Source organism: Lissotriton helveticus, chromosome 3_1, assembly GCF_964261635.1.
Source record: "Lissotriton helveticus chromosome 3_1, aLisHel1.1, whole genome shotgun sequence".
Lineage (NCBI taxonomy): Eukaryota > Metazoa > Chordata > Amphibia > Caudata > Salamandridae > Lissotriton > Lissotriton helveticus.
The window spans coordinates 2,083,177,438-2,083,249,526 of NC_136061.1; positions in this window are offsets into that span (position 1 = coordinate 2,083,177,438).

A 72,089-nucleotide genomic window follows, 5' to 3' on the forward strand; every position below is an offset into this window, starting at 1 on the left:
GAATGTGAATGATTTAGTGTGTGTTAAGTATTGGCCGTTACTGGGTAGGACAAATTTCCCTTCTGTTATTGTCCCTATATGTATGTTTGTTGTATTTATGACCTATATGCACTGCTGATATACTAAAAAATATATTTCTATATTTTAAGAAGAAACTTTTTATGTCTGTGTTATCAGAAAACAAAAAATAAAAAATATATTTTTCAATATGAACTGTTTAGTCTATTTGGTTTGACCATGTGATTGTGATGTTCAGTGTCAATCCCTAGGTTAACCACCCCTTTATGTATATCTCTTGGACCCTCTAGCTAGGGCCTTTATATCTTGAGGCAGGGTACTCTCCTTTTCTATTCAATGGTTTTTCCCCCCTTTTTTTCCTGCCATATCCTTAAGCTACCCACGGGGAACCCCCTTCTTTGTTCACTTGATTCCCAGCCTTGAGCTGTGGGGGTTAGTCGGGTTCTTCTGACTGAATGGACCTAGAGAAAGTATATATGAAGTATGATTGGTTGTGGGTGAGTGTCAGGATAGTATATGTGGGTTTGAAGATTGATACACGCATGACATATATCTAAAAAATAACTGTGCCCTAATAAATTGTATAGAAAAAACAAGTATCAGACCTACCACCTAGAGTTCGCCTAAAGCTGCTTTACATCAATTCCTCCCGGAATAAAAATTAAAAAGAACAAGAATGGAGTCTATAAAAACGTTTGGCTTTACGGACGACGACTTTGCCAAAATGCTTGGCCTCCCAGTGGATGGCAATCAAGATTTTAGTGTACCAAAAGGACTTAACGGAGATTGGAATAAACTTCTAAATCTCCGTAAAAAATCTAAAAGAACGGAGCTACATGCTAAATTCATGTTAGACTACCTACGAGCGGGTACCATTCCCATTGGGCTCAGAGTCCGTAATATTCCCGGAATGTTCATCGAAATCAGACAGTTCCTGGAGCGATGGGCGCTTATTTCCAACCGTTGCTCCAGGGACTGGATGATGCTGATTGTGGAAACGGCACGGACCGTAATGGAGATTCTAGAAAAGGAAATCAAAGAATTGGAGGAGAAGCTTAAGGAGGGAGATTCAGTGGATGAGGGGAAAAGGAAACTGGAAGAAATCCAATTTGAACTGGAATCCTTTTCTGACTACCTTCTAAAAAGAAAAACAGAAAAACTAAGGAAGGACGTCCGAATGTTTTCACAAGAAAGGGCCTATCCCTATTTAGGGACTAACTTCTATACTGCCCAGGAAGAAAGTGCTCCCCGGGGACAGGCACCAAGGTGGGGACAAGGAAGAAAAGTCACCACCTTTTCTGAAACAACCGACTCCGAAGGGTTTACCCCTGAGGAATATGACCCTGGTTATGAACAGGAACACAATTCTAACCCAGGATACAACCCCAACAGAGGAAATAAAAGAGGAGGATATGACCGCAACTATCAACCAAACCGTTTTTTAGGGAACCGCTGGGGCAACACCCGTCCCCCATCGAGAACCCCTCAAACGAGGAATCACCATCAGGGTCGCGGCCAGCCGCAAATATATGTGCAGACCCGCCATCAACAATATTGGCGAACATAAGGGGGCTCCCTGTGTTCAACCTGTCCAACGAAACAGTAGATCCCGAGGCCATCCAACTTCTATCTAGGGGCCTCTCATTCGTGCCATCGTCCAACTTCAATAAATTTGAATTAAATAAAGACTTACAACTATTCTTTAGGAAAATACGCATCCAGAAATTTTTCCTGGAAGCGCCTCCCCTCAACAATGAAAATAACAGATCTGGTTGCAAACCACCATCTTCTTTTACACCATCTCTGGAGATGGTAGGACCTGAGGTCAATGTATTCGAAAAAACCGTCATGCATAAAATCACCAAGATGACCAAATATGTGCCCCTACCAAAGGCCAACCTATCAGCTAAAGAGAAGAAGGCCTTGAAGGACTTGGAGACTAATAAAAATATCACAATTAAACCTTGTGATAAAGGTGGAGGGATAACACTGTTAGACACAACTGACTACAAGAGGAGAATGAATGAACTACTATCATCCTCTGGACACTACATTCGGGTGACTAGGAATCCCGAAAATGCCTTGAAAAAACGGATACTGACAATGGTTCAAAAAGCGGTCAGTCGGGATCACATTTGTGAAGCAGAGGCAGAATACCTTACTCCGTCCAATACCAAAATACCCATCATATACGGTTTACCCAAAACCCACAAGAATAGCACTGATCCTCCTATGCGACCGATAGTCTCGACCATTGGCTCTGCCACCGAGCCATTATCGAAGTATATCGATAAATGTTTAAATCCTATGGTGACAGAGCTGCAATCATATGTACGGGACACTGGACACTTTATCCAGCAAGTGGAGGGCATTCAATTCCACAAAGAGTCTGAGATTATGGTCACATTGGATGTGGAGGCATTATATTCTAATATACCACAACAAGGAGCATATGATGCCATTGAGACTGTACTCTCTAGAGATACCACCATAACAAATGCTGAATTCATCTTACAATGTCTCAAAGTGGTATTATTTGATAACTACTTCGAATTTGATAATACCCTATATAGACAGGCATCGGGTGTCAGTATGGGAGCTAGCTGTGCACCTAGCATCGCCTGTCTATATATGGGGGAATTCGAAAGGACAAATATCTTTAATGAGATGGCCCCCTTTTTCGAGATCGTCATGAACTGGAAACGGTTCATCGACGATATCTTCTTTATTTGGAAGGGGGCGGAAGAACAACTAAGTGAATTCATTGAATGGCTCAATGTGGCAGATACCAATCTGAAATTTACCAGCCACACCAGCAGATCTAGAATCGAATTTCTAGACATCTGGATTGAACATCAGAATACCACCATCAAAGTATCCCTGTATACAAAACCGACAGCTCGCAACACCTTGCTGCAATATGCTAGCTTCCATCCACGCAGCCAGAGGGATAGTATCCCTTACAGCCAGTTCCTTCGGATTAGGAGGAACTGTACTGACCTCCAAGACTTTTTAACCCAGGCTGACATACTCCAGGAAAAACTGCGGTTCCGAGGATACCCCCCGAGATTGATCAGAGAGTCGTTTAAACGAGCCAGATACACCAACAGGGAAGCAATGTTCACGGAAAAAGAATCGGAGAAACTAAACCAACTGGTTTGTGTAACACATCACTCCGAGATGAATCATAAGATCAGACAGGCTGTGAATTCAAGCTGGCACATCCTAAATCTGGAAAGCGAAAAAACACATCTAAGACGACCTATCTTTGCTTTTAAAAAAAACCAGAATTTGAAAAATCATCTGGTAAAGGGGAGAATACAAGAACCCTCAATGAATAAACAGACTACCATGACAGGAATGGATCCAATATATGGCAATCACAAGTGTGGAACATGCCATATTTGCCCTCAAGCCATTATAGGTGATACTGTCATTACCAACACACGCACGATCTCAGTTAGCAGGAACATCACGTTAACTAATTGTCGCACCAGCAATATCATCTACCTCATACTGTGCCCGTGCAATCTCCCATATGTTGGAGAAACTGGAAGAGAATGCCGGATACGGATAGGGGAGCACAAGTCAAACATAAGAAATAAAAAAATGACAGCCCCCATTGTGGCCCATTGGCTAGAGAAAAACCACAAGGACATAGAAATTCGCTGGTTCATCTTGGAAAAGATAAAGGCCAACCCTGGAACTGACCCAACATGCCTCCGAAAAAAACGGGAGGTCTTTTGGATCTTTTTCCTTGACTCTGTAGAAAAAGGACTGAATGAGGAATGCCCCTGGCATCAGGCTTTTTTGTAACAACAGTATGGGACCTCTATGCCAAAAAATGATGAATCTATTCCCTAAAATTCGGCTAATTTGATCTATTGGAGACTGATTTAGAATATACTAACTGGGATTGAACTTACATGGCTGTCAATCCATCTGAATAACTCGATCCTTGGAAGAATGTGCACCGATGTCAAATATAGGGGATGCACCTAACCTCTGTCTATCTCGGTGAGCGAAAAAAGCTTAAATATAAACCATAACTATTTATGGCTCGACATAACTTCTTGGTCCATCAGCAGCATTCTTAAGGAAGATCTAACTACTATTATATATAAAAAAACTATGAAAATCCTAAATTGCCTGACTGGCACCTTTATATATAAATATATATACCATCGTATCTATATTATACACTTCATGCCTCAAAAAATCGTATCTCTATGAAGAAAACGAAAATAGACGATCGGTTTTAGTAAGATGGCCGCCTCAGCACCTCAAATGATACCTTGAACAGCGTTTCTATCCACTGTTTGGTATACACAAGATCGCGACTGAATACAGGGTGGAGAAAATAGTCCGTCTATTCTTTTTATGAAATCAGGGACAGCTGATCTGGTATGTCGAGTGGGCGCGAAAACGACGATCCTTGATAAGGACGCCGGAAACTGCCTCTGAAAATCCAGTCTCCGTTTATCGGCCGACAGACCGGGTCGGCGGAATCCCAACTTAAGGAAGACTGCTCGCGAGACGAAGGTAAGCATTGAAAATCGAGCGCCCTATAATTACGAAACCTGTCTAGAGAGACCAGTCTCTTAGTATTCTTTATGCCCCCCTGCCCCAGGTGCAGCACCAGCCAGTCCCCCACTGAGGCAGCTCTATCCTTCTGGGATTACATCGTATACCTATACCACCTATGACAAGAAAATGACATAGTACAGCACTACTGGAACCCCCTTCTAAGAACAGCGAATTTATTTATAAAAGGTAAATAATGATGTAAAATAAATATGTAATATGAAGCTGCAGGAATTGGGCTCTGTAGTTTTACTGAATTGCCATCTTTATCTGTAGGAACGCCAGAAGTAAATGTACCATTCAGCGCCTGTTTTAACACTAAAAAGGAGAACTCCAGCCCTACGAGCCAACTTCCCCGGTATGTACTGGTAGCTATTAACAGCATTGTTGAATAGCGAGGCGTGGTGTTAATGAACTTTCCGAAACACGCTATTACTCTATAGTAATAATAACTAATTACTATCTTGGCCATGATACGTCACTGATTTAGCTTCGCCCTTTTTGACAGGCTCCTTTGTTGCCTACTGTCATTCAGACCCTATATGACCGCCTAAACAGGAAGGGGGAATAAAAACACCACGCCAAGGTGCCGATCGATTCTGGTAGGTATCTCGAGAACTTACAGCACTAGGTCTGTTAGACAGTAACAAGCCCTTTAAGTATTTTAAACCGGTAAATACGATCTCTGTAAACTAGAGAGCGGTAGAGATGGATACCTGAAAGACCTCTTTGATGCCCTATGGCCATAAGCACAGATACTATAAAGGATATGGACTAACAACAAGAATCTGACCTGTTTAGAAGTACCCCGAAATGTTGACAAAAGAGTTAATCTAATTATCCCCCTGACAGAACCTGAACGGCCTGAAGCCTGGCTTTGGATTTTACCAGCAGCATCGGCGCCCCCATACCTCCTAGAAGTCGCCTGATGCCTGATATCCTTGAATAATAAAACTAAAATCAGGTAAAATATAAAAGTGAAAATCCCAGAAATTACTAAACAACTGTGGGCATGGTTATACTAGACTACTTGGTCCTAGCTGGGATCTATACTAACAAATAATGACTAGCTGAACTACCTGTTGACTCTGGACTCGGTCCTTGATCTACACTACAGAATCATGCGTGTTCAAAAGAGAGGAGTGCTGAGAGAGACTATGAACTGTCTTAATATGTATGATAAAAACAGTTTATAGACCTACGTGTGAGTAAAGAATTTGTGTGGTATTGAATGTGCTCTTTGGTCCATACAGTCAAGGCTATCATGATGCCTTTTAGATTTCACCTTTCGGGGAATCTATCCTAGGGAGTGTCTCTAGAAGGTTTGACACTGCATGGCAATCAACGGTCAGGTGTAGGAGCATTGCTCCAGTGTTTATCAGATGCACAAAATAACATGCTGAAATATTGGAAGTCTCCTTAAATGTCTGAAATATGTAGTAACCCATCTATGATGATAAATGTTTATTGCTAGCACTGAACTGTAATTTGAAAAGTATATATATATACATGAGAGTAAAATGCATGTTTTACTCCTTATCTTGCAGAAATTTATCTCTGTGCCCGTCCCAGTATACTGCCCCTTGCCCTGACGAAGGTGCGGCCTAACTGGCCTGTCACCGAAACGCGCGTCGGCGTATGTCTCCAGGAATACGGTTATTGTCCTCACTACATCAGGACCCGTAGCTAAAACCACCTATCCGGATTAACATCTTGACATAACCAGCACATGAACCATCGTTGTGCTATACCCGCAAGGAGTAGAAAATTGACTGATAGAATGAATGATGTATGGTACTAGACTAGTTAGAATAAGGAAGGATTGAATGTGAATGATTTAGTGTGTGTTAAGTATTGGCCGTTACTGGGTAGGACAAATTTCCCTTCTGTTATTGTCCCTATATGTATGTTTGTTGTATTTATGACCTATATGCACTGCTGATATACTAAAAAATATATTTCTATATTTTAAGAAGAAACTTTTTATGTCTGTGTTATCAGAAAACAAAAAATAAAAAAAATATATTTTTCAATATGAACTGTTTAGTCTATTTGGTTTGACCATGTGATTGTGATGTTCAGTGTCAATCCCTAGGTTAACCACCCCTTTATGTATATCTCTTGGACCCTCTAGCTAGGGCCTTTATATCTTGAGGCAGGGTACTCTCCTTTTCTATTCAACCACATCCGGTTAGGGACAGGAAGGAGGACAGACTGACCAGGACAGCAAGCAGGGCGGACATGCCTGTAACCAGCTACGATACCGATCAATAAAGGAAGTATATTAACCCAACCTGTGTCTCTCCGTTTGGTGTATCTTCGAGCTGCAGTGTGGACACTACAATGACCCCACTTTTTCCTAATTTATCCGTGAAGATCATCTTCCATACCATCTTTCAAAGGGATCCTATTCACGAGCTGGCAAATGACTGGCTTGAGTAGTTATCCTTGATCATTTCTGAAACGGCGTTAATTTTTTTTGTACATAATCTTTTCAATTGAAAGCATTATTAAATTTTGTCGCATTTCCAGTGGGCTCTGAATAATTTTATTCTGATGTCGTTTTGTATGTTTTATTTTTCACAAAGAAACCGTTTTTCTAATTGTGTGAAGGGCACACATTTATTATATGATCAAACATCTATCATACCACTTTGGTATGCTCTGTAGTAAAATGACTATATGCTGTTTTGAGAAATTTGTGTTTCACCCCGCCCACCTTTTGAGAATCTGACAAATGACTTTATCACCATTTGCATTAATTCCTAACTTTCTAACTTCGGAGAGCTCAGAAGTACTTACATGTTGGTATAAGATGCTGTACAAATATTGGAACTGGCCATTTATAGAAGTTACATAGCATGTCACTCTATATTTTCATTGCCATTCAATGTAAATGTCACAACCGGCATTGCATGGCCAAAGAAAAGCACACATTGAACGAATTCATGCTGCACCACGTAGTGTTATCCAAAATTCAGACTAGATAATCCAATGCATATGCTGTATAGATCCTCGTAGCCTGGCATCCAACCGAACAGAATATGGGGACATATTATCAAGAACAGCGTTAAAAATGAACTCCGGTATGCCGCTAAAACGGCAATAATGGGCTTGATAATATGCCCTTGAGAATTCCAATAGAAGTCCATGTTCTGTTGTGAACATGGGCTTCAATTGGAATTCTCCAGGGCATATTATCAACTCCATTATCGCCGCTTTAGCAGCCGTTTTCTGCTGCTAAACCGGCGACAACTTTAAACCCATTCTTGATAATATGCCCCATGGTGATGCATCACCTCTCCTGGGAGGGCTCCCGATAAGTACTATGATGTCTTATGCTATAAGACTCATAATGATCAAAGTGGTTGGTGATTTAGTCAGTAGGGTATCAAAGTTGCATCGCTTTCTGATGAATACATTTGATGACAATATGGGTACTGAGTGCAGAATATTCATTAACATATACCTACAGAACACCCAAAACATAATAATCAGAGAATTAACACAGCAGTTTTATTTTTCCAAAGGCTTACACATTTGGCTGTTCAGTGGTCTAGAATAGTCAATAAGTCTCTATAAGTTATATTTTCATTAAAAACGTGACATGGCTCTTTTTCAATGGGCATATTTCCACTGTTCTACCTGAGCCTACCACAAAGTAGAATTGTTTACCCACCTGACTGATCTGAAGTGATTTGAGTGTAATTTCCTGGGAAATTCACTCTGGCAGAAAAAAGTATTTATATCTCTCCTTTTGATTACTGCATTTTAGTTCACCATGTATACAAAAGGTGAAACATCCACTTCTCGAGGAAACCTGTACTAGGTAGAAGCAGCCTTGTTAAGTTAAAGCCGCTTATTTTTAGGTCTCACCTAAGACAGTGCGGACTGTCACTTGCTAGGGATATTGTGTACAAGAGACAGTTTGGAACCCGCCTATTGGTTTTGTATGTGTTGGCTCTATTGTCACTCTTATTTGCAGCCTCCTAATTGGCCAGCATATGCCCGCTTCTCTTTCTCTTCTTTAGTGTGGAGTATGGGATAAGTACTGATTGCTTCACCTTAATTACTGTCCTTCTCGTAATTGTATTGTGATTGAGGTACCATTATCTTCTTTCCCTTTTCATACTTGTCCAAGTTACTTCTACACCTACAATCTCCCTTGTTCACGTTGCTTCCTCCTCTTCCAGCCTCCTTATCTGTGTTGCTTCTTCCCCTCTCATCCCCACCTTTGTCCATGTGACTTCTTCCCTGCCACCCTGCTGTTGTTAATGCTGCTTGTTTCCCCCCCATCTCCCATTGCACCAATATGTCATGCGTGGAGAGAATGTGCATGCAGCTGAATCATGGATGACTGGGATTCCACTGGGACTTATGGCAGTCCCCTGCACAACTTCAATGGGAAAATGGGCGACTTATTAGTGCGCTTTCATGCATGCGTCTGTGTGATGGGTTGTTCCTTTGGGTTGTCTCTTAGGCATCTTTCTCTAGTCTAACAGTGGCCTTGTGCCACAGATAAATGAGTGTTCGGCTTTTGCTTCTCTCCAGTCAGGAAAGGGTGACCAATTCTACTTACAGCTTCAACACTTTTCTCTTGCATTATTTTGGGGCTTTGACACAAGGTTCTGCTATGGTTTTTTCTCATTTCACTGATGCATCAGAACTTGAACAACACATAAAAATGCACACACTCTTATTTCCTCTGTGTCTCCACCGCCCGTTGTCTGTTGCCCCACACCACATGTCATAGGAAAAAAATGATATTGCGTGGCTAGTGCTGGATGCATCATATCGCTTTTTTACCCTCCCTTTGACCATGTTGCTTATACTCTCCATCCTGTTGCCTCCCACCCTCCCTCCAGTTTTTCATGTTGCCTGCACTCATCCGAATAAAGCACAGTTAAAAGTGGACTTTGAAGCAAATTTAATAGTTGAACTGTGTTACTTCACAAAGGTTTCTTCATTCATACAGAAATTACCGGCACCTTTTCATCACCAGCATGTTTAGGTCTCGCCTTTACCATTCCGAAGGAATGGGAAATGGCGAGAATTCAAGTGCTCGAACTGATTGTGAAACCACCGCTTTTTTTCGTGGCGTTTTCTTCGAGTGCACGTGGCCACAGGCACGCGCTTTTGGCCCATACACTTTCATGGCCATCTGTTCCTCAATGTCCCTCCCACCCTTCGTTTGATCTTGCCGCGAGTTCAGGCTAAAGGCCCTCCCCCCTCCCCCAGCACAGAGCGCGCATCGCGGCCGCACAGCACATCAAAGGGCTTCTCCCAGCGTGTGCTGTGCGGCTTCTCCTCCCCTAATTATGTGGCCGGCCGTACTTGTGTTTCCGGGCCGCTTCCCGGCCACTCTTGTATTTAATTAGCAGCAGCAGCATTTCTCCTGCGTCAGGCCACATCAAAGGCTCTGTGCCACTTTCACCCACACAGCAACACTTACAGACACGCAACGCCACTCACACCCACGCAAGCCCACTATCATCCACGCAACACCACACTCACCCACGCAACGCCACTCACCCAAGCAACACCACTCACACACGCAACGCAACTCATCCACGCAACCCCACTCATCCACGCAACCCCACTCATCCACGCAACGCCACTCATCCACGCAACGCCACTCATCCACGCAACGCCACTCACCCAAGCAACACCACTCACACACGCAACACAACTCACCCACGCAACGCCACTCATCCACGCAACGCCACTCACACACCTAACGCCACTCACACATGCAACGCCACTCACACACGCAACGCCACTCACACATGCAACACCACTCACCCACACAACGCCACTCACCCACGCAACGCCACTCACACACGCAATGCCACTCACACACGCAACGCCACTCACAAACGCAACGCCACTCACACACGCAACGCCACTCACACACGCAACGCAACTCACACATGCAACGCCACTCACACACGCAACGCCACTCACACATGCAATGCCACTCACACATGCAACGCCACTCACACATGCAACGCCACTCACACATGCAACGCCACTCACACATGCAACGCCACTCACACATGCAACGCCACTCACACACGCAACGCCACTCACACATGCAACGCCACTCACACACGCAACACCACTCACACACGCAACACCACTCACACACGCAACACCACTCACACACGCAACACCACTCACACACGCAACGCCACTCACACACGCAACGCCACTCACCCACGCAACGCCACTCACACATGCAACGCCACTCACCCACGCAACGCCACTCACCCACGCAACGCCACTCACACACGCAATGCCACTCACACACGCAACGCCACTCACACACGCAACGCCACTCACACACGCAACACCACTCACACACGCAACGCCACTCACACACGCAACGCCACTCACACACGCAACGCCACTCACCCACGCAACCCACTCACACATGCAATGCCACTCACATACGCAACGCCACTCACACACGCAACGCCACTCACCCACGCAACGCCACTCACCCACGCAACGCCACTCTCACACGCAACGCCACTCACACACGCAACGCCACTCACACACGCAACGCCACTCACACACGCAACGCCACTCACACACGCAACGCCACTCACACACGCAACGCCACTCATCCACGCAACCCCACTCATCCACGCAACGCCACTCACACACGCAACACCACTCACACATTGTGGGTGCAGATTGTGGGTGCAGATTGTGGGTGCAGATTGTGGGTGCAGATTCAGAGTGCAGATTCAGAGTGCAAATTCAGAGTGCAGATTGTGGGTGCAGATTGTGGGTGCAGATTGTGGGTGCAGATTGTGGGTGCAGATTGTGGGTGCAGATTCAGAGTGCAGATTGTGGGTGCAGATTGTGGGTGCAGATTGTGGGTGCAGATTGTGGGTGCAGATTGTGGGTGCAGATTCAGAGTGCAGATTCAGAGTGCAGATTCAGAGTGCAGATTCAGGGTGCAGATTGTGGGTGCAGATTGTGGGTGCAGATTGTGAGTGCAGATTGTGGGTGCAGATTGTGGGTGCAGATTGTGGGTGCAGATTCAGAGTGCAGATTCAGAGTGCAGATTCAGAGTGCAGATTCAGAGAAAACTCAGCAGCACGACCACCATTGCAATGCAATAGGTCTCGTTTTAACGCAAATTTAAGCTATAGGCCTTGTAAATGACAAAGCCTTTTATTTATGTTCCAAAAACCAGAACGCAAAAATAAAGGGCATTATCATTTACAATGCTAATAGTTCAGACTCGCGTTATTGCGAGACCTATTGCATTTCCAATGCTTGTTTTACTATCTGCCGCATTCAGTACGCATGTTTAACGTTCACTATGCATTTTGTTGCTTCACTTTCACAGCCACGCGGAATTTGTTTTTTTTGGGATCCTAATTTGCTCATGTTCATTGTTTCATGTACGTGCTAGTTAATGGAGGGCGTGAACTTATTTCACCTTTCCTTTTCAGGTAAAGGGCTTCCCCTGATGAAGGCAACAGTCCCGAAATGCATTGGGAACTAATATACATATTGACAAGAGTATAGATGGAGTTACATTTGTATGCATCTGCAGTTGGAATGTTTACGACAACAATTTCTATATGAATGAAGAAATCTTTGTGAAGTAACAAAGTTCAACTATCACATCTGCTTCAAAGTCCAAGCAACTGTCCTCGCACCTGACTTACTATTGAACACCAGCAAGGAGTGCTCGATGGGGTCACTGTTATACCTTTAACTGTGCTTTATTTGGTCTACAATTGACTCCCTGAGGTCAAGGGAGATACCCACTTGCACCCAACCTAAACAAACTTCACTCTAAGTGGTTACTGCAAACATATCTTTGAATTCCTTGTGTGACGCTCTTTTGCATTTACTTTGCCTGCACTCATCCGCCTTAAGAAAAAAAAAGCACATTACACGGCTAGCACTGGCCATGTCATAGCATTATTTTTTTGCAAATTTTTAGCCATGCTGCACAGCTAGAATGCATTGGCAAACACAATAGGTCTCGCATAAGCGAGACCTGTCGGCTTTGCCAATATTTGTTTAGGTTGAGTCTATCTGACAGAGCAAGCTGTCTGGTTGCAAAAAGACATGTTTTGGGGTTACTGGGAATGTACAAGGGCTTACAGCCCACCCATTGTTTACCATTAGTTGGCTTTACAGTCAGTCTCCTTTATCTGCTTATTAAAAAAGTAGCTTTTAATGTCCCAGCTTGTGCATATTGTGTTAGTCCTACATCTGCAGTATAGCCTCTTTACCATATCTCAGATTAACTGTCTTCTGTGCTTCCACTGCCCACTTTTAGGGAACTGCTTTGTAGGTCTTGCGTGAGACAACATATGTGCTATCACTTGCGAGAGAGATCTTTTGTTATTAACTTAAAAGAAACTTAGAGCCTGCCCATTACTTACCATTGGTTGGGTTCATCTTTACTCTCATTTCTTTGCTTCTTATTGGTCAGCTCATATTGGTTTCACTTTCTGTTCATGTGTTTCTCTCTTTGATGGAGCATGGACCAAGTACTGATTAATTGCTTTATTAGTGTCATTTCACTGCTCCTGCTCAGATGGAGGTATTTTTTTTACTTTATTTTTAGCTTTCCATAAGAGTGCATGGTTGCAGTCCTTGACCCTACCCTGCCCCAGCCCTGTGTCATTGCTTGCTTTGTTCCACTCCCACTGTCTCTAGTGTTGCTTGCCCCCCTGCCCTCCTCCCACTGTCTGTCGTGTTGCTGCCCACTCCCACCGTCTTTCATCTCACTTGCTGCTTCCTCTCTCCTTCCGCTGTCCATCATGTTGCTTGCCACCCTACTGTCAAGTTAGTCCACCACCACAAAAAAGTGCGGTGACATGGCCAGCACTAACTGTATCATAGTGCTTTTTTAAACTTTACCATCTGCGACACCATACTGCATTGTTGTATACCCCCTCTCACCCTGTCCCACATTATTGCTAGTCCCCTTTCACCCTCCAATCCCATTCCTTTCATTTTAAGAAGGGCACATCTGTTGCACAGCACAGTTTCTTCTGTCTCTATCAGAGACTCCTGATGTGTGTTTGATAGGTGGCAAAGAAACATCTTCTACTTTCCTGGTTTTGTGAGTCTCTGGCATTGAGCAGTATCCATTCGCTTTACTGGATTCTATTTGCGGGGCACGAATGCTGCAACATCGATCTCAAGAAGCAGTCCTTGTTACAAATGCCCTCTGCGATGACAGTGTATGGGCTGGTGATCGTATTCTACTTCCTAATCACCTGGGTGAGTGCAGTACAAAGCACACTGCACTGTGCACACAAAATGGAAAGCACTGAGCACACTTATCAGAATGTTAAACAGGTGACCACCATACTTCCTCAATACATGAAGCTCACTGAGTTCAAAGTAACAAGCTGCTGACCATAGCAGAGGACACACTGCATGTGTACTCTGGAAAACATGAAAAGAGTGCCAAATCGCACATTGTCACTGGGGCACAGGCCTTAATTTCCTTTTACAAATCATTACATGCATTAATCCTAGTGTTTGGGTTCTAGCAAAACTGACATAGAACACTGGATTTCTGATGTACAGTTACAGGACTGGAAATATTGGGCACTGCCTACATAGGGGTGATCTGCAACCTTATCCCTCAGGATGTGTGCTCGGGCTGTTAGGGGCTTAAAAGCGAGTGTTATGATTGGCCCAGAGAGCTTTATACCCTTGGGACACTTTGATTGCGCTGCAGTCAGACTTCCACAGGAGCAAGCACTCTAATTGGTTACCAGTAACATGGGAAACATGTTGCTGGCAGCTATTACATGACTCGTGGACAGCCCCCTGTCCTGAGCTATTTAAAAAAATGATATACGGTGGCACGGTAGGGATACCCTCCCACCTAGGCCCCATAGGGACACAGAGAAACCACCCCAGGTCCAAAATAAAAAAAAACAGCAAAGTGTGCCACGGCCTTGCTGGAGTTCCACAGAATCAAGGCACAAAAAATAAATACATATATATGCAGATGGGGCATGTGCCCCTTCTCCCGAGTCTTTTTAAGTCCTGGGGACCCATTGTCTGGGGCACAATCTATTTATTAAGAGAAGGGAGCGCACAGCCCCCTCCTCGAGCTGTTTCTGATCCCGGGGATCCCATCCCTTAGGGCCCAATGTAATTATTTAAGGGAGGGGGTATGCAGTCCTCTCCCTGAGTCATCTTTGGATGCAAATCTCTATCCCCAGGGGCCCAATGCATTTATTAAGGGAAGGATGGCCCTGGATACTCTGTGGCCAACTTACTTACTGTGTCCCTGGGATCCCACCCTAAGGACACAGTAGTTTCCCTGCCCTCACTAGCGTGGGCAGGGAAACCTATGTTTGCCCCCTTCTGGTGGGAGTATTTTCAACTCACCTGCCATAAGGAAGCAAACAGTAAGTCTGCTGCCAGGCGGCAAGAGCTTTAAAAGTTTTGTTTCTGCAGGTAGGGGAACAGAAAAATATATTGCTCCTGCCTGGAGGCAGCAGCTTAAATAGTTGCTCCTTCCAGGTCGGAGTAATGCCGGCTCCCACACCATGTGCTTGGTGAGTGCCCCGAGTGAGCGCCGAGGCACCCACCTATTTAAAATGTAGGATCCGGGGAATGGGGTCTCCAGGCCAAACGTGTAGTGAGAGGGGCTGTGGTGCTCCCCTCTCACTTTAAAAAAGGCCGGCCCCGGGGGATGGTGTCCCCAGGGCCTGAGAAGGCGCATGGAGGGGGACACGCAGCCCTCTACCCTTTTATTTATATTTTGACCATAGGGGAATTGGGTCCCTGGGGCCTAATTAGGCACAGGGAGGGGCAAAAATGCCCACCTCTCTAAATTAATTACTCAGCCGGTGCAAGGGACTGGGTCCCTGGGGCCAAAATAGATCCAGGGAGGGGGGCCGCATGGCATCCAGGCACCTAATTAGACTTAGGATGGGGGGCCATGTGCCCCCTCCCTTTATTAATTACTCAGCCCCAAAAGATGGGTTTCCCAGGATGAATAAGGCTCAGGGACGGTGGCTACATATCCCTCTGTTTTTTTGTTGACTTGGATCCCGGGTTATGGAGTCTTGCAGCCTGGTAAGGCTCAGGGAGGTTAGCTGTGAAGTCCCCTTCCCTTTTAAATAAAAATCAGCCCCAAGGGTGGGGTCCCTGAGCCAATTAAAGCTCAGGGAGGGGGTCACATGGAACTCCTCCCCTCTTTTATTGGTCTAGCCCCAGGGTCTAATAATGCTTTGGGAGGGGAGCTGCATACCGTGCGGCAAACCCCCAACTGCACACAGGCAAAGGCTGTGCACAGTGTGGGTTTGGCTGCCTGCAGGGTGTTGGGAGCAGCAGCTGGCTACAAGTCAGGCCCTGCGGCTAGCCCTACACCACAAACGACCAAAGTTCATCTGCGGCATGGGGTTGGCTCTCTGTGGAGAGTTGGCCGCAGGGCTCGGATGCATGTCAGGCCCTATGGCCAACCCCACGCCGTGTGTGACTAAAGATTGTGTGCAGTGTGGGGTTGGCTGCCTGTGGGGGAGTTGACTACCTCTGGGTGATTAGGCCACAGGGCTTTGCCACAGACCAGGACCTATTGCCAACCCTCTGCTGTGCATGGCCAAAGGAAGTGCGCTGCGTGGGGGGGTTGACCACATATAGCACGGTGAAGGGACAATAAGGTCCCCAGTCACTGCACACCTCTTTTTCATACCATGCATTTTCTCCTTGAATAAAACTAGTTTGTTGAGAAAGGTAATGGTTTTTAGTTCACCTTCACTAATTCACGGGCCACCACTTCGTTTTAGAAGTGCATCCCTGTCTCCAGGTATATGCCCGCCCAATATCAAACAAAGTTTTTAGAGGGCAAGGATGGCCAATGATGAAGCATGACACTGGGCGGTGTGTGAGGCCAGTCCGTCACTTTTTGTGAGATGCCCCCAATGGTTTTTGCATCTCTACAGACCCTGTAGGAACCTTTAGAAAGCCCAACTAGAGACAGCCCCATTTGTGTATATATGAATTGTAGTTACCTTAGGGCACAAGATATAGGTACTTCTGAAGCTGTGCGTTTAGAGAAACAAAGATGTCGTAGACTGATAAGACGCTGGAGAGAGAACTACGAAGACAAGGAAAAAGAGAGTTATAAACATGCTTTAGCCAATTACAAAAATCTGTTAACTATGGAGAAAAAGACCTACTTCACTAAACAGATAGAGTCATCTAAAAATTCAGCAAAAAAACTGTTTCAGGTTGTGAAGAAGCTTACAACTCCTCTCAACAGCTCACTATCAGAGAGTAGCCAATCGTTATGTGATAGTATAGCTAGCGTTTTTAGGAATAAAGTCAACGATATATATAGCATCTTCACTAACACCTCCAATAAGGCAGCTGAGCAGCATCCCTCTGTAGGGTCTCACAGAAAAAATGAGCTGTGCACTTTCACACAGGTGTCCAATGAGCTAGTAGAAAAACTCATTCAGGATACCAAATCTGGATCACCATTGGATCCATGTCCCCCGGCAGTTCTGAAAAGCATTGCAGGAGAGGTAAGCCCAATTTTAACTAACATTTTCAACAATATGTTTTTATCGGGAATTTTTCTTGCCATCTGGAAAGACGCAATCATTTTTCCTCTGCTAAAAAAAAGCTAATTTAGATCCGTCCACAACTAGCAATTATCCACCGAATGCAAGGCTTCCTTTTCCCGCCAAGATAGTTGAGAAAATTATGAATAGCCAACTCACACAATTCATCCAGGAAAATGAATTACTTGACCCTTCCCAGTTCGGTTTCCGCTCTGGGTATAGTACGGAGACAGCTCTTATCAAGGCCACTGAGGAGATCAGGGCAGTGATGGATAAGGATGGTGCCGCTGTTCTGATTCTCCTCGATTTATCAGCGGCCTTTGAAACCATGCAGCACAACATCTTATTTGCACGCCTCGAACATCTGGGGATTAGGGACCTTGCCCTCTCATTACTTTCATCCTTTTTGAAGATTAGAAGGCAGAGAGTTTCCCTTGACCACTATCAAGCAACCCCCTATATACTTCCTTGCGGGGACCCCCAGGGCTCGTCGTTGAGCCCCACGTTGTTCAATGTTTATGTCTCTGAACTTGCCCCTTTAATACAGCAGTTTGGCTTTAAATTGACATCTTATGCCGACGATACTCAGATCGTCGTTGCGGTTTATAAAAACACTTTATCCCCAGCAGTACAATTTCAATGCTGCATGAGGGAAATTAGCCACTGGATGGGAAGACACTGCTTAAAACTCAATTCGGATAAAACCGAAGTGGTTACCTTCGGAAATCTACAGCCAAAATGGGATGGGCTATGGTGGCTGGCTGAACTGGGACAAACCCCTGAACCAGTGTTGAAGGCTAAAAATCTCGGAGTCCTGATAGATAAAGGTCTCACTTATACACATCAAATTAACACCATAGTTTCAGCCTCTTTCTACCTGCTGAAGAAACTTAAAAAGGTCCTACCATTTATTCCTCAGGATCTTAGAAAAACAGTGGTGACCACCTTGGTGTTGCCTAAGTTGGACTACTGTAACAGTTTATATCTTGGGTTACAGAAACAACATCTAAAGAAGCTCCAGATGGTGCAGAACGCTGCAGCCAGGCTCCTACTGAATATCCCTAAGTATCAATCAATTAAAGAAGAGATACGGAATCTCCACTGGTTGCCTGTGGTGCAACGCTCCAAATTTAAGGCACTCTGCTTTGCCCATAAATCATTGAATGGGGCAGGACAGGTACCTTTGAAACATCTATTCTCATGGTACCACCCAGGCACGCAGTTAAGAACGACAAATGCCAGATTAATGCTGGTACCCAAGATTCGTACTGCTAGCTGGAGAGGCCGGAGCACGGCCTATTGTGTAGCAAAACTCTGGAACGTTCTCCCTGCATCTTTGAGAGGGTTGAACTCCCTCTCTTCCTTTAGAAAACAATTAAAAACCTGGCTATTCTTAAACTAATCGCACTGTGTTTCCGTTGTCTGCAGGTACTACTCTGGTCCAGCACCAAGACACCTCAGGGTATTCGTGTGCTTTATAAGTTTCACTAACATTAACATTAACATTAACATAACTGTAACTATAACTGCTGAGTTTATATGGTTTTGTGTGTGTAAAATGTGAACCTAACTATAGCGTCCATGTAACCTTTTGTGTTTTAGGGAATTTCCAAGGTTTTTTAAATGTTATTTCCAAACTATAATGCATGTGTGACCTTTGGCTTTTTCAGTGAATTTCCATGTTTTTTTAATGTAAAGTAATATTTCATTGCCATACCATAATCCAAACTGGGCTGTGCACAGCCTGCGGCCAGGTCCTGTGAGCAACTGCCTGCATGCAGCCAACCCCCTGCATCCAGGCCCTGTGGTCAATCCACCAAAGGCACTCAACCTAGATAGGGGGCACGCAGTCCTCTTCCCCAGGCCAATTTAGGCCCCAGGTCCCCATCCCCTGTGGCCTCCCACCTTTTTTTAGGGGAGGGGGTATGTGGGCCATCGCAGGCCATATTTGTCCCCAAGAACCCCATCCCCCAGGACCCATCTCTTAAATTATGTAGGAGTGGAGAAATCAACTCTACTCCCCTGGACAATTTCGGCCCTGGGGACCCTACCTCCTGAGGCCTTGAAGCAGCCCCCCTCCCTGGGTGATATTGGACCCTTGGTACCCAGTTCCCCGAGGCCTGCCCTTTAAATGTTGGTGCCCTGGAGCACACCCAGGGCATCCTCTTCATATTTAAAAGGGGAGGAGGACACACTGACCCCCTCCCCGGGCCGATTTTGGCCCGGAGACCCCATCAACTGGGGCCTGACCAGTAACTAAAGGGAGAGGCGGGCATTCAGTCCCCTTTCATGGGCTAATACTGGCCCCTGAGGACCCCGCCCCCTGGGGCCTTGCCAGACACTGAAGGGGGAAGGGCAACCGCCTTTCATCCAGACCAATAGTGGCCCTGGGAACCCAATCCCCCAGGGCCTGACAAGACACTAAAGGGTGAGGGGGCTTTCAGCCCTCCTCCCTGGGTCAATATTGGGCCCTGGGACCTCTCACCCTGGGGCCTGGCCACCATATGGTGATGGCTATGTAGCCCACCCAGGGCACCCATTTGCTTTTTGTTGGAGGCTGTGGGAGCCCCAATGCCCCCGTGGTCCCAGCCGGTTCCCCGTCTCCTTGCAGAGCCAGCAATGCTCTCGCCTACAAGGAGCAGCTTAAAATGCTCTTCCCTGCAGGCAGGAGCTATGTTTTTATCTGTTTCCCTGCCTGCTTCACAGCAGGCAGGGAAATAGATGAAAGTCCACTCCCAGTGGGTGGGAACTTTTTACATACTCCTGACTACTGGGAGTGGACTTACTGTTTGCTCTCACTTGGTGGGAGCTTTCAAATAACTCCTGCCAAGCTAGAGCAAACAGCTAGGTCTCGAGGGTGGGCACCTCGGGATATAGCAGGAGTCAGGCCTGTGGGGTGGTGGCTGCGTGACCCCCCTCTCCCTTTTTCACAATGGCCTGGACAAGGGGAGGTAGTGGTCTTAAATCGGCCTGGGGAGATCATGTATCCTTATGGCTAGAGTGGTCGACCTAGAAGCTGGGGAACCGGGTTTGAGTCTCGACTGGGACGCTCAACATCCTGTGATTCTAGGCAAATCACTGAATCTCCCCGCACCTAACAAAAATGAACGGGCCTGTCTGTAACGAAACTGGTGCTCATGTAAAGCGCTCTGATACTCGATACCTTCTGGTCAAGTTTGCGCTATATAAAACTCCCCTCAAAAAATAAAAAGGGTGGCCGTGCGTGCCCCCCTCCCCTAATTATAAATACACCCCTGGGACTGCCCACCCAGGAGGCATATACCAAACAAGCGCAGGAGCCTGCACTTCTTTTTGATTTTACAGTGAGAAAATACAAATAAATATACAATAAAACATTACAATGTACAAAACAATTTACAATATTTACAACACATCCAAACTTTCACTCTGGTCAAACCTTTTATCCATCTAGGACCTGTTTTTTGGGTCCTTCTGTCAAATTGGAACTATATCATAAAATAGTGTGCATTAAGTAGGATTAATACTCCTGAAATTGCATTCATCACAATAATTATCATCTTTAGGATGTGAAAATGTTTATATGTATAAAGAACCTATATTTTTGACATTAGGCCCTAAGTATTTTTGCTTTGTGGTATGATTGTAGATGGATGAAAGGTTTGACCAGAGTGAAAGTTTGGATGTGTTGTAAATGTTGTAAATTGTTTTGTACATTGTAATGTTTTATTGTATTTTTGTACATAGACATAAAAATTGTTTGTTTGCTTATGAAAATAATCTTTGATCCACTAGTGCAAAAATAAATTAATAAACTAGTAATGCAAATTAAAAAACGGACCGTTATGTTTTGTTCATAGAGGTCATCTTAAAAATCGCCAAGTAATATCCAGTATTGGCAGTTGTGTTGTTGTTTAGATATTTTGGGCTCAGCCTTACTGGTTCAGAGTCACGACCCTGTGTCGTTTTTCTTGGGAACAATATAAGGCATGTGAACACAGGATGTAATTATACGTCAGGTCCAGCCACCGTAATCAAGACCCCAAGCGTTGAAATGCATAGGTGACATGCTGGTTAAGGCTGCCAAATACATTCAGTGATTTTGAAGCCCCCTGGGAGTGCAGCATAGTACTTCGTTGCTTGTAGTGCTTTGTTGGGGATTGTGGTCCCATCCCAATGCTTGCACAAGCAGCAACAGTGCGCCGCTTCTCTGACTGCTTTGTTTTGGACTTTACAGATATTTTTTGTTTGGCACATCTTTGACCCCGCCTCCATTGTGCACAGCATCACAGTCCCCCTACCTTTTTTAATGCACTTCGACTGCTGGAACGGGGACCATGCAGCTCTCCTCACCTGGCCAATTCCATCCCCAGGAATGGAATCCCCCTTGGGGTCCGGCCTTTATAGAATAGGGAATGGAGGCCACGCAGACCTACTCCCTGGGCAAATTTCGGCACTGGGGACTCCATCCCTTGGGGTCTGGTTTTATTATATTTATAATGTAAAGGGGAGGGGTGCAACGTGGCCCCCCGCCCTGGGCTGATTTCAGCCCCAGGGACCCCATGCCCCAGCCAAACTGTGATGGGGCTGATTTCGACCCTGGGGATCCCATCCCTCAAGCCCGCCCTTGTCTCCTAGGTGACCCCCAGGGCACCCAGTGTGCAGCATGGGGACTGCAGGGGGAAGCCTCAAGGCCCCCATGGTCCCAGCTGGCACCCCACCTCCTTTGGGAGCCAGCATTGCTTTGGCACATAAAGAGCCCCTGCAAATGCAGCTCCCTGTGCAAGAGCAATCGTTTCATCTCTTTCCCTGCCTGCATGTCCCTCCATCGGTCATGAGGCAGCCAATGGCTAACGTGCAAGTATCTGGCAGGTGTTGCACAAGATCACATGTGTACTGTGTTTGCTGTATCCTGATTGGCTAAATGTTCCTAACTTATGTGGCATCTGGCTTTATGGTGTTTTGGGAGCGTGTGTACCCCTCCGGCCATCTGTGCTTTATTGGGGCCAATATCTCTCCACCATTGTGGTGTGGCTGCTCCTATCTGTGTGATTGATCTGGAATTTCCTGTTTGTGTGTTTGTCTGCCGGCTACGAGCAGCCCCAACTGTGACCTGTCACCTCACGAACCTCAGGTGTAGGTCTCAGAGACTGCCTTACTAAGTATTTCTCAGTCAGGGTTAATGTGCAGTTCATAACATGCACATTTTTAAATAAAGATGCGAATGTGTTTTTATACAGGATTGTATCGTTCTTCATATTGACAATAACTTTCTCAATATTAACTCCCCCCTCTTGTTAAATTTTCAACTACACTATCGAACCAATACCTCATGATTGTCACTTTATTGGGGGCCTGTTGTTATATAAGCTTGCTTTTGACAATTACTACCTTCCTATTTACTTGTATTCTACCCAGTTTGAGGACTGCATTTATCCACCAGGAAATACCCAATTTGCGGATCTACACAAAAACAAGAACTCAATGAAAACTGTCAATAACAAAATGCACAGACCGAAGATCCACTGGGGGAGCCAGGAAAACCAATTCGAGAACCACTCCGGCTCAGGGGTACCTCCCTCCTCAAGCATGTCTTTTAGTAAATAGTAAAGTGCTTAGATGGCAAGAGTCAATGTCTCATTGTCCATGTCATTCGCTGGGATAAACGTGCGGCAGGACACACCAATCTTGACACACACCTTTCCCTCCATTGCGGTCATTAAATCTAATACATAGCAATGCTCCATTACCATGAGGCGGATTGCTTTCAGTTCTTCCTTGATTGAATTAAAGTTGAGCTCAGTGCTGTTAATCATTTTAAACATTTCCCCTCCGCCGATACTTGTACTTGTACTTGTACTGAGCACATCTAAAAACATCTGCAGTTCTTTTTTCAAAAGTCTGATGCAGCAAGGTTGTCTTCTTCCTTATTTATTTATTTATTGCCATTTATAAAGCGCAGCAAATACCCGAAGGCGTCTTGGCGCTGGTTAATTTGCAGACTTCAGATCGATATTAAATGCTCCAACCGGTTACCTACTTGTTGAAAGTTATTGGGTGAACAGCCACGTCTTAAGTCTCTTACGAAACTGGAGGAGTGTAGAGCATGTTCTCATGTCCTGGGGCAGGGTGTTCCAAAGTTTAGGGGCGGCGACCATAAAGCGACGATCACCCCATGACACTGTTTTAGCGCCAGGAACCACTAAGTGGTTACAATTGGAGGATCGGAGCTGACGAGAAGGTTGATATGGCAGCAGTTGCTCTGTTAAGAAATGCGGGCCTTGCCTGTTTAGTGCTTTGTAGACTATACATAGTGACTTAAATTTGATCCTATTCTGGATCGTCAACCAGTGTAGTCGTGTGATAGCGTCCGAAATGGGCGCAAACTTTGGAATTCCAAAAAGCAGGCGTGCTGCCGCATTTTGTATTGACTGCAGTTTTCTCATAACTCTAATTTGGGTGTTTAAGAAAAGCCCATTGCAGTAATCCAGTGATGTTAAAACCAATGAACTAACCAAGGTTTTAATGGCGGTCGCTGGAAGATACGGACTAATTTTTCGGATCATGCGTAGTTTATGGTGGGCTGTGGAGGCAACTTTATCGGCATGGTCCATGAAGTTTAGGCCGTCGTCGAAGGTGACTCCCAGGTTTCTTACTTTGGTTACTGGCTTAGGGGGAGCACCAAATGTGGAAGGCCACCAGACAGCAGACCAGTTCGGTGAGAGAGGTCCAAAAATCACAACCTCAGTTTTTTCTGAGTTGAGTTTCAGGCAATTTATTGCCATCCACTCTCCTATCTCTGTCAGTCCATTTTGGAAGCGTTGGGCGACTTCCCCTCTGTCACCCTTAATGGCCATAACCAATTGCGTGTCGTCTGCGTATGAGGTTAGGCTCATCCCGTGTACTTTGATGACATTGGCAAGGTCCGACACATAGATATTGAATAGTGTCGGACTCAGGGATGAGCCTTGAGGTACCCCACATGGCAGCGTCAGCTTGGCAGATTGGTAAGGTCTAAGGGTGACGGCCTGGGTTCTATCGGAGAGAAACAAGGCGAGGAGGTCTCTTGCCGTGAGGCAAATGCCCATCTTTTCGACACGATCGACCAAGATCTTGTGGTCGACCGTGTCGAAAGCGGCTGAGAGATCCAGCAGTACCAAAACTGCTGTCCCACCCTGGTCTCTTATTAGTCGCACATCATCAGAGGCTTTAATTAGGGCGGTTTCGGTACCATGGTATTTCCGAAATCCAAACTGAGTATCGTCCAGCAGTCTATGTGTCTCAATGTGCTCTGATAATTGCATATTCCTGGCCTTTTCCACCACTTTAGCTATAAAAGGCAAGCTGGCAATTGGCCGGTAGTTTTTTAACTCGGTCTTCTCCAGCCCAGGTTTCTTTAGGAGTGGTTTGAGCAATGTGGATTTTAAGGACTGAGGATATGTCCCAGAGCACAAGATAGAGTTACATACTTGCGTCAGAACAGGTATGATTGAATCCATCACCGGGGGGAAAACCGAGAATGGACAAGGATCCAACATGGATCCAGTTTTAATTGTGGAAACGATATTTAGAATATGGCCTTCAGTTAGTGGTTTAAAACAGGTAAAAAATGCAACTGAAGGTGTGTTCGGGACAATGGGGATTGTTGTGACGGACTTGGTAAAAGTGGATTTAAAGGTGAAGGCTTGGTAGATGTCGTCAACTTTAGAAAAGAAAAAGTTGGCCAAAGCATCACACATAACTTGGGATGGAGGTGGAGTCAGGTCGGGGATATTGCCTGAAAGGGATTTAGTAATTTCGTATAATTTTTTGCTGGAGTTCTTTGCCTGCTCAATTTGGTCCGAGTAAAAAAAATGTTTTGCCTTTATAATCATGGTTTTATAAACAGCCAGTGAGTCTTTATAGCGGGTCCTGCTTACTTGGTCATAAGTCTTTCTCCATTGCCTTTCACAATGTCTGTTTTGTTGTTTTTGTTGTTTTAATTCATCCGTGTACCACGGTGCAGTTGGAATAGACCTGTTCTTGGATATTGACTTAGTAGGGACCAGGAGATTAGTGGCGTGTTCCAACCAGTCCTGGAATAGTTGTGTGGCCATAGTAGGGTCAGACGAAATCAATGGGCGTGTGCTGTGGAGCTGGTTTCTTAGGTCTGGCTGATTAATATTATGCCATGCTTTAAAAGAACCCAGTCCAGAGGGAATGGTTGTCTTGTTCGAGGGTTTATTTATTGTCAGAGTACAGAATACCACATAGTGGTCTGTCCATGGCATCGGTAGAATATCCAATACCTGGAGGCCTTGTACATTGGAAAAAATGCCATCTAAGATGTGTCCCGCCCGACGAGTAGCTGATGTAACCAGTTGTTGAAGCCCCAAGGTCTCCATGTCTGAAATAAGAGCCGAAGTGTCTTTATGGGTATTATCATCTAAGTGAAAATTCATATCGCCCAGCACCGTGATGGAGTCCTCGAGCGCGAGTGACTCCAAAATTGTGCTTAAGCTGGCTAGAAAGTCTGTCTTGGCTCCTGGGGGTCGGTATAGAAGTAACCCCTTAAAATTGTAAAGGGGACTGAGTTTAATTGCGAACACTAGGGCCTCACATGAGATATCCGGGGTGTGTGAGATCTTAACCCCGAACCTTTCCCTGGCTATGATAGCGATCCCGCCACCCTTTTTTCTGGATCTATCCTGTCTGTAGGCTTTATAACCGCTAGGTGTGGCAATCACGACATCCGGTTCTGACGAGTCGTCAGTCCACGTCTCCGTGATAAAAAGGATGTCCAGATTAAAATCAATTATGAGATCTGCTATTTCCTGACTATGTGTACATAGGGATCGTGCATTGATGAGGGCCATGGTCATCGAGACATCCATGCCTTTAGTATGCAGCTTTGTGTGGATTCTTTCACAGTTAGTTGATGTCGTAAGAAGGCAATGTGGACAACCCCATACAACTTCCTTTGCGGTACTGGTTAGGTCTAATAATGTACAAGCCGGGTCTATGGGCGGTCTGAGACTAAGCAAGGAAGAGTGAGTGTAGACCAAATGGCGATTTTTAGAAATTGGACCAGGGGTCCTGGCCCTCGGCCCGGTCCAGGCGCGGACGGGCGCAGACGGGCTCGCCTTTGGCGCGCCCGCTGCGCCCGCCCGCTGCGCGGACGGGATGGTCTGATGATTATATTCATGATTGGGCAGAGGAGGGTGGGAGGGCTCGAGCAGCTACACCGCTGACCTTCCCTCTGCAAGATGGCGGCTGAGGAGGGTCAGGTGAAGTCCCAGCGCCTGGTTACCGCCGCGCTGTGACGGCCAGCTGAGTGGGTAGCCTCTGGGCGAAGCAAATCTCAACCCGAGGTAGAACAAACAAATTTAAAAATGTGCTGATTAAAATATTTTACAGTTTTTAAAACACGTAATTTTTAGGTCAAAGACGTGCTGATACTGCGAGGTTGAAGTAGGTAAAGGGTAAAGCAAGATTCCCCCGGCTTCCGCCTCAGGGGAGAAAGTGCAAATTACTCGAACGCAAACAAAGCCACCCTTAAGTATCCTGAGAGGGCGGGAGGGCTCGAGCAGCTACACCGCTGACCTTCCCTCTGGAAGATGGCGGCTGAGGAGGGTCAGGTGAAGTCCCAGCGCCTGGTTACCGCCGCGCTGTGACGGCCAGCTGAGTGGGCAGCCTCTGGGCGAAGCAAATCTCAACCCGAGGTAGAACAAACAAATTTAAAAATGTGCTGATTAAAATATTTTACAGTTTTTAAAACACGTAATTTTTAGGTCAAAGACGTGCTGATACTGCGAGGTTGAAGTAGGTAAAGGGTAAAGCAAGATTCCCCCGGCTTCCGCCTCAGGGGAGAAAGTGCAAATTACTCGAGCGCAAACAAAGCCACCCTTTAGTATCCTGGGAGGGCGGGAGGGCTCGAGCAGCTACACCGCTGACCTTCCCTCTGCAAGATGGCGGCTGAGGAGGGTCAGGTGAGGTCCCAGCGCCTGGTTACCGCCGCGCTGTGACGGCCAGCTGAGTGGGCAGCCTCTGGGCGAAGCAAATCTCAACCCGAGGTAGAACAAACAAATTTAAAAATGTGCTGATTAAAATATTTTACAGTTTTTAAAACACGTAATTTTTAGGTCAAAGACGTGCTGATACTGCGAGGTTGAAGTAGGTAAAGGGTAAAGCAAGATTCCCCCGGCTTCCGCCTCAGGGGAGAACCTTAGCAGTTGCTGGTACAAATCCGACAGTTCTCCGGCAACAACCAGGGTCGGGGCGTGTATGGTGACCAGGGAACAGAGTCCCCACCATCTGGGGACAAGTTGAGTGTAGGCAAACTGTCAGTAAATATCTGCATGGAAGGGCCCCAGTGCATATCTGGAATGTGCATGATCGTGCCACAGTTCCCATTCATGCCCAGTGGAAGCTTACCTTTACCTCTGAAACACAAAGAATACAGTGTAAGTTTCCATTCAATTTAGGAGTTGCCCCTTACCTTTTAGCCAAGTGTACCTACCCACCTCGGAATCCCAGATTTTCAGACACAGGGTGGTCATGCTTTTGTTCAACCCTCCCCCATTTGACTATTTTCTCTTTGAATCATCGAGCTGGATGGCCCTGCACAGGAAATCCATGTCGGATGTCCACTTGTTGTTAACCCCTTGAGTGCTCATGACGAGCTCAGCTCGTCATTAGCTACAGCGCTCCGGTGCTCATGACGAGCTGAGCTCGTCATGACCTCGCCCGTACCGTGGAACGTTCGCACGCTGGGCTGATTCCCCTGCTGTGCTGAACGTTCCATGGGAACGGGTGTGACCATGACGAGCTCAGCTCGGAGCGCCGTAGCTCATGACGAGCTGACCTCGTCATGAGCACCGGTGCGCCCCCCAGCACAGCGGGGGAATGTGCCCCGCAGACAAGGGGTTAAAGAAGACTATCCCAGATACTCTAAGGGACACCCTTGTGCCACAAATGGAATCAGGAGTGGATGTGCTTGTGCATTGGGTTGTGGGTTTCGCTACCACAAATAATCTCTTCTCTGGAAATTCTCGGGCCAAACAGTATAATCTCCATTGGTGCCCTTTCTGAGCATCCAGTCTAGCTCAGTTTGGAGATCACTAGGCTCGGTGATAAGGTATAGAGCCATTGAGTTGGTTTCGTATTCGGTCAATACTCTGTGGGGTTCCTACTGGTTGGGTTGGATTTTGGCCCAAATTCTGCATAGGTATAAGTGAAGAAGGCATTTTGCTTTTTCAAGAGCTACCTCTTGGGAACAAGTAAAGCCTGTATGTGCCTACTGCATACAATATCAGTTATCAGGCGTAACACGACCTAGCTGATGTCTGGAAGCCCACTGCGGTCATGTGCTGATACCACGTTTTGTTCAAGAGTGAAGTGAAGTGAAGGTTCCGGATGGAACCTTCAGAATCTCGTTTCAGGCTGAAACTGAAAACGTACTTATTTCCCAAGGTCTAGTTGCCTGCTGCCTTGTGTCCTCTCCCCTCGGGGCTGTTGGACTTTCATTTTGGAGTTCTGTCGGTATGCATCCACAGCGCGGGGACGCACTGTTTTTCTGTGTAACCAGGCGCTTAAAAAATGTTTTTATTATTATTATTATTATGTGGGATGCTAGTGTTTGGTTTGGTGTAATTGTAAGTGACATAAGAGAGGTCCGTGCTCAAGCACTGTGACACTATTTGAACAGACTCCATTTGGCTAGGAAGTTGTTTAGCAGTGAATTGGTGTAGTAGCACCCAAAATAGACAGAAGGTAAATAAAAGTGCAATAATACATAACTCGTTATTGAACATTGCATGTCTTAGTATGGAATAAGGATCCAGGGGTGGTGTCTGTGGTCTTCTGGTGATTGGGGTTTCCCTTTTAACAGTTAAAACAAAGAGTTCACGGTGCAGTTAGTAATATTGATTCGCACACTTTGGATCCGTGCTGAGGTGTTGATGTGGCAGCTGAAAGGTGGTTCATTTGCAAGTTCTATGGTAGACCACTTGTATAAAGACTTAGTTCATTTTGTTAATTCACAAAACATTACATGTGTGTCATAGTCAATGATTTTTTGGGGGATTCCTGTACTTCCGTTAGGGGTGTGTTTTCCAAACTCCATTGACGCAATTTTAGTGAGGCACCAGAAAGTGGCCCCTGTCATAATATCTTTTTGATAGTTAAAAATGAAAGGTGGCTTGTTGGAAATCAAACTAATTAATCTTTGTTTGAGCCATTGAGCCCCTCCTCTCCTCCGCACTGACTGGGTGCTTAGACTAGTGAAAAATATTTATGGCGGGGTCTCGTGGTCATAGGGATGGATCGCATCAGTTGTTAATGAGGGTTCAATGGGTCCCACCAGCTTTCAAAAAACATGTCTCTCCTGGTATGTGCATGGATGCACCATTGGTGTTGGCTGCTTCTGTTAATCTACATGTAAGCAGAACTGTGCGTGAAGGGGCATGTCGATGTTCAGTGTTGTTGGGGGTTGCAACCTGCTCCGAGATTACCTGTGTGTATATATCAGACCTCGGCCTATGGTGTGCAATATGACCCTCCCTTGTGATGCCAAATATCTCAACTCTGCCCTTTCTCTAGATACTACTTTTGGGCTAACTTTGGCTTTGGAACTGTGGGGGTCGGAATTGTATTTTGTGGACTCCATGTGCCCCTGATTATGCCATCTTGTGGTTTCCAAGGTCGGGCCTACTGTTTTTTACGGATGGTGCTTGAGGCTTGGTGCATTGGTTAGTTGCTAGGCCTGATATGGGAATTAGCGCGTTAAGCATTCTACTCTTGCATAGAGTTGCAAGGGACACTGGGGATCCCCCTCTCCAAGGCACCCCCCTCACCCTCAGACCTGGTCCTGCTTTCTTTGGAGGGGTATGGCATGGTGGTCAGACTTTGGAGATTTGGGGAACTTGAGAAAAAGAGAAAGAAAACATTGCTGGGAACTTAAGAGCGTGAAGAGGCCGGGGCTAAGACCAAACACTTATGCCAAAGTCGGCCTAATGATGATGATGAACCGAGACTGCCTCAGAAATTCTGGGACGCCTGACTACTGCGGCGAACCTTCCAACTAATTCCATGCCATGTGAATGCCTTGCAGCTTATTGGTTCTTTATGCATACTGTGGAGCCTGTAGGGTTTTTACCATACCAGGCGTACGGGAATCCTGGCTCCACCACTGAGGACAGCTTTGTTTTACAACTGAAAGGGGGCCTCCATTCAGTGGAAATCTCTAGTTTTTGGAGGCGCTAAGGGGGCCACACACCATAATGGAAACATCAGTCCCGAGCTGGTGAGGACCTTTCGATTTGGAAATTGAAACCCGTCCCCATTGAATTTGGACACTGGGACCTGGGAGCCTAGTTTTTAAGTACTCAATCTGGGAGCCACCCCCTCGTCAGACTGCCTTCCACCTGGGGTGTGGTCAGCCAACCTTGCCCTGGGGATAGGAAGCAGAATGGGGCCTTAGCTTATGCATGCAATCTTGAAAGCGAACTTTAGTGAGGATACCAGGTCAACAGAACATCCCTGAATATAAGTAAAAAGTTTGAATTACTGATTTTTATCTCCATGGTTCTTCTGATCTTCTTGGTTTGGTACAAACATTTTTGGGGGATGTGGGTGAAGGGGTTCTTTTTATTCTGGAGGTTTATCTTACTGCACATTTGAACTCTGTGTTTGTTTGAAGGCATTACCTTCCCAGACAGTTACCCCTCCCTGCCAAGACTGTGGCCCGGTCCTTGTTTGGCTGAGTTCCCTGTCAGTCGTAGCTGCTACCAAGTTTTTATCAAGCTACCTGACCCTGCTGACAGGTTTAAGTAGCTGACATACCTCCCTGTGATTGAATGTAAGGTGTACTCGTGTTTGCCTGTTCTTGGCTTTGTGGATGAACATCGGTAGGGTTGTGTGGTGGCTAGACCTGGTGCACCATTTTCAGCTCATGGTATGCTTTTAACCGGCATTTGTCTGCCAGATGGCCCATCATGTGGCAATAGTAGTGTTAGAATTGCGGGTCTCTGGTTGGCACAGGTATGTACTTGTGACAAGCAGGGACCCTCTCCTCTAAGTCAGGGCAAGCGAATTACCCCCTAAGAATAACCCCTGCTCACCCTTTAGGTTGCGTGGCGCGAGCAGTCAAGGCTAATCGCAGGAGTGCTGTCAGTTAAGCATTTGTAATCACACACAATAAATACACCGATTCCCCCACAAATGGACACCAGGCTTTAGGTTATATCAAAAATACGTATTCTTTATGTTAAAATATATGCAGGCAGGTAAATTATCACAAGACCTTTTATAACGTTTCTAAAAATGAGGCGACAGGATGTAATCAGGCAATAGCGTTTCTTATGTGAGCCAGAAATCTTTCTAGTTCGTGATTCAATACATGTTTAGCAAAGTTCAAAGTTGAGGCCCCCATTCCCCCCACCTTGCATCAGAGGTGCCTGACTTGTTCGCACAGTTCTCAGATGATCAGGCGCTGCGACTCGCTCTGTCGGGCACTGTACGGATCGAAGGCAGGGAGTCCAACTGGGGCTCACGTGCTGCGCCGTACTGGTCGTACGGCGCGCTCGGCTTCAGAGTGGGGGGGTGAGTCGGATGACTCGTTCGTGGGGCACAGTGCAGTGGGGAAAACAGAACATTGCAGACCCCGAGTCCGTGGAGGCACTGTACCTTGGTTTGCGGGTTGTAGCTTTGGTGCTTCGGGTCCACATGGCGCACCTGGTGGGAACGAGGCGTACTCTTCTAGTACGTGCTGGCGGGCGAAGCGTACCTTCGGATCTTTGGGGGCTTGGTGCTGTCCACCGGGTAGGCGCGGCACAGGACCTTTAGTACGGACTGTACTGGGGGTCCCTTCTGAGTGCGGCGTGGCCAGTCTAAAGTGCTTGGAGGGCAACAGCGGGACGGCCGGATTCTTGTCCAAGTACGGGCGGCTGTCTGAGGCGTAGGATTGCGCTCCAGGCGAGATTCCGGCGGGAGGGGCTCGGGGGCACACGACGAGCTCCATATAGCGGGCGAGGTGACAGGGGAGCAGGCGGCCCGGCCCGACGGGGAGAGAGCGACTCGGCACGAGCGGGGCTCTCAGCGGGCAGGGGCGCCCAGGCTCCTGAGTGTCACGGCCCTAGGAGGGGGCAAGGATGCACAGGGCACAGCTCCGGCGGGAAGGAAGCACACGGCTTGGGCAAAGACGAGCGAAGGCACAATGAACCCACTAGTCCTGGGGTTCAGTTCAGGGGGCAAGCTCAATCAAGCCCTTGGAGATAGTTTAGAGCACAAATCAGCAAAGTCCTTCTTGGTCTTTTCCTGTCCTTCCTCTGCAAGGCCCACTGTAGGTCAGTCCTTCAGCTTCTTCTTTGCTCCTTCTAGTTGGGCAGAGGTTCGCTGTGGTAAAACTGGATCTGATTTCTTAGGAGCAGGGCTCCTACATTTATAGTCAGTTTCTTTTGTCTTTTCAGGCCTGGGGGGCCTTTGCATAGTCCTTTTCAGCACTCGAGCACTTTGTTGTGTAGACCTTGTCTTCTCCTTTCGGGGTGTGGGGCAGGGACAGCAGACGCTCCGCAGGAGGTGGAGCCGGCATTGAGATGACAAGTACAGCCAGGAGCACCTTGTTGACAGTCTTCCCTCTTCCTGGGCAAGGTGTCGGGTAGAGTCATCAGTCGCTTCCCAGGAGGTGGAGCCAGCATTGTGGTGGCAGAGCACAGCCCTATTCAGAGTCAAGGGGCACTAACACCACCCACCTTGGTGTAATCCCTCATTCACCACCTGTCATCGCCAGCCCTGTCGCTCACACAACCCAGACAGCAGATACACATCCTGGCAGAGGCGGGCTGAAATGGTTAGGCAAGCAAATGCTAACTTTCTAAAAGTAGCATTTGCAAACACAGGATATTAAAATTAATTTTACTAAAAGAAGTATTTTATTATTCTGAGTTCAGGCATACTAAACTTGACTTTCTATCATGCTCCCTGAATCTGCTGGGATTATAGAGTGTAATAATTCCAGCAGCCCATTCTGGCCTATGGAGAGTAGGTAGCCTTACAATAGTGAAAAACGAAAATGGCTGTAATTCACTATTAGGACATGCCACACACACCAGGGCATGTCCTCCCTTATGCTTACAATGCACCCTGCCCTTAGGCCTACCATAGGGGTGACTCACATGAAGTAAAGGGAAGGTTTAGAGGCTGGCAAGTGTGTGCACTTGCCCAGCCAGCATGACAGCACCAGACTGCACGCAGGTTCTGCAGTGGCAGACCCTAGACACATTTTAAAAGGCTGCTTCTGTGGGTGGCGCAACCAGCGCTGCAGGCACACTAGCAGTATTGGCATTTACAAGCCCTGGCACTCCTGGTGCACTTTACTGGGGACTGACAGTAAATCCAATGAGCCAATCATGGAAATCAATCACATATACTTTTTATAGTAGGGAGAGCATATGCACTTTAGCAGTGGTAAAGTGCCCAGAGTCATTAAACCAACAAAAACAGGTCAGAGAGAATATTGGAGGAAGGCAAAAAGTTCAGGGATGACCCTGCCAAGAGGGCCAAGTCCAACAAGTAGCATTCCCTAGGGTCTGATTGCTGCCAACCTCAATGGCCTATGCAGCCATATCTAGTTTGAAATCCTCTGGGGTTTTGTGGAGGAGCTCCCTTTAAGACTGGTAGCATTTGCACAATCTAGGCCAATGTGCCCCCCGAGGGAGGCCTTTTTCAATTTGTGTTGGACCAATTTAGCAGTGTCTCACTGGACTTGCTCTTATTTTTCTCTATCCTTTTCTGGCTTCTTTTTCTAGTAATGTGCTCTATGGGCTTTTTTCTCCTGACAGGGTTTGGTGTCTAACCCAGCCATTCTGTTCACTCCACTTTGTATCTCAGTGGGAAGACCCCCTTTGAGCATATTGTAAAATAATGCAATTTGTGGAGCCATACCAGTCCATGGCTATCCTGTCTCTTGTCCCCATCATTCGCTCATTCTACTCAGAAAATTGGTGATACTGTCTCCTGGCCTCATATTCTCTGCCATTAACCCTCCTGCATCTGGGCAGCCAAGGAACATATCCCTAAGGACTGTCCACATCTGGTTCCTGTATGAATTGAATGCAGCCCCATCATGCTCGGTGTCTGTTAGCGTAATTGCTGGGATGCAAGCTTGGGTGAACATCACATCAGTGTGCTCTCTGATAAGAGTATTTTGCAGACATTTGATTTCACTCATCGCTAGGCTTATTCGTGCTGTGTTCTTCTCAAAGCATGAGACCCATTTCCCCTCTCCATCCAGCCATGGTGGCCTGAGCCCACAGCACATGCTACTTTAGTTTGTTTTGCAGAGACATTACCCAACAAGCTAGCTTTGGATGTTTAACACCATGCATTGCTTTGCGATTGTTTGGGGTTTGTGCATGTGCTATGGATGTTATGGGGTCTTCGTCATCCCAAGTGTGCGGGAAACATGGCTCCTGACACTGGAAAACTGCTTAATTTTGGAACTCAAAGGGGCCTCCATTGGCCTGGAGGCTGCTTTTGATGCACTGTTGCTGGGTCTAGGTGCCGTTCAGAAATATGAGTCCCAGACTGGGAGACCAAGAATGGGGACCTTTCGACCTGGTCATTGGAACCCATCCCAACTGGACTTGGGTGGGGGAACTGGATACCTGCTTTTATGTACTGGATGGGAAGATGCCTTGCACCCTCATCAGACTGCCCTTTCCCGGGTCGGGCCAGCCAATCGCACCAACGGGGACCAGCAGCAGAGTGGGGCCTAGGCTCCTGCAGGCACCCGAATGATGGACTCTAGTGCCGATTTCTGATCGACAAAACATAGCACAGCCCTGAGTTTCCCAAACAGTAAATGCTTGAATTCCTAATGTTGCCTTACTAGTCTTTATTTTTAAAATGAGTTTTGAAGTGGATGTGAAGTGGAAAATTTGCATTGGCAGTTGAAACTTACTGCATAGGTGAGTTTTGCGATTGTGCAAACGCATTGCACCCCAGACAGTTACCCCTCCCTGCTGTGGTCCTTGTTGGGCTGGGGTCCCTGTCTGTTGCTGCTGTTCCCAGGTATTTGACAAGCCACCTGATCCCTGCTGCAGTGACACCATGGGTACCTTGCTGCTGAGCGTAAGGTGTATTCGGGTTACCTGGGGCTTGGTTTTGAGATTGGGAATTTTGCGGAGACTGGCCCAGATCTATCGATCTCTGTTCGTTATATGCTTTTAAGTGGCATTGGTCATTCATGTGGCCCATTTTATGGCAGTAATAACATTCTCTGAGGTCCAGCTGCTGCCCACCTGTCTGACCTCTGCCGTTATAACTGGGTTCAAACCCTCTTGGGTTTTATGGTGGAGCCCCTTTCAAGACTGATGCCATTTGTAAGTTGGTGGCCGAAATTGCCCCCTAAAGCACAGTCTTTTTCAATTTGTGTTGGAGCAGATTGAGGGAGTTTCTCTGGGCTTGCTTCTGTCTATCCTTGTCCTTGTCCTGTTTCTTTCAGTAATAATGTAAAATGCCTGCTAGAGTGTGTTGTCTAACCCTACTATGCTGTCCAATCCACTTTGTATTTCTGTGGGCCGACCCTTTTTGAGGATGTTATAGAAGAATGTGACATGGAGACCCGTATCTGTCCATGGCTGCCCTGTCTCTTGGTCCCATTGTTCCCTCATTCTGTTATGGTTTCCCCAGGCTTCATACTTTCTGCCCTCAATCCTCCTACATGTGGACAGTCAGGGAATATTTTTCTCAGGGCCGTCCATTTTGTGTGCCTGTACAAATTAAATGCACCCCTGTCATGCTCAGTGTTTGTCAGCATGACTCCTGGGATGCTGGCTTGGGCAAACTCTGTATTAGTCTGCTCTCCGGTGAGACTGCTTAGTAGGATTTTGATATCGCCTATCGCTAGGTTTGTTCTAGCGGTGTTCTTCTCAAAACATGAGATTTATTTCCCCTCCCCATTCAACAATGGCAGAATGTTGGTTCTGAGCCCTTCTTTTATTCATCTGGGCCCTTGACACATAGATGGTCCCTGACGTGCCCTTTTGTAGTACTTGACACATTTTAGCTTGGGTTAGTGCAGCTGGTTTCTCTCTAACGTAGCGCTCCCATCTTCTTAAGCAATCTTGCATATAGTGGAAGTTCCACTTGGCATCTCCTCCTCCGTGCCGGATAAGGTCTTCTGAAACTGCTATGTCCTCAGGGTCTATCATACTGGCACTCCCTTTCGGTCCAGTGGGATAGCACATGGCAAAATGGTTGTGTGAAGGTCTCGCCGTCCTCTCTGGTTACTATCTCCGTTGGGGTCAGTTTGCCTATCCTGTGAGTTCGGGGGCGTAGCAGATGTCTTTGTCGCTCTGTTCTCTCATTGTGTGGCCAGGGTGAGAGCTCTCTCTCTTCATCCTTAGTTCACCCATCTTCTCTAACTCTCACCTGGGTTGCCTCCTTTATTCCGAGCTAGGCGCTGCCCTTCTGGGTAGGAATTTGCCCTCAAATTCACTTTCTGTTGTCATTTGGGCTGCCTGAGCATATCCTGGGACCCCTTCCTCGGATCCCGGATGACTGGGACCCCTTTTCTCAACCCCAGTAGTTGTGTCACTGTCCAGAATTGCAATGAATCTTCCAGTCACCTGAGTGTGTTCACCCAGACGGGTGGGAGTGCACATTCTCCTCATCTGGGTGCACTCCCACCCAGACGGGTGGGAGTGCACATTCTCCTCGTCGGGGGGAGCTTCAGAGAGCTCTAGCACTGGACTGGGGGGATGCTGGGATAGTCTGGGCCTGACTCCCATGACTAGATCTAATAGTTTGTTGTTCAGTAGGGGGCCCTCTGGCTCCGGCGCATTGGTATAACCTATTTCAGGATGGCAGGCATGGGGGAAACTATATACGGTGGGGGAGTTGCAGACGCTTTACTTGCTGGTTCTGGGATAGGATTGCCTGTCTGAGTCTCCTCGAAAATGGCACATTGTACAAACAGTGCCTCTCTTCTGGCCTTCTTTGCCCTATGTATTTGGTCCAAATGTTTGTACTCGTGTGTTTGATTATGTTAGTGTTAATGGTTCCCCCCTCTGGCCAGGGGAACGCGTGTGTCTATGGCCAGGTATGGCCTCGACCCCCTCTTCCTATGACTACAACCCCTACTAACTGGTCCCCTTTTTCCGGTGCCAACATTGCCCGCCTAAGGCGGCAAATCATTTATCACAGGGATTATTTTTTTTGGGGTTAGGCTTTGTTAAACCCCGGCCGTATTTATTACAAATTAATACTAAAACATTTTTATATACATTATATACACAATACGCAGAAAGTCCAGTGTATCACAGTGATTTACATGAATAGGTACATATGTCATGTTTCCTAAGCTTAACATATCTCTAATACATAGACATTCCTATCTGAATCTAAGCATTCAATAATATAATAACGTTTATTTTTCTGCGTATCCCTATTTGAGCCTACAGCAAGGTCAATGACTGCCACCAGATCCTGATTAAACTATGCCCGCACTCCAACTGGAGTGCGCATGCGCAGGGAGCCTGTTCACCGGGAGGTTACTTCCCCCCCCGCCCCGACACCCCCTACGCCAGCAGATTATCTCCATAAGGGGCTCATGTAGTTATGGACAGTTTCCTTGCGACCTTGTGCGCGTGCGGGCTGGCCAACCAGCCTACTGGAAAGTGTAGCTCCCCTCCCCCGCACCCTTCCAGCCAACCGGCTTCAACTGCCCCTGGTGTTCCATGAGAGACCACTTGTCCCTCTCCCTTGGGGGACCCCATTCAAGAATGGTGCCGCCCTCTAAGGACCTTAAATGTAACGCCCACCAATCATGACCTTAGCGCTGACCAAGGAATAGCACTACAAGTACGACAATAAAGCTTTTTTGGGAGAAAAGCAAAAAACAAGAAAATAAAACAACCTGTATAAAAAAAAGGTAAACAAGAACATACATGATGAAAATTGTCAACAACGGCAACCTGTAAAACAAAAGGGAATCACAACTATATAAACCTTTGCAAACTCTGCTTTAGGGGATGGAGAGTGGGTGAAATTTTAGTGCATCCTCCTAGCGAGGCTGAGGAGCTCCTTGTCTTGGCTGTGGGGGTGGCAAGCAAAGAGGCAGTTTTTCCCCGCTGCCCAGCCTTATATTTACCAAAAACCCAACCAGGAGCCGGTTCTAACCGGCCCCCGACGTTTGGACGACGCGCTCTCTAGAAGAAATCACTATCACTTTTGGGGGGTGAACCGGTAAACCAATCCAGAGGGAGTATTTTGAGGAAGGGGTCCCAGTAAGAAAGGACAAGACTTAAGAACAGTGAAAATATAAATCACACAGAGAATAAATCTATCCTCATTGTTTTAATCACAATGGGAATGCATAATGAATATACAAAAATTGGTACATCAAATACGTAGTTTTAGGCAGTGCCCCAAGAGAGGGAGGAGAGGGTGGAGGTTATGTGATCGTGTGAGGACGAAGTGCAAGAGAAGAAAAATGATTTAAAGGTGATAGTACAATCAACCAGTACAAATCTTCAAGTTGACAAGGTTACACATTATGTACAGAACACAAGACTCATTAGTCAGTTTTCAAAATAGAGCATACTTCACATTATTCAATTTATGAAACATTCGGGCGTGAAGTTGACAGAAATGAATGGTTGTCAACGTTTCGACCCTTAAGAGGTGCGCAGGATTTAGTTGTGTCCTTGCAGTAGGGTCTTCATCAGGACAGGAAGACGGGGCAAACAACCTAGTCAATAAGTAAATAATTACATTGAATTAGAGGTGGGACGATATCCCTGACTTAATCAAAACAGAAAATGGCACACGAACCCCTTGACGGGATGGGTATAGGGTCGACAGGTAGAAGCATCGTACATGATTACAGAAAATGAGTATTATCTGCGAAAGTTGTACTAAAATTATATAATTTCAGGTAAATATTAAATTACCAATACATGGATAATTTAATGGTAAGGGAGAGCCGTTGGATAAAACCAGCCACACGGCGGTGCACATGGCCAGGGAGAGTAGTTCAAAAGTTTCAATGTCGCTTAGAAACATTAACGTCAGTCATGGTAAAGACACCCACTGGGCCAAGGCGTAGGTGCCTTATCTTATGATAGTTTAACATAGGTCTGAGTGGTGAACGGAGGAATCGAGTAAGTTACTAAGAAAATAAACTCACCGTTCTATTAAGCGTAAAACATTCACCGCTTGGAGTTCAGTGACAGTCAGGGGTCAGATAGACCGGCGATTGGGTTAAATCTGCCGAGTTGAATTACAAGGGGGGGCGGTTACCCATGGTCATGAAAACCACATTATACACAGGTTACTCGTGACCAAGTCGGATTATACTGCACAAGGCAGGAAGGAAACTCACCAGTTAGTAGCGTTATGCACCGTGTTCAGCTTACGGTGAAACCGCCATTGGAGCGTTCAAAAGTAAAGTAATCACAGGGAGTTTGACGAAACGACGATAGTGTGGAATCTATCGGGAGTAATAAAAGAGGCCGTTAACAAGGTACACATCAGTAGAAATATATAATGAACTCGTGGCACGGTAATGCTGGGTTGCATAAGGCAGGAGGGAGACTCACCAGTGAATAATGTTGAAAAAGCGGTAACCAAACGGTAATCTCAGCGTCAAGGCATTCAAGGGAAGGGTAATCTCACAATATCTAAGGGACAAGATAGAGTGAAAGCATGAGTAGGCGAACCTCAAAAGTAATGCTAGAGGTGGCGGGCTAGTCTGTAGCTCTGAGGGTGGGAAGAGAGAGCACTTACCCGGTGCGGAGTGAATCTCGCTGTCAGTAACGCTCAGGTTCGCAATGGCGAGCCACACTTCCCGATTGGTTAAGTTGCCATGGAGATGGAACCACGTGATGCAAAGCATCCGTGTAGAGAGAGTAGAGAGACTTAGTCTGTTGCCAGGTTACCGTTAACATTGGCACTTAGACTTATACTAGGACGCGATCCACAGACAATAGGGATGGATAGATATAGTACTGGGTTGTAAGTTGTGGTCCTAATTATGTGAGCTGGGGGGTCACGTGATCATATATAAAAAAAAAAATAAAAAAAATAAAATCGAAGGTGCCTAAGTTCAAAGAAGGGTTCAGCCACGTTGCAAACAATTGTTCCCGTCATTGGATGGTCCTTGGTGTGGAGACGGCCGCGGAACAAGTCCATCTTATCACTGCTGAAATTAAGACCCTAAAAGCCGAGATAGCAGCAGATGCCAACTTCGCTAGCGCCAAAGAAACCTTAACCAACCTTGAAGCATCTCTTAAGGATTTCGATTTAGCCACTCAAAACCGTAAGTTGGAAAAACTTGCCCGCGACATACGGCTATACGATAAGAAAAAAACGTATCCGTATTTACACGAAGATTATTTCCGGGAGGACACACAAGGCCGTTTCACCAATCGAGGACGAGGATCATACAGAGGTAGACGCAATTATCATACCTTCTCTGATTCTTCGTACAGCTCGGAAGGCGAACAGGAACAACCCGGCCCTAGTTACCAGTACAGTTACCCTGACTTTGGTTACCATCAACAATATCAACATAACCCTTTTTTAGGCCAACGCCAAGGAACATGGCGCCCGCCACGCGGCAGAGGCAACAACTGGCAACGTGGCCAACCACGCGGACACCAACAAGGTACAAACACCTGGGACGGCGGACGAGCACAACCACAGAAACAGGTACATTTCCCGACGGAACAACATGGGGAACGGACAACTCGCAACAAAACCTACAGGTGGTAGACAACGTCAAGAATCCTTTCCAATTAAAGTTACTTGGAGGAGCTCCCCCAATGGCTGCCAACCCCGTTGTGAATATATCTACATACACCTTGAATGATGATGAAAACAAAGTACTAGGCAAGGGACTGTCATACGTCCCCACCAACCATCCGGATACTTTTACTATCCGTGCTGAACTTTTTCAATTTTTTCGTAAAATTAGGCTTAAGTACTTCTTTCGTAACTCTGTACCTACGGCTCATCCATCCGTCACTGGTCTGAAACCACCCTCTACTTTTGTCCCTTATAACAACACGATGACGATGTCGCACAAAATTCTGGCCTACGAAGCTGTAGTCTGGAGGGATGTACATAAACTCCTGGACACCAAGTCCTTTACCAAATATAACACCAGCAAGACCGAAAAAATTGCATTACAATCACTTGCTCGCAACAACCTACTTGTAATCAAACCTGCCGACAAAGGCGGTGCAATAGTGGTTCAAGATGTACTCACCTATGAGTCTGAAATTCTCCGGCAATTAAATGATGGAAGTAGTTACCAACTCCTACGATCCGATCCTTCCAAAGCAATTGCTCGTGAAATTCTGGAGATAAGTCAAGCAGGGCTTGATCAAGGTTTCCTTTCGGAAACTGAGTTTCAATTTTTGAACAAAAAACATCCACGACTGGCAACAATTTATACGATACCGAAAATTCACAAGAGTATGGCAGCCCCGCCTGGACGCCCCATTGTGTCCGGATGTGGCTCCATTCTTGAGCCCCTTGGAAAATATATTGATTTTTTTCTGAAGCCGTTAGCAGAATCCACCCCTGCCTACCTACGTGACACGATGCACACCATTAACATCATTGAGAATCTAGCATTCGATTCCTGTCATCAACGATTAGCCACCTGCGATGTGGTATCGCTTTACACGTGCATTCCCCAACAAGAAGCACTAACTGTGATCACACGCTGTCTACAACAATGACCTGCACCAGTCCAAGTACCAACTGACTTCATCGTGGCTCTACTCCGTATAGCCATGACCAAGAACTTTTTTCTGTTTAAGAATAATTTCTACATTCAAACATCTGGAGTAGCCATGGGCGCACCTTTTGCCCCTGATGTCGCCATTTTGTACATGGCAGCCTTTGAGCAAGATACTGTACTCAATCCAGTTAATCCATTCAGAGACCATCTTGGTCTCTGGATGCGATATATTGACGATATTTTGCTAATCTGGAATGGCGACCTTGAGGAATTAATGTCCTTTTTTACGTGGCTAAACCACCAATCTGAATTTCTCAAATTTACCATTCAGTCCGACAACCACACAATAAACTTCTTGGACCTCACTATCTATGAGAACTCTGGATGTCTACTCACGACACTGTACCGGAAACTAGCAGACAGGAACTCGTTACTACACTACGATAGTCACCACCCAAGGGCACTTCGTGACAATCTACCTTTCGGGCAGTTTCTGCGCATCCGTAGAAACTGTTCCAATAAAGATCATTTCTTTGCAGAATCTGAAGAACTATCAAATCGCCTACTGCAGAGAGGATATCCCAAAAGATTGGTCAAGAGAGCAAAGAAAAGGGCTTGGTTTTACCCCCGTGAGGAACTCCTTTCCCCAAAGTCTGATAAGGAACCACAAGACAATAGGATCGTATGCGTCACAACTTTTAATACCAAGAGCAACAAAATTAGACGCATAATTAATTATCATTGGAAATTAATATCGGATGATATTGAGCAATCTGCGACACCCCTACATGCTTTCAAAAAAGCTAGAAGCGTCAAAGATCATGTGGTCCGGTCCTTTCTAGCAATTCCTGAAGAGCCTACTATCACCAGTCTATGAAATCTGACTCCGGTGGTAGGTCACTCCAGATGTGGCAATTGCAAAGCCTGTGACAGTACTATTCAAACCAAAGAGTTTGAACATCGCCAACACAAGATTCGTCTTAAGACTCACACAAATTGTAATTCCTCTGACATCATTTATGCAATTGTGTGTCCGTGCCAAATGATATACATAGGCCAAACACAACAAAAGGCGAAGGCAAGAATTCTTCAACATATGAGCAGAATCAGATGCCAAGTGCAAGGTGCACCAATGGTGGAACATTTTACATTGGCAGCACACCCACCTGAAAGCCTAAAATGGGTAATAATTGAGAAAGCTATACTTGGCCCTCGTGGTGGCAACATCGCTAACATTTTAAACACACGAGAGCTCAAATGGATGTTCTTTTTTGACTTTATAGAGACAGGTCTGAATGAGCACGATAGCTCTTTCTCCCAACTAGCCACTTTGTCTTGATTTCTAACGGATCTATTCCAAGCACGACCTATATCCGTTTGTTAAAGGTACGCCATGCTCATAGTAAAGCTGTTTTGAATACACCTGCTGATAGATTGGTTCTTTCTGGTTTTCCTGTGTCTTGTAAACCAATCACAAACTGTATTAATGAGTGGCCTTTACCCTCGTGTGAGAGGTACGCCACCCTTGCAAATCCACACCAATTGTGTGAATGTTTCTATTCTTGTCATCCATTTGGAATAGCTACACCTTTTCAAAACTACTAACCTGTTTAGCTTAGTTTGTTACATATACTCGACATGTACTGAATAACAATGTTGATGAATAATGCCTTTCTTCTGTTGTATGATAATCAAGATCATTTATGTGTGGCCTTTACCCTCTTGTGAGAGGTACGCCACCCCTTTAGGTTGAAGTAATGGATATGCAATGTGAATTTTCAATTCAAGGTTATGTAAGTCTTTACCATCCCGTGTTGGGTAGACAACCCCATCTGTTTGAACTGTACACTAATGAGGCCAATCATCAGCAATATGTCAAAAATTGGAGTTTTTTTTTTTTTTTATATATATGACCACGTGACCCCCCAGCTCACATAATTAGGACCACAACTTACAACCCAGTACTATATCTATCCATCCCTATTGTCTGTGGATCGCGTCCTAGTATAAGTCTAAGTGCCAATGTTAACGGTAACCTGGCAAGAGACTAAGTCTCTCTACTCTCTCTACACGGATGCTTTGCATCACGTGGTTCCATCTCCATGGCAACTTAACCAATCGGGAAGTGTGGCTCGCCATTGCGAACCTGAGCGTTACTGACAGCGAGATTCACTCCGCACCGGGTAAGTGCTCTCTCTTCCCACCCTCAGAGCTACACACTAGCCCGCCACCTCTAGCATTACTTTTGAGGTTCGCCTACTCATGCTTTCACTCTATCTTGTCCCTTAGATATTGTGAGATTACCCTTCCCTTGAATGCCTTGACGCTGAGATTACCGTTTGGTTACCGCTTTTTCAACATTATTCACTGGTGAGTCTCCCTCCTGCCTTATGCAACCCAGCATTACTGTGCCACGAGTTCATTATATATTTCTACTGATATGTCCCTTGTTAACGGCCTCTTTTATTACTCCCGATAGATTCCACACTATCGTCGTTTCGTCAAACTCCCTGTGATTACTTTACTTTTGAACGCTCCAATGGCGGTTTCACCGTAAGCTGAACGCGGTGCATAACGCTACTAACTGGTGAGTTTCCTTCCTGCCTTGTGCAGTATAATCCGACTTGGTCACGAGTAACCTGTGTATAATGTGGTTTTCGTGACCATGGGTAACCGCCCCCCCCCTTGTAATTCAACTCGGCAGATTTAACCCAATCGCCGGTCTATCTGACCCCTGACTGTCACTGAACTCCAAGCGGTGAATGTTTTACGCTTAATAGAACGGTGAGTTTATTTTCTTAGTAACTTACTCGATTCCTCCGTTCACCACTCAGACCTATGTTAAACTATCATAAGATAAGGCACCTACGCCTTGGCCCAGTGGGTGTCTTTACCATGACTGACGTTAATGTTTCTAAGCGACATTGAAACTTTTGAACTACTCTCCCTGGCCATGTGCACCGCCGTGTGGCTGGTTTTATCCAGCGGCTCTCCCTTACCATTAAATTATCCATGTATTGGTAATTTAATATTTACCTGAAATTATATAATTTTAGTACTACTTTCGCAGATAATACTCATTTTCTGTAATCATGTACGATGCTTCTACCTGTCGACCCTATACCCATCCCGTCAAGGGGTTCGTGTGCCATTTTCTGTTTTGATTAAGTCAGGGATATCGTCCCACCTCTAATTCAATTTAATTATTTACTTATTGACTAGGTTGTTTGCCCCGTCTTCCTGTCCTGATGAAGACCCTACTGCAAGGACACAACTAAATCCTGCGCACCTCTTAAGGGTCGAAACGTCGACAACCATTCATTTCTGTCAACTTCACGCCCGAATGTTTCATAAATTGAATAATGTGAAGTATGCTCTATTTTGAAAACTGACTAATGAGTCTTGTGTTCTGTACATAATGTGTAACCTTGTCAACTTGAAGATTTGTACTGGTTGATTGTACTGTCACCTTTAAATCATTTTTCTTCTCTTGCACTTCGTCCTCACACGATCACATAACTTCCACCCTCACCTCCCTCCCTTGGGGCACTGCCTAAAACTACGTATTTGATGTACCAATTTTTGTATATTCATTATGCATTCCCATTGTGATTAAAACAATGAGGATAGATTTATTCTTTGTGTGATTTATATTTTCACTGTTCTTAAGTCTTGTCCTTTCTTACTGGGACCCCTTCCTCAAAATACTTAGTCCGCCCAGGTCCTAGTGACTATACTTGGGTACACCCCCAATTGATACACCAATCCAGAGGGAGGCGCGCCTTCCGCATCACTATTGCGCGTGACCGCGTGCGCCTCCTGGTGGCGTCATCGGGGGTCGGTACGACCGCCATACATGCGGCATGTCCGATGCCGGCCCCTGCCTTACTATATGGCCAGGTACAGCCTAGACCCTCTCTTCCTATGACTACAACCCCTACTAACTGGCCCCCTTTTTTTTGTGCCAACATTACCCGCCTCCTATTTACCCCTAAGGTGGCAAATTATTTATCACAAGGGAATTTTTTTTTTTGGGATTAGGGGCTGTTAAACCCCGGCCGTCATTATTACAAATTAATGGTCAAACATTTTTATAAACATTCTATACACAATGCGCAGAAAGTCCAGTGTATCACATGTTTCCTAACCTTAACATATCTCTAATACAATCCTATCCGAATCTAAGCATTTAATAATCAAATAGCATTTCTCTTTCTGCGTATCCCTATTTGAGCCTATGGCAAGGTTAATGACTGGCACCAGATCCTGATAAAACTATGCCAGCACTACAATTGGAGTGCGCATGCGAGGGGGCCCTTTCCCTGGGAGGGTATTTCCCCCATGAGCACCCCCTATGACCGCAGTTTATCTCCAAAAAGGGGCCCTTGCAGTTATGTTCAGTTTCTTTGCGCCCTTGTGCGTGTGCGGGGTGGCCAACCTGCCTACTGGAAAGCGTAGCCCCCCTCCCCCGCACGCTTCCAGCCAACTGGCTGTAACGGCCCCTGGAGTTCCATGAGAGACCAGTTGTCCTTCCCCCTTGGGCGATCCCATTCAAGAATGGCGTCACCAGCTAAGGACCTTAAAATTAAAGCTCACCAGTCATGACCTTACCGCAACAGGACTGCATAGTTGCCTGACTATCAAGCCCCCCTCCCCGATCGCTCAATGGAAGGTCATGCCCTGTCCCTTGACCCAACTAACCAAGCTAGCAGGTTCTCCATGAAGAGTTCATTCCCCAATTTGGACAGAGGGATGCCGTCTTTTAAGAAGCACGGCTCCCCCCTGATGCACCCATGGGCGATCGTCTGCAAATGTGGAGCCCTAAACAACCTCTCCATCTTGTTATTCATCCTTTTCACGGAGTGGTTCAATGCCCTCACAGACTACACCCCGCCATTGGAATCTCGGGACCATTTGTGACCAACCAGGATGGACCCCGGACATAGCCACGCCAACCACCCCACTTCAATGATCAGTGTTTCAATCAGTCCTCTTCTACCCAGATGCACCAGATTGTTCCCTCCCAAGTGTAGGATAACAACCCTGGGGCGCGTCCTTTCTCTGTCCAGCAGATCTAACCCTAGGCCCCTGAATTGGTCAAAGCACAGCCCACCCTGTCCATGGAATGAGAACCTAAAACGGGCCTGCCTTGCTCTCGTCTCATAGGTGCCTGAATGCAAAAATGTACTTAAACGTCTCACATATGAATGACCAATGACCAACACCACATGTGTTCCCTGGTCCTGGGCGTGCACCCGTTCTTGTGAAGCTCCAGACTGTTGCTGCGCCTCCGCCAGTTTTTCTCCTGCATGACAGGCTTGAGAAACTGTAAGATGAACAGAAAGATCTCCAGCATCAGCAAAACCATTGGTGCAGTCTTATAACATATGCAGCTGCACATAGCGCTTATAGCAATGAGAGGGCAACCTGACAATCCTCTGTACTTCGCTTCTAGAGGAACCCCTTGCCGCTGCTTCGGTGGCAGCCCCTATCCTGAATGAATGTGTTCCAAAACTGCTGGGGTCAAAACCTGCCTTCTCTACTGCCATGTTAATGACCCTTTTAAATTGAAATTGCGTGAGTGGGGTACCATCAACATGAATTAACAATGGTCCCCCTGTCCCCTTGGGCCTGTGCGCCAGAAAGGCCTCTAAGTTGGTGATAGAGCAGCAAATGTTTACCTGTGCACGGCGCAGCACCACCCCTTCCCCGCGGGCCTCGTGATCGGTCTTATATCTCTGGATTGAGATGAACAAGGAGTCACCTTGGATCCTGACATGACTAAACTGGAGTCAACCCTGCTCATTTTGTTTGTTCTTTGCCACCAGCTCCCCAATTCTAAAGGCGACTTAAAATGCCAGTGAAAAAGCAGCACTGATCAAGAACCTTTCCGCCTTGGTATTGCAAACCTGGCTCCGAGTCCCTAGTATTGATGCCAGGATATTAACACCTTTCGGCCACCTTAGGTCCAGTTGCAACCCTTGGAGGTGCTGCCACCCTTTCAGAGCTTTCCTGACTGTGAAAATATTAGTGGGTTCCCCCTTGCCCTTTGCTTGCGTGAAAAAAGAGATAGCCGCTACATGTCACCTTGCTGCTCCTACTGAGCGCCCTTCCTCTTTCAAAGCCCCCAGGTAAGAGAGAACAGCCCCCGTGTCATGCCACCTCTCCCCCACTCCTTCCCCAAGAAGATACATTATGCCCAAAACGCACCTTTGTATGCCCTTCTGGTCCTGGGTGCTAGGCTAGCTGCCACGAGGTCCGGTAGTTGGAGGCACCAATCTGCCAAAGTCATTCTGGTAAGGGTGTCGGGTTCTCCGCGGCTGCTGGAAGATGTGTCCTGAATACCTGTATCTTGAAGCGAGAGAGTGCATCAGCAGCATGATTTAACACCCCTGGGACATGCTTAGCCCTACATTGCATATTCAGTTTCATGCATGACAAAATTATTTCTTTCAATAACCGAAGAATCATCTTACACATTGCTGCTTGCTGATTGATGCATTCTACTACTGTCGTAGGGGAGAGGTGTGGCGCCGCGGCTAGGGCGACTGACGCTGGAATCTGGGGACCACAGTTCGATCCCCGGCTCCGGCGGCAGGGTAGCCCAGCACCATGTGACTCTGGGCAATAGCTCGCTTAATCTTCCCGACGGCCCCCAGCGCCTAGAGACCCTTACGGGTGATTGTGCGCTTTACAAATGTGGACTTTTACCGTTTGACCAGAAAACCACCAATTTATTCCTTAATGGCTCCGGCCAAACTTTCAATGCCACAAAGATAGGGAACAGATCTAAAAACCCAATGTTGCTTGTCAAGCCGTATTCTACCCACCATGCCGGCCACCGCTGTGCCATCCACTCAGTACCGAGTATAGCTCCAAAGCCCTCACTACCTGCAGAGTCAGCCATTAAACCCAACTCTGCAGAAGGTGCGAGCGGACTGCGCCATAGTACCGTGCCATTGAAGTCACACAGGAATGCCATCCAAATCCTCATATCCTGCCTGACCTCCCCAGACAGCCTGGTGTGATGGTGTTTCTCCTTGAAGCCTGACATGGCTTGTGAGATGGATCGAGAGAATGGCCGTGCCATAGGTATGACCCGCAAAGCAAAGTTTAACTGACCCACTGTCTGTTGTAGCTGGTGCAGCGTAACCTTCTCTTTTACCAAGCACTGCTGTAAAGCTGACCTGAACTTCATAATCTTCTCTCCATATTATCCTCTCTTGACCACACTCTTCTTTTTAGGTCTCGCCTACGCAGCGCGCATGCACCGCATAGGAAAAAGACATTTAGTAATCGGCACAGCTTTGCAGGCAAAAACGTGCACGCATTGCATTGCTTCCAATGGCAACGCATGCACATCTGGCAATTCCCTTGCGGGAGTGAGCTTTTTCACCATGTGTTATCAATTATGTCTTCTGGCGCTGCTTGCTCCCGCAAGGGAAACGCAGTCTGCTCTCGGACGCACTCCCCCACCCCCTACTTGCACGAGGCGGACAAGCTTTTCCTGGCATCCATCGCTTGGTCCATGCTAATTGTACGTGCCCAGAAGCCCCATTAGTAAGGAAAGCTGTGCTTTACTTCCATGAACTAGTGCTAGTATAGCACTGCGCCCATGTACAACTGGCAGCACAAGCCTCTCGCTCGGTCCCCGGTTGGTGAAGCGAGGGTAGTCACTTGATCCTTCAGCGGCAGCACATGACAAGCAGCTGAGAGTAATTAGCTGCTCTGGCGCAGGCTGGGTGGGAGATAGGGCTCTGGGGAACTGCTGCCGTCCTCAAGATCCAGTTAAAGAAAAGCGCTTGTGCGGTGATTATTATGCGGCTGCAGACTGTTACTCATAATTACACTCCTCCGTTCCCTCTGGCAGCTCCTGGGATGAACACGAACACATTTTGTGTGGATGCACCTATAAAGTTTCTCTAAGTGCGCCAAACCGTGGACACTGTGCAAATATATCTGAGAGAAATCGAGTCGTCTCCGTGCTGTTCATCTGAAGCCAAGGTAGGCACTGTTTTTAAAAAATGTTTTACATTATTCTAGGTGCCCCTTCTGAAATTAATCGTAATGATCTGGAAGGTGTTTGACTTTGTTTGTTATGAATTACTCTGTTTTGGGATTCTCAACTCATGTACTAGGACACAGTCAGATGTCGCAATTGGAGAAATACTTGCTATAGTCAGATTATGAGTAAAAGTAAACTACAGCTTGTTGCCCTTTCCCCTTACAAAAACTCATTTTTGCTTATGTAAATTAAACAATCGTGAATACATTTGAGCTCTCCTACCCTCCCCTTAGTGGACAACAAATACACTTTAAAGTATTTGCTTATGCATAGGGGTCTCTGTGTGCATTTAAAGTCTGTATCGGCTCTTCACTCTTTTATTAAAAAGATGAGTGTCAGTAAAACTAAGATCAGCCCGATGTGTAATTCCAGTTCAGTGAAATGATATCATGTTTTGGGATGAGCACGGGACTGAATATCACGCTTTTGCGTTGGAATATCCTGGCCCTGCCCCTGGGGCTTTGTAACTCTTTTACATGTTCGTTTTCTGCCTCTGTTGACTCTACTGGGAGTTTTGTTTGGCCAACATTTGAAGAGTTGTGCAGTCCAAGTTCCTGTTCATTGACATGAAAGATTGTGGAAGGGGCTGATGTTTTATCCCCATCAGAGGTCCAATCTCCTTATATACTGTCAATCGGCCTCTAGCCAAGGAAGTATAAACGGGTCAAGTTAGCCTGTTCAGTTAATTTGTGAACAAACTTGGGTTAGAGGCAAGACTGCAGTGGCTGCACAGCTCATTTGTGTGGTTTTGTAATATGGGATATGTTGCTGATCAACTTCGTCAGGCGAAAGTAATATAGTGCAGCAAACTGAATAAAGCTATTATGAGATACAGGCTGTATGATAACCGGTGATCCCGGATAAAGCACTGCTGCTTGCACAAATAACAGCATCACACAATATGTTCAAGTTCTCACTTAGTTAATCTAAAGCCTTAATTTTCTTTATCATTAACTAAAGCAAGCCCTGTGGAATTCGTGCTCTTTACGCAAGGAACTGAGAAGCAAGGAACACAGAAAATGCTTTCAATTTTTTCAAAGCTCCTTAAATATATATTTTAAAGTGTGAACATGATTTTATGAGTAATCAGCTGACAAAGAACCCCAGCTTGGCATCCAGTCTGTGGTGTCTACCCTCTGTGTTAGTTTCTCACTCAGAGTTATAATCAAAGCATTGTTAGGGTTAGATGGACATTGATGGGTCATTTGGTAGCATAGAGCGCTTTGTAAAACTAAGACACTTGGTGGTTAAAAGTATGTGTTACACTTTCAGAAAGATCTGATCATAAATCACTTCACATTCTTGATGTTTTGCTTTTCTCATCTGGTGAAAAGTCCCTGCGTGGTTTATGGTTGAGGGCTAATGCTTGGTTATACTGGAGTAACACAAGGAACCCGGGGTCTAAGAGCCTAATCTAAATGAAAAGACCAAACACCTCTCCAAATGGTAGAGTGTATCTACATGTACTATAAAGAATGCTGAATACAAGGAAACTCACATAATCAACTAATTATTAGTGATAACGTGGTTGGGACCAGTTAGAATACTCAAAGTCTGGATAACCATCAACTATTCCAAGTGATCAGTTTTATCATTTGGTCAACCAGCTAAAAGGAATGGTGAACCACTTGATCATAGGGAAGACCGCGCCTGTATACGTAAAGGTTAGAACCCAACCAAAAAATCACTAAGAAAAATCTAAAGGGCAAACAGTTCTTATTTGCCCATAAGGACACTAGAAAGACACGCAGCGCATAGAAAAGTGCGTTAAAATAAGGTGATGTGTCCTAACACAGAATATTTTTATTGAAGACAGGGACACACCCCTTCATTAAAAACAATACTTGCTGTGATACCGTGAAAGAAAACACAGTCTGTTCCTCCACTTCTTCTGAGTCTTGGACCTCCCCCAAGACTCAGAAGAAGTCTCAAGGTACCGACGGATCAGAGCGGGGCCTCAATATCCTGAGCATGGTCCAGGTGAGGTGCGGTCCAGTCCTCCATCAATTTGGATGTAATCTGCATCCCTTGATGTGGAGGAACAGACAGTGTTTTCTTTCACGGTATCACAGCAAGTATTGTCACTGTTTTGATTACTTCTCAAATCTATTACACGAATAAATGCAGTGGCAATTATAAGAACAGAGGCCCTGAAGAAAGCCTTAGGGAAGTATTGCCTGTTTGGCTGAAACATGTTTGCCCCTTGATGGCAGTTATTTGTTTAAGCTGCAGTTTGCACTGTTCTGTTTTTAATGATGGGGTGTGTCCCTGTCTTCAATAAAAATATTCTGTGTTAGGACACATCACCTTATTCTAACCCACTTTTCTATGCACTGCGTGTCTTTCTAGTGTCCTTATGGGCAAATAAGAACTGTTTGCCCTTTGTATTTTTCTTAGTGATTTTTTGGTTGGGTTCTAACCTTTACGTATACAGGCTGTGTCCCCTATGATCAAGTGGTTCACCATTCCTTTTAGCTGGTTGACTAAATGATAAAACTGATTACTTGGAATAGTTGATGGTTATCCAGACTTTGAGCATTCTAACTGGTCCCAACCACGTTATCACTAATAATTAGTTGGTTATGTGAGTTTCCTTGTATTCAGCATTCTTTATAGCACATGTAGAAACACTCTACCATTTGGAGAGATGTTTGGTCTTTTCATTTAGATTAGGCTCTTAGACCCCGGGTTCGTTGTGTTGTTTTATAAGTCAATATTTGGGGATGTGAACCCGGCTTGGTCTCAAAAATTTCCCTAGGACCATATGTCTCTGAGTGTTTTTGTGGATATACTGGAGACCATTGGACTGAAGAATCTCCCATTCTCAACACCACCAATGTACAGGAGATCAGGTGTCAGACAGAAATAGTAAGTAAAATAAAGTATTCAACAACAGCATTCCTCACTTCTAGCCAACTTCAAGGCACTATCCAGATAGTTAATTCTAAAGTAAACATTCTAGAGGTAACGAAATATTAATATTAGAAGTACATACACACATCTAAATATTACAACACTGTCAAAAATAGGACTATGGAAATAAAGCACTCCAGCTAACCCCCAGTTTCCTTGCAACTATGGGCCCCTCTGGATAGAGTATGTCTGTAATGAACTAGGAAAGAGATGGTTGCAGGAACACGGGGTGATAAAACAAAGAGACACTGGAGGAAAACAACAGCACCAGGAGGGATACCCCAGGACCTGGCAACATTTTCAGGAGATAGTAACAAAAGTTTAATACAGTTGATAAGAAAAAAAAATAGTGTCATCGCAGAAAGGGTATTTGAATATTACTCACCTACTACAAGGCCGGCCGGGGAAACCAGTGGCCAGATGAAGTGAAGGAGACTGGTGGCTCTGGAAACAACTGCAGACTCTAATAAAGCACAAACACCAAACAAGCATTGGCATAGCCAATAGGTCTCGCCTTTGGGACCTTATAAGTGTTTAGTCATGCAACAGTTGATGTTTTTGCACCAAGGATATTGTGCTGCATAACTAAATACTTATAAGGTCCCAAAAGCGAAACCTATTGGCTATGCCAATGCTTGTTTCTATTTCTTCTGTCTTCTTCCTCTACCCTCTTATTCCTTCATCTCTCTCTTTCTGCCTCTAACACTCTCGTTTATTTTCCCCCTCTCCTTCTTGCTCTCAATCTTCTCAATCTTTCTATAGATTTCTCTCATTTTGCTAATATCTATGTGTCCCCCCTCTTAAGGTTCCCTCTTTCATATCATCCAACTTTCTTATCTTGTCTTTCTATTTTTTATTTTTAACATTACCTAATCTTTTAGTTCTAAAGCATTGTCTTTTTTCTTTGATGAATATCAGTTCACATTTTGTTTCTCAGTCAGTTTTCACTTTCTCTGATTTATTCCTTTGCTTTTTCTCCCTGGTTTCTTGTATTTTCCTCTTATTCCCCCTTTCCTGTATATTAACTTCCCGCCCCGTTGCACCTCCTCTGTTGCATTTTCTCTTTTCCCGCTTCCTCTCCTTTGTTTATCTGCTTCCACTCTTCCTTTCACCATTTCCCCTCTCCTTTTTTTTTCTTCTTTTCCTCCTTGCTATTCTTTTTTCTCTCCGTCTTGGCCTTCTGCCTTCTTTCTTTCTTTGTTTGACCATTACCCAGGCACTCATCCTCTATGTCTTTTAATCTCTCCGGTGGTCACTCTCGTTCTCACACGCACTATCTGTTCCCCCTCTCACAGTTTCACTCTTTCTCTCTCTAGCTTTCTCCACCTCTTTCTCAAGCAGATACACACACACATAATTTCTTACTCTTTCTCTCTCTTGTTTCTCTTTCTCTTGTCCTTCCTGTGGGTATTATTCTTCCTATTCTATTGCTCTTCTCTCATACTAACTCAGTCTGAATTTTCACATCAATCACTACATTTCTAAAGCACGCTACATACCCGTGAGGGTCTAAAGGCGCTGGGGGGGGGGAGGGGCGGGGGCGCTACTGATCGAAGAGCCAGGTCTTGAGGAGTCTTCTAAAGGCCAGTAGGTCCTGGGTCTGTTGTAGGCTGGTAGGGAGAGTGTTCTAGGTTTTGGAGGCGAGGTAGGAGAAGGACCTGCCGCCGGTGGTGGTTCTCCGGATACGAGGGGCTGTGGCGAGGGCGTGGTTGGCTGAGCGAAGGCTTCGGGTGGGGGTGTGAAAGCTGAGTCGGTTGTTGAGGCAGGTGGGTCCGGTGTTGTGTAGCGTTTTGTTTGCGTGGATGAGGAGCTTGAAGGTGATCCTCTTGTTGACTGAGGCCTCTCAGGTGGGGTGTGATGTGGCTGCGGCGGGGGACGTTGAGGATTAGTCGGGCCAAGGCGTTCTGGATTCGTTATAGTCGTCTCAGTAGCTTGATTGTAGTTCCTGAGTAGAGGGCGTTCCCGTAGTCGAGTCTGCTGGCGACGAGGGCCTGGGTAACGGTTTTTCTTGTGTCGATGGGGATCCATTTGAAGATCCTGCGGAGCATTCGAAGGGTGTTGAAGCAGGACGCGGAGAAGGCGTTGACTTGCCTGATCATGGAGAGAGTGGAGTCGAGGATGACTTCCAGAACATGTTTATTTCTTCCCCCTACACACTCCCCCTTACCTCAGTTTCTCATTCTCTATCTCTGGCCTCAATGTTTCTATATATACTGATTTCACACTCTGTCCACACAGTTTCTAATGTGCCCCAGTGCCATAAGTGGAGTCTGCCCTCTGAATCTATCTGGCATCTGTTGATTCTCCCCTAGTGTCCATCCGCTGCTTGTTTTGTAATTCAGGTTCTATATCCCATTCTCCACCCTCCTGTTATTTATGTCCCACCCCCATAACAACAACAAAAACAATAACAAACAAGCATTAGAACAGGCAGGAAGACATTGTCAGCATTGCAAGGATAAAAAAAACTAGTGTATGTCTTTTGTTAATTGTTTTTTAGGTCTCGCCTATGCAGCACCCAAGCGCTACTTAGGACTACGTACTTTCTTGGAAACACGTGCATGTACTGCACTGTTTCCAATGAGTACTCGTGCATGTACAGCGTTTACCTTGCGGGAGCGAGCAGCGGCGCCATCTGTTTGCAATTATCGTGCCCGCAGCTGCTCCCTCCCGTAAGGTAAACGCTGTAGATGGACTTTAACTTTTGCGGCCGCGGGCCGTGCTTGTTGCCTTTGTTCTTAGGTTCAAAGGTTTGCATTGAAGTTCTTCTTTTCAAGGATGTACCTTACCGCCTTTTATACGGATACTAGCGCTGCAGTAACGCTATGCACAGACTCGCGTGCCACACCACGCTCACAGTAAATCACGAAATCGGGAGAGAACAGGAACTTCGCTGTCATTCTGGGCAATAATGTCCACAATATTTATGTGCTGCTTCTTCGGGTGCAGCACGTTTTCCTCTAAGATACCAAAAAACATTTTACTTTGCAGTCTTAGGCCTGGCCACTTTACTGGCCCTCGTCCAGCTCTTTACTCATTCAGCCCCTGCTTCCTGGCCGCACCGGCTCGTCCCAGGTTAAATTTCGTCAAAGGCGCCATGTAAAATCTGCCGGATTTTGCCCGCGCAGCGGCGCCTCGGTCTCCACTTGCTAAAGCGAAGCATATGAAAGCCATACGGCTCTTGTCATGTGTGTCGTGGAGCGGAACAGTTGTGACAGGAGCATCATTCAGAGTTTTTGACAATCTAATAACCACCATATGCGCCTGCGGTTTCGACACCTGCTAATTAACGCATCAGGGAGTGGACAGAGTGCGGATGATGAGAGGTATGGGGACAGAAGATAAACAAAAACACGACGGCTCCCTGTGTGCGCGTGGACTGTTAAATGGAGTGGCCATTTGCCATCTTTTAAATTGGCAGTCCCTGTCAGTCTTTATTGCTTTTTATGATGATGGACGTCACAGGGTAATGTATGGGCAGTGTAATGTAGATCCGCTTAGACAGGTAGCGGACATTTCTGTGACACCCCAAGCCCCTCAATGAAAGCCTCTATGAGCCTCCCACTGCTGCTATATCTATATCACTGCAGTACTATACATTATGAGAGCAGTATTAATGTCCCCGCATATATATCAATGGAAACAAATATAACGCATGAATCTAGCCTTGATGTACCATTTGTATGCCCTACACCAGGATCTGCTCCACATAGCTTCAGCCTTCTTTTCTCTATTGAGGTGACATCTTTGTGACGTCTTTGTGGCTGGCTTACATCCAAGACACGTTTGTTTTGTTCTCTTATTGTATTTAACATTCACATCTACAGCGTTTTCCTGCCACTTGTACGGTCTCTGAACGCTTTCAAAATCTAGGCGCCCACGTGCTTCAGGGGTACTCTTTGACCATGGTCTGTGGGCAATAAATTTGTTGTGTTTCATATTTAAACAAGCATTGGCATAACCAATAGGTCTCGCCTTTGGGACCTTGTAAGTAAAAAAAACAAACTGAAGTATAAGACTTCACGTTTACATTTACTTGTATTTAGGATGCAGTAAATGTAAACGTGAAGTCTTACACTTCAGTTTTTTTTTTGCTTACAAGGACCTAAAAGCAAGACCTATTGGCTATGCCAATGCTTGTTTTAATAGTCGTTCAGTTGTATATATTGTCTTCTATGTTATATATAAGGTAACAAAAATGCTTACAGCTCTTTTTTGTTATAACTTTTCAACATACCGCACAGCTTCCACGCTACTGTACGACACAGCTTAAAGTTGGAAAAGCCAGTAGCTCTGGCTTAACACTTATAAGGTCCCAAAGGCGAGACCTAATGGCTATGCCAATGCTTGTATTTCAAACCGGCTACCAGGAAACTTCGCCGAAAGCTTTAGTTTTTTCCAGTTAATGTTTGCAATGGAAAATAATTTTCACAGCCTCCTTCTATCAATGTAGAAGTGTCAGTAAGTTTGCTACATCTAGGGTATTTCAATCGCCTCTTCTGCAAAGTACCCAGGTACAAATATTGAAGCGCCAACATACAGGCTTCCTCCTGTTCTCAGGGACGGCTTTAGCACTAGTGGCGCCCTGTGTGACAATGTCTGTTGGCGCCCCCTTTCCAATGACCACCTTTGCCACGGATTCCCTCACTAGCACCCTTTAACAGTGCCTCTCAAGTCTCCATATCCACTGTGTCTTGGATTCATTTTGTTTGATAGCACCATTCATACCAGTGTAAGATGTCTGAACACTTTACATCACACGCACATTGCACGGAGACAATCAATCATGCATGTGTAAATCAGTGCATAGGAAATGCTACATCAGACAGGACTACAAGGTGTAGTGTAGGAGTGACATGTCATCGATACTGGTAGGCAATATAGTTTGCGTCCTTATTCTGGAAAAGCATATTCAGAACTTAAAACGCAACATCATTGTTAGGGGTTCTTTTTCATAATAAGAATTGTTTTCTACCCAAATGAACCCTTTTCACAAGATTAGGATGATGAAAGACTAGGCAAAAAAAAACATATAGCTCCAACATATCCCTTGCAGTTTGCAACAGTTCTTTGATGACAGTTAATAGCTCAATGTTCTATATTAGGATTTTGACTTATAAACGACTAGTAAAACAAGCATTTACAATGCAATGGTCTCGGCATTATTAAAGGTAGAGATATTGGCATTGCACATGACATTTTTTTAAAATCATAAATAAATGGCATTGTCATTTACATTGCCAATAGCTTCATCGTTAAATAAATGGCATTGTCATTTTCAATGCCAATTGCTTAATCGCTCGCAAATGCATGACCTATTGCATTTACACACACACAGAGCCACACACACACACACACACAGAGCCACACACACACAGAGCCACACACACAAACACACACACCCAGAGCCACACACACACACACACCCAGAGCCACATACACACCCAGAGCCACATACACACCCAGAGCCACATATACACCCAGAGCCACATACACACCCAGAGCCACATACACACTGTAGAGCAAGCACAGCGAGGGGGCAGGAGAGAAAGCACAACCAGGGGGCAGGAGAGCAAGCACAACCAGGGGGCAGGAGAGCAAGAACAGCCAGGGGGCAGGAGAGCAAGCACAGCCAGGGGGCAGGAGAGCAAGCACAGCCAGGGGGCAGGAGAACAAGCACAGCAAGGGGGCAGGGGAGCAAGCACAGCCAGGGGGCAGGGGAGCAAGCACAGCCAGGGGAGCAAGCACAGCCAGGGGGCAGGGGAGCAAGCACAGCCAGGGGGCAGGGGAGCAATACACGCCCAGAGCCACTTACACACACACAGGAAAGCAAGCACAGCGAGGGGGGGCAGGAGAGCAAGCATAAGCGAGGGGGCAGGAGAGCAAGCATAAGCGAGGGGGCAGGAGAGCTAGCACAGCGAGGGGGGCTGGAGAACCAGGGGGCAGGGGAGCAAGCACAGCCAGGGGGCAGGGGAGCAAGCACAGAAGGGGGCAGGAGAACCAGGGGGCATTGGAGCAATACACACCCAGAGCCACATACACACCCAGAGCCACACACACACACACACAGGAGAGCAAGCACAGCCAGGGGGCAGGAGAACAAGCACAATCAGGGGGCAGGAGAACAAGCACAGCCAGGGGGCAGGAGAACCAGGGGGCAGGGGAGCAAGCACAGCCAGAGGGCAGGAGAGCAAGCACAGCAAGGGGGCAGAAGGCAAGAAAAAACGGCACAATCATGTGGCAGAAGGCAAGAATAAACGGCACATTCAGGGGCACCTCCCTAAACCTAACTGTAGGTGGTGGGAAATCTACAAGTGTGACCGATGTTTGCGGAAACTAGGAGCTGCCAGTGGAGGGGTACTATCAACCATTAGAGCTCCTGTGCTATTTGTTGACTATGTCAGACACCTCAAAACAAAATGGCCTCATGGGACTCTGAGGAGGCAGGGCTCAGTGACTATTATCACATAAATGTATTTATAATGAATTAAATACCCGCGGCTTGCTAGAACAGGATTACACCGTGGCCCGACGTTCGGGTGTGCGTAGATAGGTCTCTTCTTGTTTCAGCAGCTCGGCTCGGCTCTGTGTGAGGCCACATCTTCTTTACAAGGGGGGAGGGCAGACCCTGGGAGGGAGGTGGGTGGGCTACATTTATACATACACATGTTAATATTTCTGTCATAAGCTAACCTCACCGGTATCTAAGGCTGCACACACAGATTATTATTGTATACACACACGCGGGTCATTTGTACATACACACACGTTATTATTTGTGTCATAACTAGCCTCGCTGGTATCTAGGAGTGCACACACATTAAATGTGTACACACACACGAGTAATTTGTGTGCATCAGCTGCTCTCGCCGGTAGCTCTGCCCTCTTCCTACGGAGATAGTTTGCAGTTGCTTTTAAAGTATTGTGGTTTCATGTCCCGGGGCCCTGCGTCATCAGCTTTAATTCAATTACTCCATGTTCGCGCGTTATAGCAAGGCCCTCGGCTGTCGTATGCGTCTCCTGTCTCCCATAGAGGGAGCTCCAGACCACACCAGCAGCAGTGTGTGGAGGGAAGCGAGGGTGCGCAGTACATGGAGCTCAGAGAAACCCGACAGCTGTCACAGCATGCCACTCACAACTGCACACACCCATAGCAAAGCGCATAGAAACTCGAAAAACATTACTCTTTGCTCGCAGGCCTATACATTGCAGCTCAGTATTGCTATTTTACGCTGCCTACTCATAGGATAGGTAATAGGCCCTGCCTATTACTCTTCCTGCTCACATTGAGGGGTGTTTGCGCTGCCTCTTGACCATCCTGCCCTGCTCACAGGGGTGCAAACACAGCATCTTACACTGGATGCTTAGCGCACGAGAGAAGCAAATTGCACTGTATCTTGCTGTGCGTGCTCACCGCTGCAAAGCCATGCGATCCCTTGGACACAGGCACTGCATCTTACAGTGCCAACTTACAGCATACTTCTGAAGAGGCATCGTGCCCTACGCTGCTTGGTCACGAGAACAGACGTGCAAACTGCACATGGCACTGCATTTTTAGACGCCAGATCACGTGCCTGAGATGGTCACGCTACAGTGGGGATCACACTGCAACTCGTCATTTAACCTACTCTCTGGTGACGGCATGAGTTATACGCACTGCACTGGAGGCTGCACTGGGCAAGGTTGTGTAATGGAGTATGCATGCAGTGTACCGATCTGATCCCGAAATACAGTCAAACGTGACACACACATGCTCACAGTTAGACAATTACGAAGTCCAAGATCCTTGGACCGGTCCACTCCGAAACCAGTCAAAAGTGACACATTGAGACACACACAGACGTAGACAAAATCATAAATCGGTATGTGAGAGCGACAGGAAATGTTCCTGCTCACCTCAAAACCAGATCAGAGGTTTTATGCACAATATACAAATTACCGTATAAGATATTACCTCCAGAAATGATGGGGCTACAGGTGTATTCATTTATGATTGCAAACTCCTTGTTTTTTTTTTTTTTTTTTTTTTTTTTTTTAAGTACCTCAAGTAATGCATTTCTGTTCACTGGGGTCTTTTTTTTTTTTTAAACAGTACTTTTACCTGTCACCCATTGCAACCTTAACTCCTACTGGAAATATAAAATGAACAGAAAAATACACAGATACAAGTGCAGAGTACATCATAGTGATTGAAATATGCAATCTGAATTCATTCTGATCTAAAATTCAGACTTTACGTTAAAAACTGAAGACTTATTTTTGTAAGATCAACAAAGCCTGACCTACAGTAATTTACTTACTAGAAAATGGACAGAGTAAGGCTTCAATGTTGCATTAACCTCAAGTTGTCAAATGTTGGTGGCTCATCTAAAACTACTTAAGAGTTACGACGTGGACATACATGATATCAAATAATCTACTGAAAGCTGAAACCCATGAACACATCAACAAGTCAAACAAAAAACGGGGAGAAAAATGCACTGGAAGACTTCATCAGTCCGGCGCTTATCACGTGACATGATAAACAATTAAATCAGTCAGTAATCTACATAATAGCTATTTAAATTGCACAGGATTATAGTTTCTCCAATGGACAATAATACCAGGGCAGAAGGAGCAAACAAAACCACCGTACTTCACATCTCTCCACATGGCAAAAACACATTCCCCGCCTCATCACTCTAAACTGTACACAAACCATAGTAAACGATAAAGCTTGGATCGGGCACTGGCAACAGTGGGCCTATCTTTTTGGAATTCAACCTGCTAAATAAGGCTGCAGATGGAACGTTCACCAGATTGCCAAAAAAGGATCAAGCAAATGAAACAAAACCTCCACACAATAAGTCACAACTGTAATATTAACGCAAGTGAACCAATCATCTTGATCATTGAGTGACTAGGTATACCAGAAATATGTGCACCAAATTTCATCACTTTCCTTCACTCATTCTACCTGAGAAAGGTAAAGTACGTTACCAACAGGTACCCACGTATTTGCAAAACAGCATAGCAAGATTTTTTTTAATTCTTGTTTTTTTAAATAGTGTGTACTTGATGTTAAGCAGAATACCTCTTTATTTCCAAACTTTTTACATACGTCGTCAAAACCGACCATGGCTCTAATTTTTCACACAAAGTGCCCTAGTTACCCGTCTCCTTCTCCACTGTTATTACTACTTTACATTTGTAGAACATGCTGGTGCCACGCGAGTGGCCTCACAGTCCTCAAGTTTGACCTCACCACGATGAAAGTCCAGGTGAATGTGTAATTCAGAGATCAAGAGCGAGATTAACTGCAGATTAACAAAAGGGTTTAGGCCCTATTTGACCTTCTATGGCTCTAGCACGCAGGCTCTCCGACCTGGTTTCCACTCAGAAGCAGTTCTTTAGTGAAACTGAGACCTGGATCACAGACTGCAAAAAAATCATGATTCACACAGCACACTTGGAAGGGTCCGAGATTGTAATGTCAGGAAAATAATCTTTTACTGTTTAAATTAACTGGTCAGTGAAACTGGCAACCTGTGATATCTGGAGAAAATTGATACGATTTTGTTTCCCCTAAAAAAAAAAATATTAAAAAAAATTGCGAGGCAAAATCCTTGATTAGCTTTTAAGGAAAGAGAGACCAGCCATAGCTTAGACGCTATACCAAAGGCGGTATTAACATAGCGAACATATCTGAAACCCCTTATTTGAATATTCAGAGCACCTATTTTTTCTAAAAATGTGAACTAAAACTCTGCAAACATTGTGAGAGCATGTAAAGCCAGTTTAAACCAGTATCAGCAGGTAAAACGTGACAAGGAAATAAAGTCACACTACTCCAATAACACTTAACCAATCATAAACGTTATGACTTTATCATAAGGTAGGATGCCATTGGTTTCGCAAGCATATCCCTACCAGACTGCTGGACCTAGAAAGGCGTGGTATTAATGAATCTCATGTCACGTCTAGGCAACACGCTGAACTTTCCTGGTGCTCTAAGTCTAGGGGGGAGGAGGATGAGGTGTCTCGTCTGTGTGGATTGTGCTGTACCATCGAGTGAGACTTTAGCACAGATTCTGCACATGTAACACATGTTCTGTCTGAAGCACGATTCCTGTGCTGTTCACCCTGCAGCAGTTCCATGTGTGAGAGTAGGCTACTTCGTTGGTATTCAGGCTATGCCTGTTAGACGTGCAGGGAAATTCCCATTGCTGCTGGCAGTGTTTTTCAGTGCGAGGTTGGGACATTAGTGTTGGTAGAATGGACAGAACTGTGATGGACGGAGGGAGAATAAAAGTACACAACCACAAATGTAGCATGGCACTAGGAACCAGATTAGTGTTCACTGAGAGCACAAGGACACTGCCATAAGCACCACTTGGCATTGGGAATCAAATCAGTGTGCACGGAGCGAGAACACAAGGACATGGTGCGGGCGGAGGGAGGGGGGGAGCGGGACGGAGGAGAGCTGCGGGCGGAGGGAGGGGGGGAGCGGGACAGAGGAGAGCTACGGGCGTGTGGGCATGAAGCGCTATGAAGCCATTGCCTATTTCGCTGCAGGAAGTGTGAAGGGCCGGAAAAGTGCCTCATGTCCGTGGTCCAGAAGAGTGTCGGATTCAGAGGACCTTCTTCGGTGTACTAGATTTATGCTAATTTTTCCTCGGAGTATTCGGTCTAAACGTCACTGGTTTGCCAGCGCCTCACCCAGAGGTGTAAATTCACCAAACTCCTGTGACAAAAAAAACGGCATAAACTGGGGCAGAGGCAGAGGCTCGATGCTCACCTTCACTGCGGTGAAAAAAATAGCGGCCGCAAGCTTCTGAATTTTTCGGAATCGGGGGCGTGGTTTTGTGGTTCTGAGTGACAGACAACGTCACTGTCTAAAGAACGCAAAAAATCACGCCCCCGAATCCGAAAAAGACAGAGCTTCTTTGGAGGGACGGCTCTCTCCTCCAATGGCTGGCCTCCGTTTAGGAAGCCAGCCAATGGAGGAGAGAGGAGGGTTAAACGACCCTACTAAGAAACATAAGATCTCCTCCCGGAAGCCGGCAAGCCAGTATTTCCATTCCGAGACCTAAAAAGGAGCTCTATTACAGAGGCAGTAACCCACTGACCTCTTTAAATGATATGCATTTCGTTATCCGCATGGTGCACGTTCTTAGCAGCAGGCATTTTAACCCTCTGCACTACCTCCGTGCAGAGGGTTAAAACGTCCCCCAGACAAACCTCCGGTCTCTTTTCAGGAAGATGATTAATCACGGGAGTTATCATGACATTTTAATTAATGCTGAAGTCCAGGAACGCGGCATCAGCTGCTTTTACAATAATAAGGTACTTTAAAAAATGACGCCCCCACCTCAAGTCAACGCCCGGTGCGGTGGCACCGATTGCATCCCCCTAGAGCCGACTCTGCCTGCTCTTTCATATAATCCAGCGAACTGTAAAGCGTAGGTAGTATGTATGATCTTGATGAAGTAAATGTTTACTCTACTTCGTAGCCCCTCCCACCTCTACACCCCAGAGCTGTGTGGCCGTAGTTTGACAGTCTAGGGCAGAGGAGATGTAACAGCCTTAAGAAGCTTAATAAAAAGCAGTGCTGTGTACCCCCAGCGGGTGAAGCTAAGATTTGCCTGCTAATGTCCTGTGATCCCATGCTAATGAGACCTTCAATATGTAAATCTGTGAGTTCAAAGGGCACCCTGGGGTAGAGAAGCCGCGGGTGGCAGCTCGTCGCCCAGTGAGTGTATTACTGACAATTATCAAGGTCTTCTGATAAATCATCCCTGCTGTAGGATGTGAGCTCGGCGGTCTGCCCTCCCAGGGTGGTCTCTATCCTGGCTAGATAAAGGCCTGGAGTCGGGAGAGGGGCATTTGTGGGGCTTTTCTGGCGTAATGGCCAGAGCAAGGAGCCAGGTTCCAGTCTCGGTGTCGGCTCCAGCAATAAATTAATGTGTCCTTGTGTAACGTAACTGGTGCTTATATAAAGCGCTCCAATAACTCCGGGTCGAGTTCGTGCGATATAAAACTGGGAGTAAAAAAAATCTAAAATCAGAAGAACCATCCATCAAGGTGCGGGATGAGGCAAATTAGTCCCGTGATGTAGCGAAATGCCCATGCAGATGTTAATCTTCCTATGCAGGACACGGAGTAGACAACGAATTATCCTCACATGGAGGAAGTGATGGGAGGTGCATACCTTTATTAGGAGCGTCGTAAAAACGCGTTGTTATGGTATAATGAAGCCAAGTCCCTGACTGCGTGTTGGACTGTGGTTCTGCTCCAGAGTCATGTTCGCGGTATTGTGCTGAGCGCAGTGGCGTAACGCAAAATAAGGGGCCCAGAATCTCAGACATTTACTTGCTTATGCTGAATGGAGGGCTATGAAAGGTTTCTTACCAACCCCCCAACCCCCGCGTCGCCATCACCCCCCCCCCTTCCCCTCCACACACACAGACCCCACCACAGGTTTGTAGTGTGCTTGTCTGCGCCTCTGGAAGTGTCCCCCGGTGCACTAGACACGACCTTGCATTAGCATTCCTACTCTGGACTTCTACAAAAAACATTGAACACCAGCGAAAGTATTTTCGACGTTCTTTCGCTGCAATTTGTAACATCCTCAGTAATCTTTCCTGCCTGTTTTTGATGTCTCCTTGAAAGCTTTTCTCAATACTACTGAGGATGGAGTTGGATAAATGACTGCGATCAAGCGCCAATTTGTAACAGATGCCACTGTAGGCGCATATGGATTCACAGTTTATTAAAGCGCGTGAGTGATGACTCTGGAAAATGAAGCTCGCCACACCATCGCATTGCTTGGCGATAGGCCCCATATTTCCCTAGATAATTCAGTGGCAATAGTATTGTTTCAATATGTTGCTACATATTTTGTTGTAGGTAGACACGGGCATTCCAGTTGATAGACGCAGTACGAAGGCCTGCACGGCTAACGTGCCAGGAAAGCGATTCCTTTATATTATGTGGCGAATGGAATGCAGGTGTTCTAAGCTGTTGGGAACGATAATGTGACATTTCCTGATTGTAGATATTCACATCGTGCTATATTAAATAAAGGTTACAATTTTCGAATACATTAAACGAGCATCTTTTAAAAGAAATCAAGTAAGTGAATAATTAAAACTATAGGTAAAATCATTAAAAAACGAATCCGAGGTCATAATATTTTTGATAAATATTACATTAGAAATATGACAATTGATTATTGTCACATAGGCGTGCACATTAGGTACATTGTGTAAGAGAACACCAATTCTCTCATTGTTTTATCGACAGCGATTGAAATATCTAATTAAGAGCATCTAAGATCAGAATAAGATAGATGTGATTGATAGCTATGAGTATGTGCGGACCAATCCCCCACCAAATCAAACACGACAACGACTTTCCAAAACATTTCGATTTGGTACAGACGTTATTTTTTATTAATCCAAAACCTAACATCAGAGAAAAGTATTGCCTTAGCTTTAAGCGTTCTACATTAGCCAGAAAAAGATAAACAGCTGTCTTCACATTATCATATTCAGAAATTATAGCACATCTCAAAGACAGTACTAGCTAACAGTTGCATCATCCAGAGAGAATCTACATCTAATTATATTTTGTGACAGCAGGAAAATTTGCTTAGCACGCAGGCCCCCTACAATTCTACTCGGACCACTATCATCACTGCACGATGGTCCTCGACCTGCATATACGAAACAGCTGTCAAGAAACCTGATCCTTCCCAGCACCAGGTATAAAAAGGGTGGTTACCCCATGGCAAGTGACTGGAAGCTACGGCCTTACGCGCAGCAACATTGATTGAAATTTTGAGTCTACTTTTCAATCTAGGGGCTGTCGAAAGGTAGGGCCGAATTCGACCAAGAACCCTTCAGTATTTGTCCGGCGTTAGCCGCCTCTCATACCATTCGAGATTACCAAACAAAGAGGCAGGCGCTGGTGACAGAAGGCAGGAAACAGGAGTTTATTCCGACGGAGCAGAACACGTCAAATCAGACAACAGGGTATCTTCTCGAGGTGCTCTAAACGCATCCTTGAGGCCTGGCCTCTTATACACAGGTTTATTGCTTTATTACATAAAACACATTCTTGTCAATACTTTGATGTACGGAAAGGCATCCTCGGAATCTCCGCTCCAAACCCGTTCCCACACATATTTACAGTAAAAGTCCCCACCCCGATCTCAGTAGGTGATGACTATCGCGCAGCTGGATATCCCGCCGGCTCCCGGAATGTGTGCGGCTGATCGGATCTCATGGGGTGGGGGCTTTTATCAGTCATAGATTCTTTGAAGAGGGACAGCTTCCTACTGTAAGGGGCAATAAACTGTATCCGCAGGGCTAGGTGATGGCCTGGGATCGGGCGGGACAATCGGGCACAGAGGAAGGGGGTTCATCAAAGGATGCGTGATCATTAAAGGGACGGAGGGAGGTGTTAGTCGGGTACGGGATGTGGCTCCGAGGCAGGGCCACGCTGAAGGGGTGGTTTATGGCCCAAGCATGTGAGAACGTGGGCTGTCAGCGCGTGGGGGATGCTGGTGGGGTCAGAGAAGGAGAGAGAGAGACACGCTGGCTATCGGCAGTGGGTAGAGAGGCCATGGCGTTCAAAATGGCTGCTACTTACGCGCACATTTGAGCTAAAAGGGGACAAGATGGCGCCGATAATGTTTACGTCGCAATCTAGATTTTAACAGTCCTCCCTTTTCAACATATCTAGCCAGCTTGTCAATTTATGTCTATCCCCATCATATTACGGATTTCTACATCATACAAAGCTTTCATGCGTTCAGCTTCAAAGTTCGGAGTCTTAGGGCAAACACAGTTAGCAAATAGTGAACACAGAGGTGGCAAGCATTGAATACCCAGGCAGAGTCCGCATATTACGACGATTGGTATCAGTACAATCATGAGCAACCTCCATCCCCAGTCCTTTACAGTACTCCAGAACCAACTCCCGAGCGACCATCCTTCTTGTTCCTGATGAACTTCTGAGGAGAGTCTGTGGAGGTGTTCGATGGCCTTGTAAACGGAGGGTGAATTGTCTGGTATGTAGGTACAACAGCTGGACCCGATGATACGACATGCTCCTCCACGGTCCGCCAGAACCACATCTAGAACAAGGCGGTTTTGAAGAGCCACCAGACGGACCGCCTGAAGCTCGGCTGTATTGTTTGTGAGGATACCAGCTGTGATGTTCATCGTTGTCTCGACTGCCCGGGATAAATGTCGAATGGCACGACTGTTCGCCATTGGACCCCAAAGTGGAACAAGTCCTTTCATTGCATCCAAGAATTGTGCTCCAGTGGAGTCGGCCTGCTCGATGTCCTTTGCTCGTCTCTGTCGGTGATGGTTTGCCGGAGCCACATAGGTTGGAGGAAGGATGAAGGCTATGTAGCAGGTACCTCCCCAGCCCTTTGGGAGCCAGGTGTAGGCTTTTGTACCACAGATGAAGTACATGTTTGGAGAGGTGACAAAAGAGGGTGGGTCGGTTGAGTACAAAGTTCTGGTGATGCGGCAAGTGCTGTGGCTCACCATTTGTGTCCCATGGCCTGTGATGCATACGAGGCCCGAGACATTGACGACAGATAGGGCCACAGTCAGGGTGGCAGCTGTTCGTTTCCGGAGGTAGGAGAAGGTGGGTCTGGCTGGATTGTTGAATATTTGCATCTCCACCATTTCTTTAGCGGGGATGTCCATGTGAACAGAGGCATTGGAGGATAGAGGGCAAAAAGGAGCAGCAGCTCTCCCGGTTTTGTTCAGCCAGACTCCATGATAAAAGTGTGACATAGTTTCGCTGGAAGTGGCATTGTCTCTGTAGCTCTCTTGCAAGAGGATCAGCCAGGCAAGGCAGGAGCCATGAACAGAGAAAGGTGAAGGGATGAAGGGGATGGAATGTCCAGTGGCATGTGGTATCAACCCACAGATCCAGCAATTCGTGGCATTTGCAGCAAGGTTGTGTTGGTGCAGCAACTGTACGAAGGAGTTGTTCCAGAACTCCTTACGCCTTTCTTGGATTTGAGGTGAAAGAGAGACCAGGTAGTGTTCTTTCATGGTGGTAGGCTGTGCAGTCGTTAGAAATGTCTTATGAGCCGGTGCGTTCTCTTCCACGATCCAGAAGGTAGTCATGAGGAGGAGGCAAAAGAGAAGAGTGATAAGAAGAGCAATAGTCTTTGAGCTGTGCAAACTGTCAGTTTTCGGGTTCCTGTAGCGGGTCTTCGGATGTCCGGTTGCTTCCATCATCTTCGTACCGGGCGCTTCCATCATCTTCAAGGTGCTCAGTAGTGGGCAGAACCACAGACTTTGTTTGGTTTCTCTCCTGGCAGCCTTTCTAGTGTTAGGCCGCCGCTCTGAGAATGATAACTTAGTCAGTGGTCTACTTAACCGAAGCTCCCTCCTTTTGTCGCAGGTTATACCCTTCTCTGGATGGCACAGTGGGATCAGGGAATTTCGCCAATTCGAGTGTCTCTGTTTCAGGGTAGCAGCTCAGGGATGGTCGGTCTTTGTTCAGGAGCTCTTCCTGGGTGCTCACGTCTTCGGTCGACGTCAGGGCCGGAGAGATTTTCTTGCAATGATGTGCATGCAGCCAATTTCGCTTCCCCTCCACTCGAAGAGCTGTTCGGGTGGTGATCAAGACTTGCCAGGGGCCCGTCCAGCGGGGTTCCAGACTCTTCTCCCGCTGGAAGTTCCGAATCAGGACGAAATCTCCAGGCTGGATGGTATGTCCGGGGCCCCTGGAAGCATCGGGGATGGCCTGCAGCACCTGATGATGAATAACAGACAGTGTTTTAGTTAGGTTATACAGGTAGTCAGACATTAGGACGTCCGGGACGTCGTGAATAGATGTCGGTTTGGGTGCGGACCAGATACTCATGGGCCGGCCGAAAACGACCTCGTAAGGGGTCAAGTGGTGTTTGGTGGGGGTGGAACACATTGACAGCAATGCTAGGGGGAGAGCGTCTGGCCATTTTAGTCCTGTGGTAGCCACTATTTTCGCCAGTTTTAGTTTCAATGTGGCATTGTGCCGCTTGACCAGTCCAGCAGATTGGGGGTGAAAAACTGCGTGGAATTTTTGTCGTACCCCCAGTCCTTTCAGGATGAGCTGGATAACCTCGGCTACAAAATGGGGGCCATTGTCACTCCATAAAATACGGCAAAGGCCGTAGCGAGGGAAGAACTCTTTCAGTAGTACTTTTGCAGTGGCAATAGCAGTGTTGTCACGCGTCGGGTAGGCTTCCACCCATTTGCTAAAAGCGCACACAACAACAAGTACATACTTCAGTCCTTGACATCTCTCTAACTGGATATAGTCCATCTGTAGGACTTCAAATGGATGGTTGGGGACCCCAAACCCTCCCCGGGGTACGACAGTTCCTTTCCCAGGGTTGTGTTGCAGGCAGACTAGACATTGCTGGACTAATCGTTTGGCTGAGTCTGTAATTCTATCGTTATGCCAAACTCGGGAGACAAGTTCGGCCATAGGGGCAGATCCTATGTGTGCAGGGGAATGGGCCATCGTCAGTATGGGGATCAGGTACGAGTTGGGTAGCAACCATTTGTTCGTGTCTTTTGTCCGCCAGCAGCCTTCATCATCCTTTAATCCCACCCGTGCCCATTCAGTCAATTCTTGTGGTGAGCTGGCCATTTGGATGTCCCTAATAGTTTCCCTAGCGTCCGTCCATTTTTCTGCTTGTGACCTAGTCACATACATGCGAGTCGTCGTCCTGTTCTCGGCTGTGGTTCGGGCAGTGATGTCGGCCAGTGCATTTCCCTGTCCAATGATGTCTGTCACCTTTTTGTGTGCATTGCATTTGATTACGGCAAGTCGTTTGGGGAGGAGAACCGCTTCAGTCAGAGCGGAGACTAGATCTCCGTGCAGGATGGGCGTGCCATGAGATGTCAGAAATCCCCTCTCCTTTCATAAGAGCCCAAAATGATGAACCACCCCGAAGGCATACTGGCTGTCAGTGTAAATGTTTGCTGTCGTCCCCTTTGCTAGGATACATGCTCGTGTGAGGGCAATCAGTTCTGCCGCCTGGGCGGATCGTTGCGTGATGCGGGCAGTTTCAACTACAGTTCGGGCTGTGGTAACTGCATAGGCGGCTGAGGTGGTGCCGTCGGGGAGTTTAATGCAAGAGCCGTCTACCCATAGCTCTCCGTCAGGGTTTGGGAAGGCAGTGTCTCGGAGGTCAACTCTACTCCTAGTCTGTTCGTCCGTGAGGGTCACACAGTCATGTATTGGGGGCACATCGGGATCGTTTTCAGGCAGAGGCAGCAAGGTGGCTGGGTTCAGTGTGGTGCATCGTTTCAGCGTGATGTGAGGTGCGAGCAGTGTCAGTTCGTACCCAGTCAGTCGCGCGCTGGTCAGGTGTTGTGTCTTGGTCTGGTTTAGGAGGGTGTCAACAGCATGAGGCACTAGTACCGTGAGGGAATTCGAGAGCACGATTCCCTCACTTTGTCGGATAGAGACAGCAGCAGCGGCTACTGCTCGAAGGCAGGCAGGCAAAGCTCTTGCTACAGGGTCAAGAGTGGCAGAGAAATAGGCACATGGTCGTTGTTTGGGACCAATGGACTGAGTCAGGACAGACAAAGCGCATCCCTCCCTTTCGTGAGTGTAGAGAGAGAAGGGCTTTGTATAATCAGGGGTTCCTAGGACGGGCGCTGAACAAAGGGCGTCTCGTAGTTCCTTGAAGGAGGATTGACATTCAGGGGTCCAAGGGAGCGGGAAGGGGACATCTTTAGCCAGTAGGGAAAGTAGTGGTTTCACAATGAGGCTGAAATTTGGCAACCATTGTCGGCAGAAGGAGGTGAGGCCTACCAAAGAGCAGACTTGCTTCGGGGTTTTAGGGATAGGGGTTTCTAGAATAGCCTGTATTCGATCGGGTGTGAGCTTTCTCCCGTCTTTGGACAAGAGGTGGCCTAGATAAGTGACTTGAGGTTGGCAGAATTGCAACTTCTTCTTGGAGACCTTGTGGCCATTTTCCGCGAGGAAGTGCAGGAGTTGGATGGTGGCTGTGACTGCAAGTGGAGTGGTGTCGGCCGCCAAAAGGATATCATCGACGTACTGTATCAACACCACTCCATCCGGCAATTGAACTGCATCCAGCTGTCTCTTGAGGGCCTGGCTGTAGATGCTTGGACTTTCAGTGTAGCCCTGGGGTGCTCTGCAAAATCTGTATGAGCGGGATTTTAAAGTGAAGCCGAAAAGGTAGCGGCTG